The sequence below is a fragment of the Phyllobates terribilis genome, unplaced genomic scaffold (assembly GCF_046119375.1).
Source record: "Phyllobates terribilis strain yellow unplaced genomic scaffold, ASM4611937v1 Scaffold_4__5_contigs__length_816908805, whole genome shotgun sequence".
In the NCBI taxonomy this organism is placed as follows: domain Eukaryota; kingdom Metazoa; phylum Chordata; class Amphibia; order Anura; family Dendrobatidae; genus Phyllobates; species Phyllobates terribilis.
Window position 1 is genome coordinate 56540788 of NW_027362764.1, and position 72089 is coordinate 56612876.

At 44.3% G+C, this 72089-nt stretch overlaps 1 protein-coding gene across 1 annotated transcript; it reads left to right on the forward strand.

The window, feature by feature from the left end:
* Positions 1-9290: 9290 nt before the first annotated feature.
* On the forward strand, positions 9291-44526 carry LOC141264939 (sterile alpha motif domain-containing protein 9-like). The gene is given in 4 exon segments (XM_073677372.1): positions 9291-9329; positions 38788-42259; positions 42261-42290; positions 42292-44526. Coding segments are annotated over 3 exon segments (4722 nt in total). The 5' UTR covers positions 9291-9329; positions 38788-38812; the 3' UTR covers positions 43537-44526.
* The last annotated feature ends 27563 nt before the right edge of the window (positions 44527-72089 follow it).

The following is a 72089-nucleotide window of genomic DNA, read 5'->3' on the forward strand; positions in this document are numbered from 1 at the left end:
GTACTAAGAATGTTAAGGCGGATGCCTTGTCTCGCAGTTTTTCTCCCATAGTCGGTGCTGAGAAAGAGGAGAACATTTTACAAGAAGGTGTTGTGATAGCTGCTTTGGACTCCGTTTTGGAAGATAAGATTCTTAAAGCACAGGAGAATGCCCCATCTAACACTCCTCATGGGAGGTTGTTTGTGCCTGGGACCTTTAGGAGAGATTTGTTTGTCGAGTGTCACGAATCTCGGTTGGCAGATCATCCCGGAATCTCTGAGACCAAGAGACTGGTGGGTCGCAGTTTTTGGTGGCCTGGATGGCAGAAGGAAGTCATTAAGTGGGTGCGTCAATGTACTATATGTGCTAGATCTAAGTCCTCACATGCTCCTGCTGCGGGGTTGCTTTGCCCTCTGGAGGTTCCCAGTGCTCCTTGGACACATTTGGCTATGGACTTTATAACTGACCTTCCCCCCTCTGAGGGTTTTACTGTCATCTGGGTGGTCGTGAACCGCTTTAGCAAGATGTGTCACTTGGTTCCCTTCGTCAAACTGCCCTGCGCTAAGACTCTCGCTAAGGCCTTTGTCAAGGAAATTGTCAGACTTCATGGCGTTCCTACTGACATTGTTTCTGATAGGGGACCTCAGTTCGTGGCTCGTTTTTGGCGCGCCTTTTGTGACAGGTTGGGAGTTCATTTGTCGTTCTCATCCGGATATCATCCTGAATCTAATGGCCAGACAGAAAGGAAAAAACAGGATGTTGAGCAGTTCTTGCGTTGTTTTGTGGCAGACAATCAAGAGGGGCGGTCTGAGTTTCTGCCACTTGCTGAATTTGCTCTGAACAATCATACGTCTTCTTCTGCTGGTTGTTCGCCTTTTTTTTGTTGTTCTGGGAGACATCCGTCGTTTGGGTCGTTCTCCAAGTTGGTATCTGCCGTGCCTGAGGAGGAGAATTTTTCCGGTGATTTGGAGAGAGTTTGGACGGATGTGCGTGGTAATCTTCAGGAGGCTAACAGAAAATCTAAAGACTACTTTGATAGGAAATGACAGGAGGTTTTGTTCGCTGTTGGTGACATGGTTTGGTTGTCCTCTAGGAATCTGCGGTTGAGGATTCCTTCTAAGAAATTGGGTCCCAAGTTTGTAGGGCCCTTTAAGGTGCTTCAGGTTGTCAACCAATCTGCTGTTAGGTTGGAGGTTCCTACCTCCTGGAGAATTAATCCGGTGTTTCATGTCTCTCTGTTGAAAAAAGCTGTTGTGTCGGATTGTGACGCCTCTGCCTCTGTTCCTCCGGTGGTGGAGGACGGGGAATATGAAATTTCTCGCATCCTTAATTCTAGACGGTATAGAGGTAGTTTGCAGTATCTCGTGGCCTGGAAAGGTTTCGGATCCGAGGATAACTCATGGGTGAGGTCGGATGATGTTTCCGCATCCAGACTTATCAGAGCGTTTCACAGGAGATTTCCTGATAAGCCTGGTCCTAGGGGATCCGGAGGATCCTCTTAGAAGGGGGGGTACTGTTAGAACCTTGCTCTTAGGTTTTTTCTATTGCTGGTCACATGACCTTGTTGGCCTATTTAGTCCTGCTCCGCCCTTCTGGCTTTGCTGGACTTCATTGTATTACTACTCTTTAGCTAGCCGGTTCTCAGTATCTAACTCTGTTAGTTTGCTTGGTCTTCGGACCTCTGTGTTCTATGTATTTTGTTTGTTCGTCTGTCTGCTACTATTTCTGTTAGGAGGTGTCCATTTTGCTTCCAGTCCCTAGTACTTGTAGGGATTCCTTCCCCACATCTATAGGTCTCCGTACAGACTAGCTGAGGACTTTAGCAGGATCAGGTCCCCTGTTACATCGTAGGGATCAAGCTGAGTTCTATCGTAGGGACAGATCTCCTCTCTTTCCTTAGCTCTGGTAGCAGAACATAACAGTAGGAGTTTCATTTTTTGTATTGAAGAATTGAAATAAATTAGCTTTTTGATGATTTTCTAATTTAGTGAGATGCACCTCTACATACCAGGATGGAAGATGGATATATAACATTTATTCTGGATAGGGGGGGCGGGATACCCCGGCCCAAACTTTGCACTGGGGCCCATCAGACTATAGTTACGCCACTGGCACTGGGTATCACATGGGAGCAGGCATAGCCCCCTTAGTAGAGCACCGAGTCCACCGAAAGGCTGCACGTGATAGGAAGTCTCTCCCCCACACTTATGGCTGTCTCAACCCAGCCTAAGGATATGAGCACACAGCATCTTTTAGACACCGGTGTACCCGCATAGATTTTGCTGTAGGAAGACATTTCAGGAAAACACCAAAGGTGTTTTTCCTGAAGGATCTTTTCTATCGCCTTCTTTGTTTTTGTTGTGGCTTTGCCACCTATGTCATTTTTTGTTTTTATTTTAATTTTACAAGTAAAATAATGGCGGCTTCCAAGCAGAAGGCATCTGAAGAATGGCCATGTCACTTTTAGCTGCTTCATGGCTATTGAAGAATTTGCAAAACATAGAACATATGCACCGCAAGTCGTTTTGACATTTTTTTAGCTCTTTTTCAGGCGGGTTGGAAGGGGTATCCGCCTGATAAAGATGCTGTGTGCACATACCTTTAGGCTGTGTGCCCACGATGCGTTTTTGGTGCGTATTTTGTTGTGTATTTGCAGCGCGTAAACGCTCCAGAAACGCATTGCATACCTTATCCCATGACTTCCTATGACATTCTGCAAGTTCTGTGCACATGGTCCGTATTTTTTCTGCGCAGATTTTATTCGCAGAAAAAATACGGACATGACCAATTCTTGTGCGTTTCTGCATGCGTATTTGCCTATACAATGCATTGGAAAAACGTATGGCAAATACGCATGAAAATCCGTGTCAAATACGCATCAAAAACGCATGTAAAAAACGCACGCGTTTTTCTGCCAAGAAGATGCAGAAATGCTCAGGAAAATTTCTGCTTCATTCCTGCATTGTGGGCACTAAACCTTACAGTAAACACATGAAAATGCTAAAACAACTCAACAGCAACATAGTGACAATAGTCAATTCACAGCAAACAAAACATCACATAGTTCTCAAGGTCTACACCTCTCTCAGGAATCTAAACACAGTTTCCAGTAACTTGTAGTCTTTGGTTTCTATCTGTGGTGAAATGAAACTCAAAGGATTAGCCCAGGATTGATACATATCCAGTTCCCAGGATAAATAGTGAGTGGCAAGTGCTCATTGCTCTGGGTCCCATCAGCAGGACATCTGCAGATCACGAGAATGAGGGTCCACTGCCCCAGTCTGAATGAAGCAACTGTTTAGAGGGATTGTCTGCTATTAGGCTACAAGTCTGCACTCACTCTATGTGTATATATTCTCTGGTGCTGGGAGCTGGCAGTCTTGTGACCGCAGATATGCAATTTGCATACTTCTGGCCACATTCCGACTAGACTGTGACCGGCCTCGTGTCACTTGCATTGAATGAGGCCGCAACCGTCTAGTCGGCACATGAGCACATGTATACAAATCACATACAACACATACATACATACCAGAGAATCCTTACAGTGCGCAGTGAGCGATATAAATATTCACAAGTCTGCAGCCACTCTAAGGCCAGACAACCCCTTTAACAAATACTCTTGCCACTCCACAGGTCTGCCAGATATAGGTGTAGATAAAGAATGGCATTAATCAGCTGTCTCCATCAATCTGGGTACAACCACCTTTAACCTCTTTCTGACATAGGCCGTACTAATACATATCTGTGCCCTGGGCCTTTTGGGCAGATACGTATTAGTGCGCCCTGGCGATTTCAATCACAGCTGACACCCGGTGCTATGTGCTGGGAGCAGTCCCGCACCACTCCCAGCACATTAATCCCCGAAATGTTGTGATCAAAGTCAATCACAGCATTCCAGGAGCAAGAGGAGGTAAGCGCCTTTACTTACCTGCTCACCGGCGTTCCACACTGTCTGTGCGGGGTCCAGGTGGTTGTCATGGTGACCCGATGTCATGACAACATCCGGGTCACCAAGAAGTTACTTTGATCATGCGTAGTGCGCGATCAAAGTAACTTCTGCATGCAGGCTGCGAGCCTGTATAGCATAGAGATGCTGCTGCTGCATCTCTATGCTATTCAGGTGATCAGACTGCAAAAAGTGAAAGTCCCATAGTGGGACAAAGTGTAAAAGTTAATAAAGTGTCAGAAAGTGAAAAAAAAAAAAAAATTGTAAAAATATTTTTAAAAAATTGAAAAAAAATAAACCCCAAAAAAGAAAAATATACTGCACCCATAAATAAATATTATTATGAGAAAAAACAAAAACAAACCAATAAAAGTAAACATATTTGGTATCGCCGTGTCCGGAACGACCTGACCTATAAAACTGTCCCACTAATTAACAAAAAGATGAATGTAAATAAAAATGGTACCACTGAAAACATCATCTTGTCCCGCAAAAAAACAAGCTGCCATACAGCTCCATCAGCCACAAAACAAAAAAGCTCTCATAATAAAGCAATACAAAAAATTATTTTTTATATAAAATAGTTTTTATTGTGTAAAAGCGCCAAAACATAAAAAAACTACATAAATGTGGTACCGCTGTAATCATACTGACCCAAAGAATAAAGCTGCCTTATCAATTTTACCACACACGAAGTGGCATAAAAAAAAAAAAAATTGTTGGTTTTTGTTTATTCTGCCTCCCAAAAATCAGAATAGAAAGCGATCAAAAAATGTGCCTGAAAATGATAACAATAAAAACGTCAACTCGTCCCGCAAAAAACAAGCCATCACATGACTCTGTCGGACGAAATATGGAAAAATTATACCTCTCAAAATATGGGGATGCAAAAACTAGTCTTTACAAAAAAAAGCGTCTTTTAGTGTGTGACAGCTGTCAATCATAAAAACCCGATATGAATCTGGCATCGCTGTAATCGCACCGACCCGAAGAATAAAGTCGTCTAATCACTTGTACCGCAAGAGGAACGCCGTAAAAAATAAACTCTAGCGTTAGGGTTGTGCTAGGGTTAGGGTTGTGCTAGGGTTAGGGTTGTGCTAGGGTTAGGGTTGTGCTAGGATTAGGGTTGTGCTAGGGTTAGGGTTGCGTTAGGGTTATTGTTGTGCCAGGGTTAGGGTTAGGGTTGTGCTAGGGTTAGGGTTGTGCTAGGGTTAGGATTGTGCTAGGTGTCAAGAACTCCACAGGGACGACACTGGGGAGATCATGCAATATCTCACCGTGCCGTCACACTGTCAGTAATTCTTCCGGAATCGTGAGCTCACGATCCAAACTACTCACTCCTTAAGAATCGGCAAGCGACCAGTGAGGGTATGGCATCACACCTCTGGGTTCCAAAGCATGGAATACGTGTTTATGCCCTCCGTACAGTCACTGTCAGCTTCACGATAGCCCAATTATTATTCTCTGCCACCACCGGCCGAGTTTGAAATATAATACAAGCCTGGCCGGAAGCCTGCGTTTTGGTAGCGTATATGGCTTCGGGGGAGGGAACGATTACAGGACAAAAGAAACAGAACTATTAAATTTTATATTTAATCCCAAAGGGAGGCAGTGTTTAGGAAAAATATATACAAGGATGTTACAAAGGAGACATTAAAATATATAAGCAGTTACACAAATAAAACAGGATAAAATGAGAAACTTACACTATAAAGATCGCATAATAAACAGGGTCCTCCGCTATGATAGACATATACTCCCGGACAAAGAACACTGCTCCAATCTCAGCAAACTATTTTATGCTGAAGGGAGAGACCCCCCCTTGGATGACATCATAGGGGCTGGGCTCCAGCTTGCACAATTTATTAAAACTCTAACTTCTGCGATAACTTATCGTTTGTTGATCCCAGAAGCCCAAAAGTGATACCATAATTTCTATTATCATTTTACCTTCATTTAGAGACCACACATCGCATAGTTGAAATTTGCTATTTTGTTACTTTTGCGCCATAGCCCCGCAGAGGGGCCTACGTCTATGAAAAACTGAGCATCTTGTTTCTTGCCGCTAAAAATATAGGTCCTGTTATCATCAGAATTATGGAACTTCAGTTATTCCATATTTCATATCGGCTCCGATCGGACTGGGGCTGGTGGCTGGGAATTGTTTGTGAGTGCCTTTGAACTTAATGAACTATTTCCTCTTTCCTTCAAACTCTGGCCTGTGAGAAGGTGTAGGTCTATCTCAGGTCTGTGTTAAGAGGAAAAACACTTGCATTTTTGTTAGGTTGTAACACTTCTTGGCTGGCATTTGTTTGTGTAAGCTATTTTGGCTGTGGGTGATAATTTGCAGGGAGACACTAGATTGTCATCTCTGGACAAATACTACAGGAGAGGGCTTGGGAGAAATGGCTAATATTCTGTTAATCTCCCTGACATTAATATCTCACTGGGTTAGGGTTGTGTTGGGGGTTGGGATTTTTTCAAAAGTAAAGAAAAATGATGACGATATGGCGACTAGTGTTGAGCGCAAGTGCTCGCACACTTGAGTGTGCATCGGGTGCTCTGGTATGCACCGAGTATCGCGGGTGCTTGAGTGACATGCTCAAGTCTCCGCCCCATATGCTCCGTGGCCAAAAAAAAATCGCAGGGATTGCCTTCCATGCATGAGTGATCCCCACATGTTTTTTCTTGGGTGTCTAACAAACGTGAAACATGCAAGGACTTGAGCATGTCACTCGAGCACCCACAATACATGGTGCATACCCAAGTACCAGATGCAAACTCAAGTAGTGAGCACTTGCTCTCAAGACTAATTCTGTGTTGTACCTCTGGGTTCAAAATTTTCACTATACCCCTTGATAAAATCCTTGAGGGGTGTAGTTTCCAAAATGGAGTTACTTGTGGGGGGTTTCCACTATTTAGGCACATCAGGGGCTCTCCAAACGCGACATGGCGTCCCCTCTCGATTTCAGCCAATTTTGCGTTCAAAAAGTCACACAGTGCTCCTTCCCTTCTGAACCCTGCCATGTGCCCAAACAGTGTATTTTCCCCACATCTATCTGTGTACTCAGGAGAAATTGCACAACAGTTTTTGTGGTCCATTTTCTCCTCTTATCCTTTTGAAAATAAAAAAATTGGAAAAATGTGGAAAAAGTTTGATTTTTTTATTTTTACGGCTCAATGTTATAAACTTCTGTGAAGCACCTGGGGGTTCAAGGTGCTCACCACACATCTAGATAAGTTCCCTGAGGGGTCTAGTTTCCAAAATGGTGTCACTTGTGGGGGGTTTCCACTGTTTAGGCACATCAGGGGTTCCCCAAACGTAACATGGCGTCCGCTAATTATTCAAGTAAATTTTACATTCAAAAAGTCAAATGGCGCTCCTTGTCTTCTGAACCCTGCCGTGCGCCCAAACAGTGGTTTTCCACCACATATGAGGTATCGGCGAGAAATTGCACATCAAATTTCATGGTTCAATTTCTCATTTTACCCTTATCAATATGCAAAATTGGAAGCTGAAAAACATTTTTGTGGGAAAAATGTGAAAATGTTATTTTTACAGCTCAATGTTATAAACTTCTGTGAAGCACCTGGGGGTTCAAGGTGCTCACCACACACCTAGATAAGTTCCCTGAGGGGTCTAGTTTTCAAAATGGTGTCACTTGTGGGGGGTTTCCACTGTTTAGGCACATCAGGAGCTCCCCAAATGCAACATGGCGCCCGCTAATTATTCAAGCAAATTTTACATTCAAAAAGTCAAATGGTACTCTTTCCCTTCCGAACCCTGCCCAAACAGTGGTTTCCCCCCACATATGGGGTATTAGCGTGCTCAGAAGGAATTGCACAAATTTTGGGGTCAATTTTTTCCTGTTACCATTGCGAAAATTAAAAAATTTGGGTCTAAGATAACATTTTTGTGAAAAAAAGTTAAATGTTAATTTTTTTCTTCCACATTCCAAAAATTCCTGTGAAGCACCTGAAGGGTTAATAAACTTCTTGAATGTGACTTTGAGCACCTTGACTGGTGCAGTTTTTAGAATGGTGTCACCTTTGGGTATTTTCTGTCAGAAAGGCCCCTCAAAGTGACTTTAAATGTGATGTGGTCCCTAAAAAAATGGTTTTGTAAATTTTGTTGGAAAAATGAGAAATCGCTGGTCAACTTTTAACCCTTATAGCTCCCTAACAAAAAAAAATGTTGGTTCAAAAACTGTGCTGATGTAAAGTAAACATGTGGGAAATGTTATTTATTAACTATTTTGTGTGACATATGTCTCCGGTTTAAGGGCATGAAAATTGCGAAATTTTCTAAATTTTCGCCAAATTTAAGTTTTTTTCACAAACGCAAGTGATATTGAAGAAATTTTACCACTATCGTGAAGTACAATATGTCACGAAATGGTAAAAATTGGCCTGGTCATTAACGTGCAAACCACCCTCGGGGGTAAAGGGGTTAAATCTATATTCTGTTTCACAACTACTTTTTTTTATTCCCGTGCATCAAAATAAAAAAAAAAATAGTTAACTTTGCAAATTGACAAGACTAAAAAATCCCTCCTTTTTATGTCACAGACTACAAAGGCGCTTCATTATCATTTTCAATCATTCTGAGCAATTAACTAATTAAGTGGAGAAGTTGCACAGCTATTGGCAATAATCACACATGCATATACCCGTGAAACACATCACCATGAGGCATGTAAGATTTATCTATACGATGGAATGACATACTGTATACTTGTAATGTCTTATGATATTGCAATATAATTAACAGTGTTGGATATTTTATGATAATCACATAAAACCAATTGAATTCCCTCTCTATTTACTGCTAATGCACTTAGCAAATTTCATGCAAATTCACACCCTGATCTTGCATAAGATTACACCCTAAAACATCAATGAAGTCTCAATACAAGAAGTAGTCCTGAATGCAACTATATCATTTTGCCATATTATTTCCATCACCTAAATGAATGTGCTAAGCCTGAGTGCCAGTGTTTTCAATGCAATCATGCTAAAAGCTAGTGCATATGTATATCTCTATGATATCCACAATATCATAGAGATCAATTTGTTGAGCTGTTATAATAAGTTATTGATATATACCAAACATTTTTGAAAAACAATCAACACAAAGTGACGATAACAATCGATTCTGGGTGGTTGTAAGGTTCCACTACTAGAAAATTGTAGTGTGTGCTTAAAGTTTCACAGAGAGCCATTTATAATCACATTGCAACAAACGTATGAATGATGAAATGTATTTGCATGTTTTCATATGAGGAAGTAGGGCAGAGGAATGCAAAGAAAATATTATTGGGAAGGTTTATGACTGTATTTGTAGGCGGGCTCTTAGGCTTATATTCTCTGCCACCGACTTGACTGTGTGTCTGCCTTGAAGGTAGGTGTGTTGTCATTTAGTTTGTCTCTTAATGCTTTATCAGTTGTGTCTGTTTATCCTGTACATTGTTGCATTGTTTGTCCTAACCTTTTCCTCCCATTTAGGCCTCATTAAGCTGTTAGTATTTTCCACGTACGAGAAAAACTGACTGATAATTCGTATAAGAGTTTGGTCCTAGTCTTATTCATTTTTCTAGAAGGTGGAGAAAAAAAAAAGTTTCTTCACCTTCTCCTTTCTGACAGCCCGTGAAAATCATACCGCACTTGGATGCGGTCCGATTTTTTTTTTCCATAGACTTGCATTGCTGGTTTTAATCCAATGCTTGAATCAAAATCAAACATGTCTCAAACATGATTTTACGCAGACCACACGGTCCGAGGAAAAAATCAGACGTGAAAAGCACCAAAGAATATCATAGATGCAAGTGCTAACCATAAAAACCACGGATAGTACGCATCTCAGAAAATCAGACGTGTGAACGAACCCTTACCCTCACCCATCTCTTCACCTTCAGGTGGTGCCTGGAACCAGTGACTTCCTAAGGGGGTGTTCATAAAAGTTTTTTTTCTGTGAACGAGTGGATTCAGCTCCGCAATCCACATTAAAAATCCATGTGAAAGTACGCTATGATTTAGCTTACAATGTTTATTGCACATGGTGCTTTTTTTTTTTATTTATTTCAGCATAGAAAAAGGGAGCAAAATAGTTGTTCTTGAAGCATTTCTGCTTGAAAAACAATGCTCTAAATTTGACTACTGATTTAATAGAAGCAGAAAAAATGCACTTTACAAAAAAGCTATCACAATCCACAACCTGAAAGATAAACATAAAAAATCTGTGTGAACGTAGCTTAATTGCTTTGTATTTATTCTTTTAATTCTCTCCTCACTCCAATTTTTGACCTTTCTGACTCCTTATCGGATTCTCCTTATTTTAACTGCAGAGAGGATAGTACCACAAATCATACTATCAATAGGTTCTTCAATATATCCCTGCTGCAAAATATTTTCTGGGATTGTTTTCAACTTAAAAATCAAGCATTTACTTTGTCTTTTGTTTTTTCTTTGTAGTACTATGTTGTTAAGTTTATCTTCTATACTGCATGCTATATTTTGAAACCAAATATGTATATGTAAATTATGATAGTTACTAGGTGATTGCCTGCTCATTATTTAATGCATTAATAGTGATGTCCCATTAACAGAACGTGCAATGACTGCTCCATTCACCTTCTATAGCCAGGGCTGCCACCAGGAATTTCAGGGCCCCCTTCAGACTCCGCCCAGGCTCCACCCAGCTCTGCCTCCACCCCTAGAACCTTCCACAGTCCCACCTCCCTCTCTTGGAAAAACGCCACTTCTGCACCACGTCCTCACCAATCACACATTAACAGTTCCCATCAATCATCAGATCACATACATAGCCAGCAGCTTTCACTTTGGCCAAAAGATTTTTTAAGCCGCCACCACGACAAGGAGACTCTTCTGGCCAAGCCCTACTCTGCTCTAACCTGTTAAACATTTCTTAAAATATCCAGTACTCTTTTTAGGTATATTTGTATTTATTTTTCTTTAAGAGAATATATCACATACATTTTTTAAAATGATCAATAATATCACATACAAGAGACAAATATCGTCACACCATGGCCGGACCACATATTACCACCACATAGTGACCGAATAATACCACATACAAGGAACAAATGCCACCACACCATGACCAGACCATATATTACCACCACATAGTGACCGAATAATACCACATTCAAGGAATAAATACCGCCACAATATGACTAGACCACATATTACCACCACATACTGACTGAATAATACTACATACAAAGGAACAAATACTGACACACTATGACCAGACCACATATTACCATCACATAGTGACCAAATTCTACAATACTGATCATTAATAAATAAAACACAATACTAATATTACCATAAGTGCCATTATACACAGGAGCTCTGTATATAGTGTTAGTGTACAGGTGATACAGTGATTATCAGTGACATTATAAGTAGGAGCTCTGTGTTTAGTGTCAGTGTACAGGTAATACAATGATCACCAGTGACATAGACAGGAGCTCTATATAGTGTCAGTGTATAGCAAATACAGGGATCATCAGTGACATACACAGGAGCTTTGAATATAGTGTACAGGTAATCCAATGATCACCAGTGACATTATACACAGGAGCTCTGTATATGGGGTACAGGTAATACAGGGATCACCGTTGACATTATAAACAGGAGCTCTGTATATAGTGTACAGGTAATACAGTGATCATCAGTGATATTATACACAGAAGCTTTGTACATAGTATACAGTGTATAGTGTCAGTGTACAGATAACACACTGACTCACTAGTGACGTCTCTAGTTGAAGTCCTTCATCTTTGCTTTTCTCCTTCATCCAGTGCAGAACGCCATCACTTCTTCCAGCCAGAACTCTTCTCTGCATAAAATAACACAGTTATCTAGAGCACATTTCCCAACTCCTACACTACACAGCTGAATACAGACATGAACCCACCATTAATATATAATTAATTATTATGCAACCCACCATTCCAAATGTATATTGTAATCCACCACTGCGCCCCCACTAACTATAAATAGCCACTTTCCCACCTAATAAATATATACATTAATTAGAACCTGTACTCTTTCCCCCAATTCATTACCAATCACACTCCGCCAACCTCAACGCCCACCTCTGTCCCAATTCATTTTGTCATGTCCTCTTTGTCTCCCACCCCCACTCCATCATCATTTACTCACCCACCCCAATTCATCATCATTTTTTGTCCCCACCCTCAATTCATTATATGCTCTCCCCACCCCCCCCCAGTCCCAGTAATTTGCTCTCTCCAACCCCCATTCTTCATTTGCTCTCCCCCCTCAACTCCTAGTTCATCATGTGCTCTCCCCACTCCCCGTTCATCATGTGGTCTCCCTACTCCCAGTTCATTATATGCTCTTTCCACCCCCACTACCCCTTAATTAATCCTATTTAAAAAAAAAAGGTTTTCATACTTGCTTCTCATACGATCCCTGCAGCCACAGCTCCACTTCCAGACTGGCAACTTGGTGTTCGATACCGGAGAGTATGCGATGATGCCATCGGCTACGCGCCAGCTCGAGCGCTTCACAGAGGAGGCAGAGGGACTCCCTTGTAGCTGCACCACCATTTGGCCGTGAGAGCTCTAAGGCAGAAGCTCCCTGCGTTGTCATGAACAGCGCCGGCACGCCAGCATGTGATACCCCAGGTCCCGCTGAGCAAAAGCACAAGAGGGGGGCCCCGGACTGGGCCCCTGCTCTTTACTGCTGTTCACCGGGCCTCATACAGCAGTAAGGGCAGTAATGCTCAGATGGCGGCACTGTCTATAGCAGTGGCACTTGCACTAGCACTATATTTAAGCAGGGGACTTTGGACTATAAATTCTTGGGATTGGTGGGGGTATCTCAGCTGTTGGACCTCACCCAATTCAGTATCTAACTAGAGAATATTTCCCCCAGAGAAGTCCTTGGTACTGTATGAAAGTTTCAATTCTGAAGGTTGGTTGGAGCAGTCAGACTTAAACTGTTCATGGTATCTGTCACGAGATCTTCTTGAGGAAAATGTTTCTTCACAATCCAAGGGAATTAGTGGAGCCTGTGGGACTAAATGACCCAACATGTCCATGAAGGATCTAGATGACTTAGTGAGGTCTGATACCGCTGATGCTACTGAGTGCACCTATTCCATTTTGGGGAAATGGATGCCTCTCACGGTGTACTGGGCAGTGACTGTAGCCACTTTGAGCACGCTTGTGCACTCAAACTGTATTTTCGGTCCGAGTGATATCCGTCAAAAAATTGGATTGCACACAGACCAATGTTATTTAATGTGGCCGTGCAGATGAACATCTTTTTTTTTCACTGACTGAATCTATATGTGAATTAAAATCACAGCATGCACGATTTTCAACCGGAAATCGGATGAGTCACCAACTCAAGTCTATGGGTGCAAGTAAAAAATCAGATGCCACAGTATAGCATCCAATTTTTACGGATACATTGTAATTATATAACATAGGAAACTGTAAATGGTTTTGTAAATGATTAAAAGCTGCTGCTGTAAAAAACGGATTGTATACAGATGAGAAGTGAGAAAACAAATCACCTCACCTTTCTAGATGAAACTGTAAGGAGGTGGACGAGTATAGTTGATGCCTAACTGAGTGACTGCAAATGAACACCGCCATCTGCTGGTCAAAGGCGAAATTAAAAGTAAACAGAGAATTATAGTAGTAGGCACCCCAAGAGTGAAAGTGCATGTTCCTGGGAAAGAGATTAAAGGCGACACCAGGTCAGGTGACACCTGTGTCACAGTTACTAATTATAAAAGGCCTGACCAGGCCAAGAAAGGGAGAGTTGGCGCCAGGCGGGTAGTGTACCCACAAAGTGGGCTTACAGCCACCATTTCCACAGAAGGGTCAAAGGGTGGTCAGATCCCGGAGAAGGCCTGAGCTGAGAGTAAAGACCGTAAACCGTGCCAGTAGAAGACTGTGACCAGATCCGAGCAAGGCCCTGGAGATGATCCGGCTGTAGCAGAGGACCGTTCCTGTGGGCTGTTCCTTCTAGCGTATCTTTACGATACAGGGTATGGGCTGGGGCCGTGCGTCCAGGAACAAAAATGGCCAGTGACTCAAACATCTAGGACTTGCGACCTAGCAGGACCGGGAAAGGCCTAGTACTGAGAGTAACGCCCGTTAAGCAGAGACATAAAGGCTAAGCATTACTCATCAACCGTCATTTAACTGCTAGATAATAAGGACAGTGTAGAGAAATAGGACGTTGAACAAGTATTGTCATAATATACTGTGTTGACCTTGCTACTGATACCCCAATATAGTGCTTACGTGTGTATGTGACTCGCCCCCTGGGCCTGTGCTGGGAACCCGGAACCGGGCCTGTTGTAGGACGCTGGGGGTTGTAGTCTCCGTGTGGCGGTGACCCGGTCCGTGCCCAGGGTGGTCAAACCAGTGGCAGTCTATTTGTATTGTAATTGTCCGACTACGCCACCCGTGGATTGCGGTCAGTGGGGACCGCCGCTGCGCTGCCGACCGCTGAGGCTGATGTTGTATGCGCAGCCAAGAATGGGATAACTCCCCACGGGAGGAGTATTGCCTCAGGGCAGCTGGTGTGAGAGATGATGGGAGTGATGGTGTGAGGGTCCCAGTACTAATGGTGCTGGTGCGGCGAGGAACCACAGAGACGTACAGTTGCCGTTTTCAATGCTTTACTCACAGTTCTTTACTCGTCCTAGTCACCTCGGTACCGGCGGTGACTGCCCAAGCCGTGCTGCGTCCACCAGGCAAGGGACTCGACCAACTCCCAGGCAATTCCAGAGCGTGGCACAGAACTCCCTTCTCTTTCCTTTTTCTGGCTGTCCCCACCAGTGACCCACCTTTGTCCAGCTCCCTCGGGCCTTCTGTTGGCGAAACCTTTCTCCGGTTTCCCTGACCCTATACGGTATGCCTTTCTGGTGGATGTAGTGAGGGGTCGCACCAAGATGTGGTCACAACCTCCGGTTTTGGCTGAGGATTAGTTGCCTCCACCAATTTGGGTTCCGGTACCCTGCTCTGCCAACCCTTCACCCTGTATCTCCTCTGGGCATATGGGGTTCCTTCTGTCCTCGTGTCTCTGGGCCTTTCTCTGTGTTCCTTGCTTCCTTTCTCCTCTGTTCCAGTTCCTTTCTTACTTTCCTTTCCGTTCCTTCTCCTCTCTCTTTCTGCTGTTCCTGGCCTCCACTCCAGGCCTGCCTCTGGAGCTGGACCCAGACTGAGCCACAGCTCCCTGCCAGCCCTCTCTGGCTGAACTCCTCTCTGAACTGACTCCCCGGACTGAACACTGTTCTAAGATGGTGCCCACCTTTTATACCTCCCTCTATGTGTGAGCCCAGGTGACTAGCAACCAATGGGCTCCTACCTATGCCCAGAGACCCACCCCTATCTGCTCCTACACCACTGGGTGGTATATGTGTGTATATATTATATATATAAATTTCTCTTTCTGTGTTAGTCAAATAGTGTTGGTTAAGTTCCACCGTCTCCTCATTGTCTACACTGTTGTATCCAAGTAACCTGTTTACAAAACTCTGAACAATTTTTTTTTTATACAGTCAAGTGAACCTATCCTGAAAGTGAGTGGCTCTCAGCAGGACATACAGTTATATGAAAAAGTTTGGGCACCCCTATTAATCTTAAGCTTATTGTTTTATAAAAATTGGTGTTTTTGCAACAGCTATTTCAGTTTGATATATGTAATAACTGTTGGACACAGTAATGTTTGTGCTTTGAAATGAGGTTTATTGTACTAACAGAAACTGTGCAATCTGCATTCAAACAAAATTAGACAGGTGCATAAGTATGGGCACCTCACCGGAAAAGTGACATTAATATTTAGTAGATCCTCCTTTTGCAAAAATAACAGCCTCTAGTCGCTTCCTGTAGCTTTTAATGAGTTCCTGGATCCTGGATGAAGGTATTTTTGACCATTCCTCTTTACAAAACAATTCCAGTTCAGTTAAGTTTGATGGTCGCCGAGCATGGACAGCCCTCTTCAAATGATATTCAGGTCTGGGGACTGGGATGGCCATTCCAGAACATTGTAATTGTTCCTCTGCATGAATGCCTGAGTAGATTTGGAGCGGTGTTTTGGATCATTGTCTTGCTGAAAGATCCATCCTCTGTGTAACTTCAACTTTATCACTGATTCTTGAAAATTATTGTCAAGAATCTGCTGATACTGAGTGGAATCCATGTGTCCCTCAACTTTAACAAGATTCCCGGTGCCGGCATTGGCCACACAGCCCCAAAGCATGATGGAACCTCCACCAAATTTTACTGTGGGTAGCAAGTGTTTTTCTTGGAATGCTGTGTTGTTTTGCCACCATGCATAACGCCTTTTTGTATGACCAAACAACTCAATCTTGGTTTCATCAGTCCACCGGACCTTCTTCCAAAAATAAATTGGCTTCTCCAAATGTGCCTTTGCATACCTCAGCCGACTCTGTTTGTGGCGTGCTTGCAGAAACGGCTTCTTTCGCATCACTCTCCCATACAGCTTCTCCTTGTGCAAAGTGCGTCGTATAGTTGACCGATGCACAGTGACACCATCTGCTGCAAGTTGATGCTGCAGCTCTCTGGAGGTGGTCTGAGGATTGTCCTTGACTGATCTCACCATTCTTCTTCTCTGCCTTTCTGATGTTTTTCTTGGCCTGCCACTTCTGGCCTTAACAAGAACTGTCCCTGTGTTCTTCCATTTCCTTACTATGTTCCTCACAGTGGAAACTGACAGGTTAAATCTCTGAGACAGCTTTTTGTATCCTTCCCCTGAACAACTATGTTGAATAATCTTTGTTTTCAGATCATTTGACAGTTGTTTTGAGGAGCCCATGATGCCACTCTTCAGAGGAGATTCAAACAGGAGAACAACTTGCAAGTGGCCACTTTAAGTAGCTTTTCTCATGATTGCATACACCTGGCTATGAAGTTCAAAGCTCAATGAGGTTACAAAACCAAAAAAAGGGCTTTAGTAAGTCAGTAAAAAGTAGGTAGGAGTATTTAAAACAAGAAAATGATAAGGGTGCCCATACTTATGCACCTGTCAAATTTTGTTTGAATGCAGATTGCACATTTTCTGTTAGTACAATAAACCTCATTTCAAGGCAGAAACATTACTGTGTCCAACAGTTATTACATATATCAAACTGAAATAGCTGTTGCAAAAACACCAATTTTTATAAAATATTAAGCTTAAGATTAATAAGGGTGCCCAAACTTTTTCATATAACTGTATGTACATTTTCTGTTGCTGGCTGCATTTTTCAGTGTGATGGCCAGACTGCATTTTAATGCTATTTACTTGCAGATTAACCCTATATCTGCAGGTAAATAGCATTTTTCTATATGACAGGTTCCCTTAAAGAATGTCATGCTTTAGTTTTATAACTTTGACATTTATTCTCAACATTATCATACATGCACTACAGTGTTCACCAATTTAGGTACTTCAGTTTCTGATTCATGAATCCAAATATTAGATACTCCAAAAATGAACGTCAAAATTCAACGATGTCACTATGGCACTAAAGACCTTACAATCAATTACCCTTCCTCAGGACTAAAGTCCCAATGAAAATGAAGTTTTCCATAAATATTATTGTGAGAGAAATCTTTATTGATAATTATTAAAAGCAAAAAATTCAATTAAAAAGCAGAAATGCCTCTAGAGGGCACTGTAGTTTTGTATATCTCCAAAGATCAATATATTTAATACAAATAGTAACAGTTTGAACAGATTTGTCCCATTTACAGCCAAAGAGTAAATCAAATATTAGTCACAATATTCAATAGGTAATTCTTAATCTAATATCCTCATATCTCTAACAGGTGACTCAATATAAACTACTAGTTATGTAATCTTAAGTACAACTTCTGGCCAAAGGCTACTAAATACTCACAGACATCAGTCTTATATAGCAGCAAAAAGTGGCCATACACAGCATTGTGACAGAGTTACAGGTCTAGATCAACAAATATAATTAATTTGATTATCTCTGGGAAATGAAGACTCAGTCAGAAACCAGAGGACCCTCGCACCCCGATGCCGTTTCGCCTCGCTTCTTCCAGGGTTCATGAATGCAAAACCAGAACCTGCTAAAAATATAAAACCTAGAAAATAATAATAAAAGAACAACAACAGTTTCTTTCTCTCTAAAACAGCGCTACATCTTTCCTCAGGTTGTGGGTGGTATTGCAGCTAAGCCTTTTTCATTACATTGGAGCTGAACTACTATACCAAATACAAACAAGGGAAACCTGTAGAGCTTTTTTCATCTTATGCAGGATGCAGCTGGGCCCTTTAGTGTTGGCTGGGGGAACTTGGGGTACCTGTCCCTTTGGGGTGCAGTTACATAGTCCTTGGTAGCTGCCTGATCTAATATTATGGGTACTACTAATAGGCTATAAGCTAGACACTGTGCATCATGTGTACCTGTGTGACTGGCATCCTATTCGAGCCTCATCTGTGTGCATTTCTAATACTAGTCAGCCACCCTCTCCTTGAATGGTCTTTGTGTGAGTGGTTGTTTCATCAGTATTTTGCACCTGTGCTGCCTCCGCACTTTATCATTGGGGCTGCAGCATCCTACAGTACACTCGTATTGTGATCTGGTGCTAGTAAATACCGTTGTCTATTTTCTCTGTTTAATTTTTTTCTTTTTCGGTGAGTTACATTCTTTGGCCTCATTCCGATGTCCGATTTTTGCATACAAGTGCTATCCATGGTTTTCATGCATAGAACTCATACCTGCAATAGTCTATAGGGCCATTCACATGTCCGTGAAATTGCGGAGTCATGTCCGATTTTGTTCTGACCCTCAGATCAAAATCGGCAATGCAAGTCTATGGGTCCGTGAAAAATAATCAGACCACACTCGAATGCCATTTTCATGGACTATCAGAAGAGAGAAGGTGGAAAAACTTTTTTTTTCTCCACGTGCGAAAAACCTGATCACTCTCTGATAAGAATAATCTGTTCATTTTTCTCATACGTGGAAAAATCAGATCTCTGACTGAGGCCTTATGCTACGGTCAGATGGCCATGTGAGAGAATAATCTGAGAGAATCGGACTGATTATGCTAATGACACTCAGATCAAACTCTGATCGGAGTGTCAGCTTAGTGTGATCCGATAGAATCAGAGTACACTGTTAGGAGAAAATAGAGAACAACATTTCCCCATCTTCTCCATTCTGTGAGTCTGCGGAAATCGGACTGCACTCAAATGACATCCGAGTGCAGTCCAATGTTTTCCTCGCACCCATAAATTTGAATGGGTGAGTGGCATTCTATTTCAGATTGAAATCACAGCATGCTGCAATTTTGCCCCATTGAATAACATTTGTAAAAAATCGGATAGCACTTGTACAATGCTGGTTTGAGCGAGCCCTAAGTTAAAGGGGTTTTCCTTTAAATGAATGCAATCTATATATATAATCGTCTTATCCCGTCTGTCTGTCTGTCTGTCCAGGAAATCCCGCGTCGCTCATTGGTCCGGCCGCGGCCAATCAGCGCCGCGGGATTTGAGAAAAAGATGGTGGCCGTTAGCGGCTCATCTGCAGGACGGAGGTCAGCAGCGATGCAGCCGGGAGATGACCGGCGCGAGACGCTCATCTCCTGGCCGCTAGCAGCAGAAGGACCCCGACCGGCGGCGCCGCTGACCTCCATGCAGCTAGGGTGTCAAGGGAGGACCAGGGAGTGGCGCTGCCGGTCGGGATACTTCTGCTGTGAGCAGCCGCTCATCTCCTGGCTTCTCGCAGTGGAAGTAGCCGCACAGGCAGCGCCACTCCCCGGTCCTCACCAATACGATTCGCTGATTGGTCGCGGCTTCCGGCCGTGACCAATCAGTGACATTAGCGCAAAATTTCAACACCGCTGTGCTGATTGGTCACGGCCGCAGGCTGCAGGGAAGTCATCAATACCTTATGCCTGGAAAGCCCGTTTAAAGCCCGTTGCGGCATTGATAAGTTTGTGCATTCTGTACAAATATTTTATATTCCAATTTAAATGCTGCTGTAGTACAAAATCTGATTGTAGCTTTTGCACTACATATACACATGCTATTTCCCACACACAAAAATGAAGATATATGCTGTATACACACACACATCAGAATTACCGTACACAAATACACAGGCGCACACACATATGACGCGCCCCCAGGGCCGTGGGGTACTCGGCAGCCGGGCCTATGGATGCTGGTGGGGGATATCACGGTGGCTGGCCCGGTCCGTGGCCCAGGGCGGTCAACAAAAGTTAATTGTAAGGGGTTTGTAGTTTTACGAGGTGTTCGTGACGCCACCTTTGGAATGCGGCGAAAGGGAGCCGCCGCTGCGGAGCAGTCCCCTGGAGCTGGTGTTACTGCAGCAGGGATGGTGTGGCTCTCCACAGGAAGAGCTAGCTCCAGAGCAGTGTAGGTAGTGTAAGTTGCGCTGGGCGTTTTAGTGCAGGGGGAAAGATGGCGCAGCTGAAATAATGGACGGAGGCAGTGTGGTGCAGTCATCCGAGTCTTTACTCACAGTTCTTATGTAAGTTCCACAGGTGCACTGTACGGATGTCAGCCTCCCATGTCACGCTGCGTTCACCAGACCGGGGGTTCAGCTCTTCCTCAGGTAGTTTAGGAGCACCTGACGGAACCCCGCTTTCTTGTGTTCCTCTCTAGACCGACTTCACGCTGGGTCTTCTCCCTCCTGCCCTGCGCTTCCCCACTCTCAGTCCCGCTCGGGTGCTCTGAAGTCCCTCCTGTCTAACTGGAGTTCCCGGACCTGCTTGACCCTCACGGAGATCAGAATGAGGCTTTGGCAACTGGACTATGAAAGCCAGAAGCCTCCGGTTTTTCCAGCCGAGACCTGGAGTAACACGGCTGGTTCAAGGGCCGGTCCCCTTCTTGCGGCCTACGATCTCTCTGTCTTCTGACAGATTCGGGGCGTACGGGTGCCGTCCTGCACTCGCCGTACCCCCTGGGATCCCTTCAACAGAACGGAGCCTTACTCCTCTGTTCCCCTCCTGGGCCTCTAGCACTGGGCCCTACTTGTGGAGCAGAGCTCCTAAAGAGACTCTGCTCCCTGTCTGACTGTCCTCTCTCACTCATCTACTGAACTGCCACCCTAAGATGGCTTCCCTTTATATACCTCCTTCTATGGTGCTCCCCTAACCTGCTTCCTCCACCCACACCCACTACTGGTTCCCCTCACTCCAGCCAGGGACAGGGCTCAGCACTGTGCACATGCATCTTGCCCTTCCAGCCGGCCTGGAGCAGTGTAGTGTTGAATGTAGGTGTTGGAGTTCCGGGCAGCACTCCCTCCTTACCTGAGAGAAGGAGACACCACACCTCTGGGTGAGGTGCAGTACCTCTGTGGCGACTGAACCCTGAGGGGCGCCACACATATATACACACACACTACATATGCAGTATGTATAAACAGACATATACAATATAAGTATAATACACACTAAACACATCGCATCTGCACTTACAATTTGTGTAGAGGACTGAGCATCTATAAGTCTCATGCCATGGAAAGAGTAAAGCTATGGGGGGAAGCACAGGACAATCACCAAATTCTCCTGTTTGCCGACTCTGTGTATATATACTGTACATTCATGTCAATAAGTATAGCCGTATTGGCTAAGGATACGCGAGGAATACACATCAGAAATCATCATGCATAAGGCCTCCTTCACACGTCTGTGTTTCCAGGACTTGTGGTATCCGCTTTTTTTCAAGCATAAAGCATGTACCCACATGTCCGTTTTTTTTTTCCGATAGCACGGATGACAAATGTCAATACAAGTCTATGGGTCCGTAAAAAACATGTACAGCACACAGATTGCATCAGTGTACAATTGCTGTCAGTGTTGAACATTGCAAAGTATAGTAGAAGCTTTGTAATTTATTAAGGTCTTTATACCGCAAAAACACTGACACTGGTACCGTTTTTTCACGGTCATGTGAAGCAGGCCTAAGACAACTTCGTAACCAGATATGATCTCGAGGAAAGGAAGGTACGTCTGAAACACGTATGCGACTACCCTATGTCTGGAGTTTTTATGGATTTGCAATAAAGAAGAATTTTTTATGAGGACCCAGTGCTGGATGTACCTTTCTTTTCTCTTTATTGTTCCTTGCTATACTACAAGACCGTCCGTGCAGAGGAGATCCTCGGTCCATGGATGAGCTGAATACCAGGTTACCGCAAGGTTTCCTATGACTTTCATCAGATATGAGCTCCACCACATCTTGCTCAATGGTAACAAACCTATAACAACAATGGAACCAAGAATGTGAGAGTCCTTGATAGAGATGAGTGAACCCGAACTGTAAAGTTTGGAGTTCGTACCGGACGCCTAGTGTCCGGTGCCGGACTCCAAACACTGACTTTTTCCCGGAAGTTCATTGTACTGTTCGGATACCGTATAAAGTTTGGTAAAAGGCTGCAGCATAGCCAATCAACAAGCTTTTAGGCTGAGGGCACTTCTGGAGCCATCACAGCCAAGCTAAGTATTGGCATGGCTGTGGTTTGTTGACGCACCACAAGATCCGGCCTGTATAAATGCCGGATCACGGTTGTCGCCGCCATTCTATTCTGAGCCTGGTACCCTAACAGAGCCTAGTGCAGAGTGCTGTAACATAACCTGGTGCAGAGTGGGGACAGTACAGCCTAGTGCAGAGTGGTCGCAGTACAGCCTGGTGCAGAGTGACTCCAGTACACCGAATCACTAGCCTCTTCAACAGTTTTAGTTTCATTCAAGTCACGTTTTTGCTTTTTGCCATCTTGTTCTCTGTGTCTCGTTTCTCGAGTTTCATCTGATGGAAATTAATGTTCCTTCTGGTCATATACCTCTCTTCCACAGTCTACAACATGATGGCTTCTTTCTATGCATTCATTGACAGATTCAGGCTGTTTATGGTCATCTGTACACAGAAATTCACAAAAGAAGGCAAAATGTACTGATTTAAACCCTTTTTGGCATGGGGCCTCAGGTCATCGCCCCCGGTTCAGAGCGGGCTCCGGCGCTGAGCCCGCACTGAACCGGGCACGTGTCAGCTGATTTATCCAGCTGACATGTGCCCTCAACAGCTGCGGGTGGAAACGCGATCCACCCGTGGCTGTTAACCAATTAAATGCCGCTGAAATCTCTGACAGCAGCATTTAACATCGCTGCGCTGGAAGTGCGGCATTAGCCCCGCCCATCGTGACCCCGTCACATGATCGCGGGTCATCGATGGGTGGGCATGACAATCCGGGGTCTGCAGCAGACCCCTGTGGTTGTCATGTCTCGATTGCTATGAGCGCCACCCAGTGGTTGGCGCTAATAGCAAGTGAACATTTCTGCTGCATACAAGTGATCTGCTCATCGATTGTATGCAGCAGAGGCAATCTGACAACTGCTGCTTCTAGTCTCCTATGGACACTATTGAAGCATGCAGAAAGTGTAAAAAAATGTTTTTCAAAATATAAAAAAATAAATAAATAAATAAAAGTTTAAATCACCCCCCTTTCACCCTATTCAAAATAAAATAATACAAAATATGTGTATGTGTTTTTTTTTTATCGCCGCGTTCAGAATTGCCCGATCTATCAATATAAAAAAAGAATTAATCCGATCGGTAAATGGCGTAACAAGAAATAAATTCTAAATGCCAGAATTATGTTTTTTAGGTAGTCGCAAGATTGCAATAAAATGCAATAACGGGCAATCAAAACATCAGATCTACCCCAAAATGGTATTAATAAAAACGTCAGCTCGACTGGCAAAAAATAAGTCATCACACAGCCCCATATCCCGAAAAATGGAGATGGTACGAGTCTCGGAAAATGGCGCCATTTATTTTTTTTTTGCAAACTTTGGATTTTTTTTTACCACTTAAATAAAAAAGAACCTATACATGTTTGGTGTCTACAAACTCGTAATGGCATGGAGAATAATAAAGCCAGGTCAGTTTTAGCATTCAGTGCACATGGTAAAAAAACAAAACAAAAAACTACCGTGGAATTGCATTTTTTTTGCAATTTCACTCCACTTAGAATTTTTTTCCCGTTTTGCAGTACACAATATGGTAAAACCAGTGATACCATTTAAAAGTACAACTTGTCCCACAAAAAATAAGGCCTCACATGGCCATATTGACAGAAAAATAAAAGTTATGGCTCTGGGAAGAAGGGGGGTAAAAAATGAAAATGCAAAAATGGAAAATCCAAAGGACGTTAAAGGTTTAATGACCATTCGCAGTTTCACTGTACCATTTGTATGTATGCGGTAGTCGTGGGAGAAGGCCTCATCTTCCAATCTTTTTCCAATCTGGTCAAATTCACAATCATTTTAAAATCGTCCAAAAATATATTCTGAGGCCAAGACAAGTTCTTGATTTGTCCCATTTTGTTGTATTTCTCGTTGTCAAATGTCAGTATCATCTGATGGAAATGAGTGTTCCTTCTTGTCACATACATCTCTTCCACAGTCCATAAAATGCTGGCTTCTTTTCATGCATTCATTGACAGATTATGTCTTTTTGTACAGTCTTTTTACAATTTAAAACTCAGAATCTTTTAACAATTGTCAAATAATTTATTCCAAGGCCCCCCTCTACGTATCTTCCAGAGTGTGTTGCGGTCCCTCCTAATTTTTTGGCAGCCCTTGCACTTCTTGCATAGGCTTTGAGTCTAGGAGTCCCACTAAAGACTCACCATGCACTTCCTGTTGGTGTAGGTCCGTCTCTTTCAGCTGCCAGTCTGCTGACCCTCTACCAGTCACTCTCTTTAACTGAACTGCTCTTCACTAGTTACAGCCTTCTCCATCCCATCGTTACTTTGTGTTGTTTCTTCAATTTTTAATACAGCAATGGTGGTAAGATCTATACTATTCACATAGTCTTCACTACTAGGTTACGCTACACCAGGTTGTATGGGATCACTCTGCACCAGGCTGTACTGGGTCACTTTGCACCAGGCTTTATTAGTTTTAAAAAATAAATAAAATAAAAACCAAAAACAGTGTTTGCTACCTTCTCCTACTCCACTTGGACCTTTGCCTCCTGGTTCAAGATTTTAATTTTTTTTTATTCTAAGTCTTTTTCCTATCCACATTTGTTTGCTTTTTTTGCAGCCCCCCTAGCCCTTATTACGACCATTTTACAGCCAAAAAGTTTGGGTCCCCATTGGCTTCTATGGTGTTTGGGTCAAGTTCTGGCACCCAAGCCGAACTTTGGACTACAGTTCGATTGAACCCGAACATCCACGGGTCCGCTCATTCCTAGTCCTTCACAATCCAGAATACTATAGGCAACATATTGGTGGAAGATTTGGTTTCAACCATCTTACAATACTACAGTACATGCATATAGCGAACAATGTAGCTCATGTTAAATATCGGGAGAGAGCAAAATGGTACACGCAGACTAGGTATACAACAGTACAGGTAGAAAGCAGTTTAGTACATGTAGTCTAGGTACAGAGCAGTGCTGTATATGTAGTAGTGGTAGGAAGCTGTACAGTACATGTGGTAGTGGTAGAGAGCGGAGCAGTACATAAAACATGCATCTGAAACATGTTGGATGGTCTGTCACTATTGAAACAAACTTTAACATGTGCATTTGCAGCTCAGACTGTAAGGACCCTCAACCAAACCCCGACGCTCAGCCCCCCTACTGCTCCCCCCTCCTTAACAATACAATAATGTAACTATTACTACTGGATGGGTGAGGATCGGTCACAGCTTTATTAATTCTTTATACTCATTCCATTAGAAAGGCATTTTATTTCCAAAATAATTCCGCTTGTTGCAGCATGCCCTGTGTCTCCACACAGGCAAGTTGGCCAACAAGTGTAACTCTCCAACATGTCCTTTCTATTTCCAGGCCGCTGTGACTTGAAAAGTCTTTGATTGTCCTTTTTGCTGTCTTCACACCAGGGAGGGTGGGTGGGACATTCGACTCCGGGACCAACAAAGAAAGGAAGGAAGGTGGACTGTCCCAGTGTTTATGTATCCATGGGACGGCTTGTGGCAGCCGTCCCTTCCGCTTCATTGGACCCTTCCAGGGACTTCAGGATCACTGGTCAGTAAAGGGCAGCGAAGGGGGGTCACCAATCGCCACAGCCCGGGGAGGGGCCACCACAGTCAGTGACTCCTTCCTTATTTAGTATGGAGTCTACCAGACTGTGAGGACCCCCAACCAAACCCCGACGCTCAGCCCCCCTACCGCTCCCCCCTCCTTAACAATACAATAATGTAACTCTTACAACTGGATGGGTGAGGATCGGTCACAGCTTTATTAATTCTTTATACTCATTCCATTAGAAAGGCATTTTATTTCCAAAATAATTCAGCTTGTTGCAGCATGCCCTGTGTTTCCACACCGGCAAGTTGGCCAACAAGAGTAACTTTCCAACATGTCCTTTCTATTTCAGGCCACGGAGGATCCTGCATACTCGTAGTTAGGACTCCGACCCCCATCATTAACGCTTGTTCCACTCCGTCCTGGAGTCCTGACAGGAATATGTCCGGTCCAATATCCATTAAGTGAACACCGTCGGGCCGTATGAGGCCTGCCTTATCTCCTTCCAGTTCTCGGTGTCGTATTACTACACCACCTCTTTCTTTTACAAATTTTGCCATTCGAATATTTATTAGCCGCCTTGTCCGTTCGATGGCCGTGATGTCTCGCGCACCTCGCCATACCGCTCTCGGCACAATCTCCGAATATACTATCGTTAGTATTCTAAAAAAATGCTCTGAAACGCTTAGTGTCTAGCTTCATTATTGCCATTAGTTCTGCGCTCTTGTAATGACCGAGGTCGTTTTCCCCGGCCTGTATAACTAAGATGACCGGACGTGTCGCTTCTCTCCCTATCTCGATTACCTCCATTAGTACCTGTGGCCATCGCAGACCTCTAATACCTCTACAGTTGAAATATGTGTTATGAAACCCCATATTCCTCCTGCCCGGGTGGACTTTCGCCCTCTTTTCTGCCCAGTATATGTACGAGTGGCCTATCACCCACACTGTTGGCTTTGTGTCACCTGTAAAAGAAACAAACCACATTAGGCTAACAAGTCCGGTCTCATGTATCTCGCAAAACACGCGGTTCACCATCTGCCTATCCTCTGTACTTCCGTTTCTGACAGTCCTGCTCTAGCGGCTTCCGTGGCCGCGCCTATGCGGAATGAGTGTGTCCTGTAATCTTTGGGGTGGTTCCCTGCTGATGTTAGGCATTTATTAAATATAGCTTGGAACTGGTATCTTGATAATGGCGTTCCATCAATGTGTGATAGGAATAAATTACTTTGTGGCCTGATGGCTGTGTATATTTTTACTATTGTTACCGGACACAGTGAACTGTTAGTGGGTTGTAAAAGCACCCAAGTGCCCCTGCCTGCTGGATCCATTTTCGATTTGCGTATGTGTAGGCGTATTGCATTATTGGCTATGACTACATCCTGGTGTAATAAGCCTCCATTGGTGATAATTTTGGATTGAGGGACTAATTCGCTTATGCGTAGCGCCCCGAAGAAGGCGATTGCAAATGAAGTAGACAGTAGTGTCGCTTCAAATTGTGAGTGGCATGTTACTGGTGTTAGGGATATGATTTGTGAAAGCAGTTTTAGTGACACGGGACGTCTACACTCCTGACTTGGCTGAGCCCTTTTCCACCCTTTTATAGATTGTCTGATGATGAATCTCTTTGTCACATCTCCCCAATTCAGTAGTTGGAAGTGAAATGCCACTCCGGTCAGCCACCGCTGCACCAACGCCCCTGATATGCCCCTCATCATTAGCTGGTGGAGAAATTCTATGGTGACTTGTAACCTGGCTTGTTCACATTGGTCAACCCATCTGCCTGCTACTAGTCCAGTTCACTCTTCCCATGCCTTACCGTATGCTTGCCACGTCGACGGGGCGACTGACCCTCTGATTAATGGCATCAGCTGTTCGCCACTATATCCCAGAGGGATTGGGGGCAAATGGTGCCCGACGGGTGGGCATTGGGGAGGAGCTCTCTGAAAACCTGCCAATTGAATTGCGATAAAGCGTTAGCAGCTGCGTTAGACCCCTCTGCATCGTGGCTAACCATATATTGGATTTTAGACACATTAATACTAGCCGGCGTAGTAGGCTTAGCACTAGAAGAGACGATGATGCCATCTTATTAATGCAGTGCGCTAGGCTGGTGTTATTTGTTATGAAGCGTATATTTTTGTTCGCCAGGTGCATGCCCCATATTTCTATTGCTACCACTATTGGGAAGAGTTCCAGGAGTGTGTGGTTATTTATCAACCCTTGTTCCGACCAATACGGAGGCCATAAGCCTGTGCACCATTGGTTATCTAGTATCGCTGCATATCCGCCTGACTCTGCCGCCCCGGTGAATAATCTTAATTTAATGTTGGACTGCTCAGCTGACATAAATAACGTGTGCCCGTTGAATGATTGTAAGAAGGTTTTCCATACCTCTAAGTCCGCCCGAAGCTGCCTGGTGATTCTGATTCTATGACTCGGTTTTTGTAGCGAGGGATAAACGACGAGAAAAAACCCTTCCGACTGGCATCACACGGCTTGCAAACACGAGGAGCCCTAGTAACACTTGCATTTGTTGTAGTGTTATTTTTCGTGCTGCGCAAAATCCCTCGATGAGGTGTAGTGTTTTTTGTATTTTTTTCGTTGGGAGGCAGAACAACCTTGCCATGGTGTCGATTTCGATGCCTAAGAACGACAGCTTTGTTGTGGGGCCTATGGTTTTTTGTTGGGCATAATGGAACTCCGAACCGTTGCGAGATGTTTGTGAATTCGTTGAGTAATAATTGGCATTGATTTGAATCTTTGGGTCCGACGAATAGGAAGTCATCTAGGTAATGTGTGACGGACCTATTGCCGGTTTCGTACCTCTGCACCCATTCTAGGAAAGAACCGAATAGTTCAAAGTAATAGCAAGATATTGAACAACCCATTGGGAGGCAAGTGTCGTAGAAGTATTCATTGTCCACTTGGCATCCCAGCTGGTGGTAGCAATCTGGGTGTACCGGAAGTAGGCGAAAGGCGGATTCTATGTCGGATTTAGCGAGCAGCACTCTGGGCCCCACATCACGTACTAACATTACTGCTCTGTTGAACGACGCGTAGGAGACCGAGGCATCTTCAGACGAAATACCATCATTCACAGACTCTCCTTTTGGGTAAGATAAATGATGGATAAGACGGAATGACTCTGGCTCTTTTTTGGGGATTATTCCCAGAGGGGAAACTCTAAGGTTGCTGAATGGTGGTGTTGGGAAAGGACCTGCTACTCTGCCTAGGGCTACTTCTTTTTGTATTTTTTGCCTAATTGTTTCGGGGTGCTCTCTTGCAGATTTAAGGTTATTTGCAAAGGTGACCGATTTATTAAGTTTGAAAGAAATGAAAAAACCGTATGTGAAACCAAAACGTAACTGTACCGCCGCTTCTTTCTTAGGATATTGGTCTAGCCAGAGGGCCATCGTGTTTAGGTTCACTGGGGTCCTTGGATTCTGACTGCAGGAGTTTAATTGATAATTTGCTTGCGGGACGAGAACATCTCGCTGCAGGGTGGGCTCCTCCACAGGCTGAGCATTCATGCTTGTTTCTGCATAAGGCGTAAAAACGACAGTGTCCCTCGTTAAACTGCCAGCAGGCCCCTGGTGTACATACGACCACTGAATTTTGGCCTGCCATTGCCGGTTGTCCAGTAGCCATTGTTGGAAAGGGATGGTGTTTCTGTGACAGCATTAGTCTCAACCATACGTCTGTAGCTTTTACCCCCCAGCCCAGCTGTGGTTGCAGGGCCAACCGCCTCCAGAACTCTTCATCGTAGCGCCACCATGCTGAACCGCCGTGGGCTTTGTACGAGTTATACACCGTATCCTGGTATATGAATAGTTCCGAACAGCGCTCCGGATGCTTTTGGCCCATTATAAAATCTAGCACAGAAAACGCTTGTAACCAGTTACTCATTGTCTTTGCGACCTTTTGTCTGTTTCTGTCGAATGGTCTGTCGGCTATCCTTCTCTCTTTGTCTATAGTATGTTGGTCCGTGGATACTAGTGACCAAATGTTGATATAGTCATTATTCCATATTTTAATTCTTGTTTCCTCGTCTATGTGTGAACCTAGTGGGCTAATCCCGCAAAAGAATGCGTCCTTGTGTACGCTGGCTAATATTAGATATGGCCCATTCACATGTTCTGGGGGGACACCTGGGGGTTGAGACGACTCAAGAGAGGATATTGAGGAGATTTTATTGGCCAGGGTGTTACCAGAAAATCCTAAACTATTGTAGGACCTGCCCCATCTGCCAGATAACCGCTCCCTCTTCCCACGTAGTCCTCTAATCCCACTACCTGTGATCGAAGTCCTCTTTGAAAGGATTGCCATGGATCTAGTGGTACCCTTAGTTAAATCGACACGGGGCCACCAATACATCCTGGTTTTCATGGACTCTGCGACCCAGTACCCAGAAGCGTAAGAGTAAGAGCATAGCTCGGGAACTTGTCCATATATTTGCCAGGACCGGACTGCCGAAGGAGATACTTACTGACCAAGGAACCCCATTCATGAGCAAGATAATGAAGGAGCTTTGTAAGGCCCTCCAGATTGCCCAGCTGCGAACCTCCATTTACCATCTGCAAACAGACGGCCTGGTGGAGCTCTTTAATAAAACCTTAAAAGCGATGCTCAAAAAGGTCGTAGAGAAGGATGGTCGTGACTGGGACTACCTGCTACCATTCCTGCTCTTCTCAGTAAGGGAGGTTCCGCAAGCCACTACTGGATTTTCCTCGTCCAAGCTACTTTATGGACGTCATCCGCAAGGGCTCCTGGATATTGCCAAGGAAACCTGGGAAGCCGAGGTTACGCTCCACCGGAGCATCATAGAACATGTCGCACAGTTGCAGGTGAGAATGGCGAAGGTGATGCCTATCGTGAAGGCGCATCTACTTCAGGCACAGGAGGCCCAGGCAAGGGTCTATAACCGATCATCAAGGCTGAGGCAGTTCCAGCCTGAGGATCGTGCTCTTGTGCTAATTCCCACAGTCGAGAGCAAGTTCCTGGCCAAGTGGCAAGGCCCGTACGAGTTGGTGGAGAAACTCCAGCGAAGTTAATTATAAAGTCCACCAGCCAGGCCCAAGAAAGCCGCACCAGATTTATCATGTGAACTTACTCAAACCGTGGCGAGATCGGGAATCCGTGGATGCTCCTTGCTTGGGAGCCAGTCCCGCAGCCAAGGTGTAAGAGGTCACGGTAGCAGAGACTCTATCGCCGACCCAAAAGCAACAGTGTCGAGAACTGCTGCAGCGAAATAGTGACTTGTTCTCAGAGTTGCCAGGGCATACGCAGGTGGTTGAGCACGATGTGTTGACGGAGCCACATTTAAGAGTGAACCTGAAGCCCTAAAGGATCCCTGAAGCACGCCGGGAGGTGATCTCAACCGAGGCGAAGAGGATGTTAGACCTCGGCGTGATAGAGGAGTCAAAGAGTGGATGGTCGAGTCCCATTGTTCTCGTGCCAAAGTCCAACAGGGAATGGAGGTTTTGCAATGACTGCTGCCGGTTGAATGAGGTATCCAAGTGTGACGCATACCCGATGCCCCGCGTCGATGAACTCGAGAGGCTTATACCTGCGAGGTATTTTACCACTCCCCATCCTGACGAAGGGCTACTGGCAAATCCCCATGTCCCAGAGAGCCAAGGAGAAGATGACTTTCTCGACACCTGATGGGTGTTTCCAATACACCCGAATGCCTTTTGGACTACAGGGGGACCCAGCCACCTTCCAGAGGGTCATGGATCGGATCCTAGCCCCAGATAAGAAGTATTCCGCAGCCTACCTTGACGACATTGTAGTCTTTAGCCCAAACTGGGCTAGTCATCTGCCGAAGGTACAGAAAAATTCTGGATGCTCTGAGGAAGGCGGGATTTACTATGAATCAAAAAAAATGTGCCATTGAGAAGGAAGAGGCCAAGTACTTAGGCTATGTCGTCGGGAGAGTCAAAATTAATCCGCAAGTCAGTAAAGTCGAGGGAAACTGGCCGCAACCGCTCTCCAAGAAGTAAGTGAGAGCATTTCTTGGAATTGTGGGGTATTACCGGCGGTTTATCCCAAATTTTGCCATGATGGCTGTGCCAATTACTGATCTCCTCAAAGGCACCAGATCAACAATGGTGCAATGGATGAATGAAACTGAGTCAACATTCCAACAGCTGAAGCTGGCACTGTGTAAGCAGCCGGTCCTGGTCATAACAGACTTTAATAGAGAATTCGTGGTCCAGACAGACGCTTCACAAGTTGGCCTAGGAGACATGCTCTCTCAAGGGATAAATGGGGAGGAACATCCCATTCTCTATCTGAGCCAGAAGCTCTCTTCCTGCGATAGAAACTACGCGATAGTAGAAAAAGAGTGCTTAGCTATAAAATGGGCCGTAGATACTCTGAAATATTACCTACTAGGCCGGAAGTTTAAACTAGTGTCTGACAATGCCCTTCTGAGATGGTTAAGGGAGAAGAAGGATAAGAATGCCCGGGTAACTAGGTGGCTCTTAGATCTCCAGGATTTTTGTTTTCACGTGGAGCATAGGCCCGGGAAGTTACACGGTAACGCTGATGCCCTCTCTAGAATTCCCTGTCTGGTGTCTGAAGGTGCCCAAACCCCCGGCTTTGGGCAGAGGGGGGGAATATGTGACAGAGTCACTGGTTGTATATGTGAGGGGTGATATGTTTCACTGCGGCTTCTTGCCTCAGTCAACTAAACCAGCATGTTATATGTTGGGGGGTTAAACCACCATGTTCAAAGAGTGTGGTGTTTTATGAATGACATAGAGAAGGGAAGGAAGTCATTCACCATATCTCCACCTCATGGTGTGGCTGAGCAAGGTTAAATGCTCAGTCACTGTTTTTCTCTGGTATGGTCTGGGGAAGGAAGTTTCCAGGCTGTGTGTGCATGTGGAAGCCAGAGAGCTCCACAGGAGGACTTTGCTGGACTGTTTGTGTTACCGAGAGCAGGCGAAACCCGCTCACCTTTGAACTGTGCTATACTTTTTCTCTTGTTTTCCTGTTATCCCGGAGAAGACTTGTTTATTTTGTGGAACCCTGCTGAGGTTTATGCCATATCCAATAAACCTTCAGGAAGTTAACCCCAGACGTGTTTCCTGTGTATGCCTCTGTGAGAACTGAGCAAGTTGCTTCACCACAATACATAATCTATATATCATACACAAGTAAGCACGATATTGCCAGTAACCGTAACAGGGTTAATACAGTATATTATGACACAGCAATAAGACTAAATATAATGTCTATGCAACATTCCATTACATACACCGTTCTTATTATCTAGCAATTAAACGACTGTTAATGCCTTTATGTCTCAACTTCACGGGCATCAATCTCAGTACTAGGCCCGTCCCTGTCGTAGTCTCTATAAAGACCTCTGATCGTTACACTGGCCCTTGCGGGGAGTCACAGGTATTTCCCGCTAGGCTGCAAGTCCTAATTATGCGAGTCACTGGGTATTCAGTGTGCTTGTTGCACTGGCCGCCTCCGTTCCCTGAACATGGCCCCAGCCCACACCCTGTACTTGTACTTGTACGCCTGCGCTGGAAGTAAAGACCCACAGGAACGGTCCTCTGCTACAGCTGGATCGTCTTCCGAGCCTGGTTTGGATCTGGTCAGTTTTCTTCTTGCGCTCCTTACAGACTTCTATTGGTGTGGGGCACAGATCTTCCTCACAGCTCAGGCCTTCTCCGGCATCTGACCGTTCTCGGACCCTTCTTTGGCGATGGTGGCTGTAAGCCCACCTAGCAGCCACACGACCTGACCTGTTACAGGTTCTGGCACCAACTGCCTCTTCTCGGCTCTGCCAGGCCTTTTCTGATTAGTAACTGCGACACAGCTGTCACCTGACCTGGTGTCATCTTTAATCTCCTCTTCTAGGAACATCGGTTCCCACTAATAGGTTCCTACTACTGTAATTCTTTCTTTACTTTCACTTTCGCCTTTGACCAGCAGCTGGTGGTGTTGTATTACAATTACTCAGCTAGATATCAATTTCAACTGTAGTCTTCTCTCTTGTCCACTTCCTTACATGCACATCAACCTACAGATGAAGGGGAGATGTTGGAGCTTCCTACTGCACATACTCACAAGCACCTTATTTAAAATTTTATGACACCTCCACTTCTGCTTCCTGTTCAGTGGAGTGGTGGTCGGGTTTCAGCCTCCCTTACCTGGGGTGGACACTGGCAGCTTGGGGCCCCTGTGCAAGAAATGTGTCTGGGCTACCCTCCTTTTATGGTGACAAAGCTACAGATATACAGTATATCTCTTACATAGTCTCCTTTATTATGTATATTACAGTTCATTATTATACAGTGCCCTCTTGTTATGTACAGCTCCGTCCCTTACATATCGGATTATATAGTGCCCTGTTTTATATTACATGGCATCCTCTCCTGTTTGATATATAAATTAAATAACTGCTGATGGAGCATGGGAAAGCTTCAGTTCATTTGGTCAGATGCTGCTCCATCAGCAGTCATTATATATTTAACAAGAAAGAACTATGTAATAAAAGAGGGCGCTGTGAATAACAAGAATACACTATGTAAGGGACAGCACTGTACAGAACAGCAGAGAACGCTTTACAATGAGGGACAGCAACATGTATAACTAGAGAGGATGGTACATAAAAATGGATGGTGTTATACATAATAAAAAAGGAAACTATGTAACTATCTATGTAACTAAGGATGGCACTATACATAATAAGTGAGTATACTATATACTAAGGGACTGTGCTATACATAATAAGGCTACATTCCTGTATCTGTGTGCAGTGTCCGTGTGCTGCCCGCTTTTACAGATGCATTGAGCATGTCCTATTGTGATCCTCAAAATCAGATCAGAACAGGACAGTCTCTGACCCTCACGGATCTCATTCTCAGATCCGTGATTTTCACGGATGTGCGAGTGGACCTATAAAACTATACGAGTCCATAAAATCTGGCAGCACACGGACATTTCGCACAAATGTGAGACTGCAGCCTAAGGGATTTTACAGATAACATTATCACTCCAAGTTACAGTGGAGATACAGAATAATATTTACATCCAGGTACTTACCGCTGACGTCTCGTCTGATGAGAGCCTTTTTCTGCTGTTTCTTCTCCATCTGGTCAGACCTTAATGTCAACATATCTCAGTCACGACTTGTCTTGTCATGATGATCACTGCTGCTCTAAAAATAATGTAGCACCCCGAGGACTCGGCTGCTACAGGGGTATTGCACCTCGAACCAGAGGTGTGATATTCCACTCCCGGGTAAGGATGGAGTGTGGACCGGGGTTCAGTAGGCTGCATGCACCACACACACCCCATTTCCGAGGAACAGACCAACGGTGCTCCCACTAGACAGAGTGCAGGCACGACAGCTTCTGTTCCTGGCTGGAGTGGGGAGGGGGAGGAAAACCCAGTGGTGTAGGAGCAGATAGGGGTGGGTTTCTGGGCATAGGTAGGAGCCCATTGGTTGCTAGTCACCTGGGCTTATACACAGAGAGGGAGGTATATAAGGTGCGCACCATCTTAGGAGTGAGTTCAGTTCGGTCCGGTTCAGTTCAGAGAGGAGGAGAAGAAGAGAGGAGCTCAGCCAGAGAGGGCTGACAGGGAGCTGTGGCTCAGTCTGGGCCCAGCTCCAGAGCCAGGCCTGGAGAAGAGGCCTGAGACAGCAGAGAGGGAGAGAAGAGAAGGAACAGCAAGGAGAGTAAGAAAGAACTGAAACAGAGGAGAAAGGAGGCGAGGAACACAGAGAAAGGCCCAGAGACACGAAGGCAGAAGGAACCCCATATTCCCAGAGGAGATACTGGGTGAAGGGTTGGCAGAGCAGGGTACCGGAACCCGAATTGGTGGAGGCGACTAATCCTCAGCCAAAACCGGAGGTTGTCACCACATCTTGGTGCGACCCCTCACTACATCCACCAGAAAGGCATACCGCATAGGGTCAGGGAAACCGGAGAGAGGTTTCACCAACAGAAGGCCCGAGGAAGCTGGACAAAGGTGGGTCACTGGTGAGGACGGCCAGTAGAAAGGAAGAGAGGGGAGCTCTGAACCGCACTCTGGAATTGCCTGGGAGTTGACCGAGTCCCTCACCTGGTGGACGCAGCACGGCTCGGGCGGTCACTGCTGGCCGAAGTGATCTGAACAACAACAGTGAGTAAAGCTTTGGAAACTGCACCACAAGTCTCTGTGTTTCATTGCCGCACCAGCACCATCAGTACTGGGACACTCGCACCATCACTCCCATCATTATCCACTCTAGCTGCCCTGAGGCAATACTCCTCCCGTGGGGAGTCATCCCATACTCAGCTGCACAAACAACATCAGCCTCAGCGGTCTGCAGTGCAGCGGCGGTCCCCACTGACCGCAATCCACGGGTGGCGTAGTCGGACACTTATTACAATACAAGTAGACTGCCACTGGTTTGACCACCCTGGGCACGGACCGGGTCACCGCCACGGAGAACTACAACCCCCAGCGATCCGGCTCCGGGTATTCCCCCTGCACAGCAGCAGCAGCACAGGCCCAGGGGGCGCGTCAATAACAAAGTCACATATATAGTATAGCTACAAGTATCTTCCCTGCACTGTGCCCCTGAATACAGATATGTACCTCACCATTAATATACTATTAGCCACGCAGTAATCAAAATATAAAGTGATAAGCAGCACTGTGCCCCTCATTAACTATAATCGCTGTGACTCTCCCCAATTACCGTTAAGGCTATGTGCACACGGAAAATGTACAAGCAAAGTGAATGAGATCCCTGAAGTCTCATGCACACGTTGCTGTTTTTTTCCTAGAAGATTTTGCAGCAGATTAAAATCTGCATAATGTCAATTCTTGCACGTATTTCACCTGTACTAATGAGTGGGGAAAACACATAACGAAAGCATGTCAAAAATGTGGCAAAAATATATTTTACGCAGCGTTCTTCCTGCCAACACATTAGGACATGCAGCAGAATTTTCTTCTGCAAATCCTGAACGTGTGCACATAGCATTACCTTCATCATTGTCCTCTCCACCACTGCCATCATTGTTCTCCCCCACCACTGCCATTATTGTGCTCCCCCACCACCCCCATCATTGTTCTACCCCTCCACCCCCATCATTGTCCTATTCCCAGTGTATTGGTAAAAAAAAAAACTCACACAACACTCACCTCTCCGTTCGTTCCCCCACAGCATCGTTGTCACCGGCAACTTTCTAAATGACACAGGCGCTCGCTGCATGCTGATGTAATCAAGTCGCTCGTGCCTGTGTCAGAGAGAAAGCACCGGGCAGGAAGCAGAGGATGGATTCCTGCAGCTCCGCTGCCATTTTCTCCTGTAATCTGGCCATTGGCGCCCAGAGCCTCAGGCTCCGAGAAACAGGCCAGATTGTCCTCATTATCAGCCACCATTTTAGCTGAGGAAAACAAGCTCCTAATAATTTTGTACACCTGATAAAGGACGTTGTATCCTCAGGCTACAGCCCCCTCATTACACAAATACACATCACATGATCTTTTTCATACATTAAGCATTCAAGTTTTTATAGTGTAGAGCTAGAAAATCTGCATAAAAAATTATGTGGACAAAATATGCACCAACCTAATAATTCTGCACACAGTTTGTATTCTCCCCATGTTTATGTGGGATTCGTCCCACACTGCAAAGGGATTTTAGATTTTTGGGCCCCAATAAGGACCGTAATGATGATGTCTATAAAGCACTGTGGAAATCAATTGTGCTACATAAGCGAGTAAAATAAATTTAAAAATAAAAAAAATTGAACAGTAAAATTGTGAAGAAAAAAAACAACAATTTAAATTCGCATTTTGTTTTTTGGGTTTGTTTTTACAATGTTTACTGTTCGAAAAAAAAAATCATGCAACATGATTCTCCATATCCGTACAAGAAAAAAATGACAGGCTTGGTACACCATATTCATACTAAGTAGTGAAAAAAAAAATCTGATTTTGTAACAGAAAAAAAGCAATTAAAATTAGGCTTGTCGCCATTTTCTGACAACTGCAACTTTTTGATTTTTCTGTCAGGGGAGATGTGTGAGGGCTTGTATTTTAAGTGGCAAGTTGATGTTTTTGATACCTTTTTTTACAGATACAGAGGTGTGGCGACTATAAAAAAATGCAATTCTGATGTTTTAATGTCGCTCTCCATTATGGTGTTTACCATTCAGATTAATTTTATATCTTAATATATCAAACTTTTACTGATGTAGCAAAATATATTTTTTTATTATTATTAATGGTGGAAAAGGAGGGGGGGGGTGATTTGCAGTTTATAGGCAAAATTGCGTTCTCCTATGACATTCAGCCACAGTGCAAGCCCTCAGCAGAGCCCCGATTGCCATGACAACATGACAACTAATGGGACCTCCCGATCCTGTCACTGTGCGCCATTGCATGCGCAGTAATCATACTATTTAAATGCCGATATCGGTGATTGACAATGGCATTGAAATGGTAAAAAATAAATTATTAAAGCTAACTCCAGTACCAGCTGTTACATCAAGATGCCTGCTTTATAGTACAGCTGGCATCTCCTTTTTATGGTGTCAGGAAGGGGTTAAACACTGGCTTTAAACATACTGAAGATGTGATTAGTGATCATACAGGGATAATAAAACAGTTTTAGGAGGTTGAAGAAGAGCTCTTAACATCTCTATGGGGGGTATCTTTACTGTATTCTGCTCAGTTGCAGACAAACTGTTATTTTCATTATAAAGGATGTTCTTTATCATGTATTTTTAAAACTTTTTATTTTTTAATTTTTTTAGGAATTGCAACAGTTTTATCTTCAAAATGGCTGATTTTTCAAATTTGGCTGCTGATGTAGATGAATGGACAAAAGATCACGTAAAGCTATGGGTTACTGGAAAACTAAAACTTGACTCTGCAGTTGCAGATATTCTGTACAATGAACATGTGACTGGCATGATTCTAAAGATATTAACTAAAAAAGACTTCTATGATATGGGAATTAAAAAAGGACCCGCTGCTTTCTTGGTCAATGGCCAAAAAACACTTAGTACACAAAGCAAAGACGTTAAAGAAAGTTGTTCAAGTATTGTAATTGGGCAACAAGCAGCTCAAAATAATGCCACACCTTCAGGTAAAACAGAAAAAAATCTTGTTAAAACAGAAGAAACTCTACATAATGAATTAGGAAATTTTGAAGCAATCGGTTCTGATAAGGTTTAGAGGATAAGAATAACACCTTATCCTTTTGATACTCTTAATGAAAGCAAATCTTATACACGATACTATCTTCTTCCATCTGAGTCTGGCACATTTAATTATATTGACCCACTTCATGAATACAAGGAGTTCACCAACACAAAAAATGCCACAGAAGAGGATAAAAAGATGAAATTCTGCAACGAAGTTTTTAAGTTTGCATCTGCATGCATGAATGCACGTACCAATGGCACCATTCATTTTGGAGTGCGGGACAAACCACATGGACAAATTGTTGGTGTTTCTGTAGACAACACAGAAACTTTTGTCAAGTATCATGATGAAATGATTGACAAATACTTTCTAGAAAATCAATTACGTTTAGTGAAAAATTGCATTCGTCCACCCCGTTTTGTCAGTGTACTACACGAACAGAATACTCAGTCTGATTTAGTTGTTATAGAAGTAGATGTGGTTTCTGATATTGCTTACTGTGAGTCACAAATATTTAGTATATTTCAGTATATTTCCGAAGACAAGAAAAAAGACGAAGACAAGAACAAAGAATGGAGAAAGAGTAAAGAACTTTATTGTTTTCTACGAGACGGGGGGAGTTCCAAAAAAAAGAATGTGGAAGAACTTTATTCTGCTATGAAATCTAGGGATCAAAATAGAAAAAGAGCAGAAGAGAAAAGCAAAAAGAAGCAAAAGTGTAACCAAGTTGATGGTACTAAACTTGCTAATTTACTAACAGGAAACCGGGGCTCATTGGATAATTCTTACTACAAATGGTACATTTTGGTTGTTAATAAATGCCATAAATTTCAATCACAGGATTTAGGTTTCATTCAGGAACTAAATTGGTTTGCTGTTCTTGATTTTGATCCAGAGTCAGTCACTAATGGATTATGTAAACTCTACCAACAAAATAGGAAGCCAAATTTACATTTTCCTCATCAGTACCAAAAAATGGAAAATTTTACACAAGAAAGTATTGAAGACCTCAAATTATATCAACAGCCCAGCTGGATTTTTTGTAACGGGAGACTTGATCTTCAGAGTAAGGAATACCAACCACTAAAACACAATTTGTGGCAGAAGGAAAAAGCCGATGATGTCAGAAATCTCGTCTCTATTTTTGCCAAAAAAGATATTCTGGAAAGGGGGAAATTTCTTGTTGTGTTTTTATTACTTTCTACTGTTGAAGATCCCCTGGATCCTTTAAATGAAGTGTTTCGTGCATTTTATCAAAAACTTAAAGGTATGGAGGACATGTTGTTTATTTGCAAAAGTGAAGAAACTTTTCAGAGATGGAAAGATTTGCAAGCAGGAATGATAAGTGAGGAAGAAATGGAAGAGAGATGCATTTATAACCTGAGCATTGAAGAGCTAAATGGCAGCATTCTTAGACTAAAATCTACTACTCGGTCAGCTAGTCGCTTCTTGCCATCACATGGTGGTTCCACTACTATTTTACATAGGAAAGATGAAGACCTCATGACATCTTTAGATATTCTTGGTGTAAATGAATGTCAGGATACAGAAATAGAGAGTGATAAGGATAAATTTCAAAAATTGTTGAAGGATCATGAAGAGCATTTTTACAGAGGAGGGAAGGCAACATGGTGGAATTTCTATTTCTCATCCAAAAATTACACTGGACCATTTATTAAAAGAGATGTCCAAGGAACATTGAAGGACCATATAGAAGTTTGGTCTAACTGTGGGAAACCAATAAGTGTAAAAATAATTACTCTGTTTCATCACCCTGGATGTGGAGGCACCACAACAGCAATGCATGTTCTCTGGGAACTGCGAAAAACATTTCGCTGTGCCACTTTAAATAGAAAGACTGATAACTTTTCAGATATTGCAAAGGAAGTTGTCAGTTTTGCAGTTCATGGATCATCTAGTAGCAATAAATTTTATCCAGTTTTGCTCTTAGTAGATGAATTTAAAGATGAAGAAAGTGTATCAATCTTGCAGAGTAATTTCCAATCAGCAATTGCAGAACGATATATAACATATGAGAAGCCGGTTGTAATCATATTAAATTGTGTCAGATCTCAGAATCCTGAGGAAAGTGCAAAATCCTACCGCACAAGCAGCGTTGCTTTAACAAATACACTTTCTGAGCAGGAACAAAGAGCATTTAAAAAAAAATTAGAAGAAATCGAGCAGCATCATGAAAACCCAGACAATTTCTACTCCTTTATGATCATGAAAAACAATTTTGACAAGAAGTATATTGAAAACACAGTACGAAATACTCTAAAAGGCTTAAAAGAAGCAAGTAAGACAACCCAGCTCATTTCCTTTGTTGCTCTTCTTAACAAATATGTAAAAGATTCAACCATTTCTGTATCTATGTGTGAGGAATTTCTTGGTATAACAGCAATAAAATCACCGTGGCTTCAGGAAAGCATTGAAGACATCATAGGCTCTTATGCTACGATATTTATTCGCACAGAAGTGGAAGAATATGGCAGATATGAAGGGCTGCGCATAATCCACCCACTTATTGCACATCAATGTATAGAGGAGTTAAAGAACACGTATCATATACAACAGAGTAATATTATGCTGGATTTGTTGAAGACCGATGTGTTTCATGATGCTGGAATTGGAAGAGAAGTTTTAACACAAAACATGCAAAGTATGTTGGTCACAAGACACCGGAAAGAACATGGATATGAAAGTGATACCTTGTTTTCCCCTTTAATTGAAGAAATACATAAAGATGAAGGGAGCCTTAATGTGGAAATTGTTCTAAAAGAAGGCACAATGCGATTTCACCAGAACCCTTTCATCTGCCAAGCATTAGCAAGACACTTTTACATTAGGGAAAAGAATTTCACTGATTCTTTTGATTGGGCAAAAAAGGCAGTGCGCATTGCACCTACAAGTTCCTTTATTTTAGATACTTTAGGTCAGATCTACAAGTCCCAGCTGAAAGCCAAGATGGAGGCAATAAACAAAGACAATCCTATGTCACCAGAAAAACTTGATGGCCTGCTAAAAATTGCTTCTAATGCATCAAAGACCTTTGAGGAGTGTCAAGAACAAACAGAAAAAAACAGAAAAGGAGAGATCTGAATGTGAAAAAATCCAACAGCAGACATTACGGTGTGTACAATACAGCAGGGTATCTGGGCCAGATTGAAGTCTGTCTATACACAGTGGATGTTCTTCATCATATTGAATGGTTCAAATCAAATGATAGACTGTCTAGAAAACACTTGCAACAGTTCTTGTCTGGTAGATGGGATATTTCAGTGGACAATGTTAGTGAAGATTATGAAGAATTCCATCATGTTCTCAGTGAACATAGGCCATTTTTAATGAAACTAAAAGCTTCTTTAAAAAAAGCATTTGACTTTTTCCAAGATTATTTTGTGTATATGAAGCAGAGGACTGTTAATAAGGAAAGCACAGAATTTAAAACACGAGACAGAGTTTCTGAATATCATACAAAATACATCAAACAGTTCTATGATCCGGATTTAATACAGATTACCAGTGAGAGAGACCAAAAAAAGAAGAGCGATTTACTATGTAAAGAGGAATACAGGGCGTGTTTGGAACAATACAAAGCCGATAAATTCTCAGGAATCTTGGAATATCTCACAGACCATGGAAAGGATGTTAAAAAGATGGAAAGCATTGTCAAAGCATACACATATCTGTTAGAGAAATCCACACATGAATCAAAAATGCTTACTAGGGACAAGCAAAATTTTATCTTGGCAAATATTGTTCTTCATTGCATTTCTCAAAAATCTGCGGAGATAAAACCAGTGGAAACACTTGAAAAGTATCTTACAGACATTATGGGTAACATTGGACTCCATCACAAATACCCAGAACCCTATTTCTTGGCCTCACTACTGTTCTGGCCACAAAACCTCCAAAAACTGGATTCCAAATCTGAACACATAGGGGATTATGTAATTGCTATGAAAAAGTCTTTCAGAGGCAAATATAGGCACATGTTACATGCCAAGCAACCTTTAGCTCATTTCTATCTCGGTAAAAAGGCTGGCCTAAATAGGCTCATTCACAAAGGAAAAATAGATCAGTACTTTTCTCGCTTACCACTGTCTGATTTAAATTCTCTATGGCAAAGTGGAGACATCTGGAAAGAGAAAGAAATTAAAGACCTCCTCCTCCTTCTACATGGGGTAATAGAAGACAACATGATCTATGTGGAGTGCAGCAATGCAACCAATATCCCAGTTCGACCTGTTTATCTCGGGAAACTTAGAAGTGGCAAAAGTATTGAACGAGTAACTTTCTACTTGGGATTTTCTATTGATGGACTAATTGCTTATAACATAGAAATTATATAACAAAATGATTGTATTATCTGTTTTATATTGCAGTTCGCCTAAACAACTCCTTAAAGTTTAAGCGTGTGATCACATGTATGTCTATAATAGTAATGTGTTTCACAAGTGCACTATTCACAAATTTTGTAACTAACGAGTAACTATTTTTTATTATTATTTATTTATCCTCCAGGCATTGTAAAATGATGCATTTTTGTAACATTATGAACTTCATTACCTTATTTTACTTCCTTCTCTTTTGCTTCTTTTTCTTCCAGACATTAGGCTGCAGAGCTGTTTCAATGCCCAGTTTTTGCTCTTTTTGAAGTGCATTACAACTGCTGTTCAGTAAAGATTTGTACACTATATTCAATGGAGTACGGGAATAACCCTGTCTGAGTATAAGGAGAGTGAAGAGGCTCAGAAAGGGAAAGACTCCTACACAGACTGAATATAGTGTAAAGATATTGCCACACTGCAGTTCAAAGGACCTTCCAAGGTAGCATGATCTGAGCATTGAAAGATCACTGCAGCAAAGTATTTGACAGAAAAGCAAGCAAAATAAGATTATTAAGAATATTTCAAAATCTTGTGCTTTACAATGCCTAAAGAATAATTAAATTAAAAAAAAAAGTTTACTTTTTTTTCTTACTTAAGTGAATGTAACCAGGCTAAAAATAATTTTTACAATTGGCTTTATTAAAAATGTTACACCTTTTTTGTCATACCTCATTAAAATTGAATGTGCAAGAAAACAAACAAACCTTGTAAAAGTCAAACTGCAACATTTTTTAATGAAATTCAAAGGCATTTTTCTAGCCTCAAAAGAAAAAAAAACCTTAAACTTTTATTAGAGTTTATGTAAATAAATGTACATTTATTTAGTTGAACAAATGTCTTCCAATAATTTCTTATAAACTGTTTTGATTCTGGTAATTTTGTACTAATCTATGAACAGTGGCATGTAAAAGTTTGGGCACCCCTGGTCAAAATTACTGTTATTGTGAAGAGTTAAGCAAGTTGAAGATGAAATGATCTCTAAAAGGCCTAAAGTTAAAGATGACACATTTCCGTTGTATTTTAAGCAAAAAAAAATATATTTTTTCATCTTTTACATTTTAAATATTACAAAATGGAAAATGGGCCGATGCAAAAGTTTGGGCAGCCTGCATGGTTTGTACATAGTAGCACCCCTGTCCGATTGAAAGTATCACAGCTTGTAAACTCTTTTTGTAGCCAGACATGAGTCTTTCAATTCTTGTTTGAGGGATTTTCATCCATTGTTCCTTGGAAAATTCTTTCAGTTCTGTGAGATTCCTGGGTTGTCTTGCATGCGCTGCTATTTTGAGGTCAAGCCACAGATTTTCAATGATGTTCAGATCATGGGACTATGAGGACCATTGTTAAACCTTCAGCTTGCACCTTTTGAGGTAGATTATTGTGTTTAGGATCATTATCCATTTGTAGAAGCCATCCTCTTTTCAATTTCAGCTTTTTTACAGATGATGTTATGTTTGCATCAAGAATTTGTTGAAATTTCATGGAATCCATTCTTCCCTCTACCCCTGAAATGTTGACATTGGCTGCAACACAACCCCAAAGCATGATTGATCCACCTTCATGCTTAATGGTTGGTGAGATATTCATTTCCTGAAATTCTGTGCCCTTTTTTCTCCACACATAGCTTTGATCATTGTTGACAAAGAGTTCTATTTTAACCTCATCGGTCCACAGGACTTGTTTCCAAAATGCATCAGGCTTGTTTAGATGTACTTTTGCATACTTCTGACGCTGAATTTTAAGGTGAGGACGCAGGAGTTGTCTTCTGATGACTCTTCCATGAAGGCCATATTTGTGCAGGTGTCTCTGAACAGTACAACAATGTACCACAACTCCAGAGTCTGATAAATGTTTCTGAACATCTTTTGCAGTCAATCGGGGGGTTCTGATTTGCCTCTCTAGCAATCCTACAAGCAACTCTTACTGAACTTTTGCTTGGTCTTCCAGACCTTATCTTCACCTGTACTGTCCTGTTAACTGAAATTTCTTAATTACATTTCGAACTGAGGAAAGGGCAACTTGAAAACGCTTTGCTATCTTCTTATAGCCTTCTCCTGCTTTGTGGGCCTCCACCATTTTCATTTTCAGTGTGCTAGGCAATTGCTTAGAAGAACCCAAGACTGCTGTTTTTTGGTACAAGCTTAGAGGAGGCTGGGTTTTCATAAAACTGGGAAATTTGCATCACCTGGCTTTCCTAACGATGATAGTGAACAAGTCATATCCCTAACCAGCTAATTAAGGTCTGAAACCTTGGTCAAAGTTATGTGAGCACACAAAGGGTGGCCAAACTTTTGCATCGGCCAATTTTCCTTTTTGTAATTTTTTAAATGTAAAAAATAAAATATATATATTTTTTCCTAAAATATAAAGGAAATGTGACATCTTTAAGTTTAGACCTTTTAGAGATAATTTCATCTTCAACTTGCTTAACTGTTCACAATAACAGTAATTTTGAACAGGGGTGCCCAAACTTTTACATGCCACTATATACATGCCACTATATATGGAAATGCTTGAGTGTTTTAAAATGCTTTTTTTTGTATCATGAAACTCCACTACTAATTGTTGTGACATTTATAGTGATTTCTTGTGATTTTCTTTTTAAGCACATACAGCTCTGGCAGAAATTAAGAGACCACTGAACAGTTTTCTATTGGAAAGCATGGAAATACTGGTGGAAAGCATGCCAAGACGCATGAAAGCTGTGATTAAAAATCATGGTTATTCCACCAAATATTGATTTCTGAATTGTTCCTGAGTTAAAACATGAGTAATTTGAGGTCTGAAAGCACTGTTTCTTTTTTAGTATTTTGACGCTTTATCATTTGCTGCAAATAAATACAAAATTTTTAGCTTTGAATTTCAGAGACATGTAGTTTATAGTTTATAGACTAAAACAACAATGTACATTTTACTCAAAAATATACCTATAAAGAGAAAAATCAGAGAAACTGAAAATTTTGCTGTGGTCTCTTAATTTTTGCCAGAGCTGTATAAAAAAGTGTATTGAACATTAAACCAAAGTTATGTTTTAATGTATTTATAGTAACTCTATTTCAACTAACACCTGCCATATAAAGCCTGTCAAAATCGGACATGTCTTCATTATTTTTTTTGCAAACATATGGGCCTCAAAAAAAGATTTATATGTAATTAGCACCATAGACTTTAATGGGTATGTGATCTGTTTGTGAAAATGTGACTCTCGATACTCTCCCCTCTTTTGAGGTGCACATTGTGCGCATCTACTCCCCCTCCAACCTCCAACTGGCTGTCATTTACCACCCCCCAGGAACTGCCACCACCTTCTTTGACCACTTCACCACCTGGCTACTTCATTTCCTTTCCGCTGACATCCCCACTATCATCATAGGCATCTTCAACATCCCCATTGACACTTCCCTCTCAGCTGCCTCTAAACTTCTATCCCTCACTTCCTCCTTCGGCCTCAAAGATGGCCACACTCTGAACCTCATCTTCACCCACCTCTGTTCCCTATCTAACCTCTCCCTCTTTCTGACCACAACCTACTTACATTCTCTACCCTCTCATCTTCAGGGCCACAATCCCCACTCCACAAACTTGTACACCATTGCAGAAATCCTAAACACCTTGACCTACACTCACTCTCTAAATCCCTTCTCCCTCTTACAGACATTAGTTCCTTACATGATGCAGATGTTGCTGTCGCTTTATACAGCACCACAACAGCTGCAGCTCTCAATTCAGTCGCCCTCCTCATACATACCAAAGCTTGCACAATCAACAGGCAACCCTGGCACACCAGCCTAACTAAAGAACTGCAACGGGCCTCCAGGGTTGCTGAGCGTAGATGGAAAAGGTCCCACTCCAATGAGCACTTCATCGCATTCAAACAGTGCCTCACTACTTGCAAGTCCACACTCACTGCAGCAAAACAAACCTACTTCTCATCTCTCATATCCTCCCTGTGTCACAACCCTAAACAGCTATTCAACTCCTTCAATTCTCTTGTCTGTCCCCCAGTGCCTCCTCCCTCTCTTCTCATCTCAGCCCAAGACTTTGCCTCATTCTTCGAGCAGAAGATTGACACCATCAGACAAAGCTTTTGCCTAAAGTCCCCACAGCCCCTCCTCATATCTACTCAATCCTTTTCCCCCAAAACCAGCTTCTCCACTATTACGGAAGATCAACTTTCCTCTTTACTCTCCAAGTCACACCTCACCACTTGTGAACTTGACCCAATCTCTTCCCACCTCATCCCCAATCTTGCCACAGTCTTCATCCCAACCCTAACCCACCTTTTCAACCTGTCACTAACAACTGGTGTCCCCTCATGCTTCAAACATGCCTCGATCACACCCATCCTCAAAAAGCCCTCCCTTGACCCATCCTGTCTGTCTAGCTATCACCCCATATCACTTATACCCCTATGCCTCAAAACTATTGGAACAACACGTCCTGCTCCCTCTTTGACTGCTTACAATCTGACTTCCGACCGCACCATTCTACTGAAACTGCCTTGACTAAAGTCACCAATGACCTACTAACCGCCAAGTCAAAGCAGCACTACTCTTTCCTCTTTCTGGACCTGTCATCTGCCTTTGACACAGTGGACCATTCCCTCTTACTACAGGCTCTCTCATGTTACGGCATTACAGACTTGGCCCTATCTTGGATCTCCTCATACCTAACAGACAAGACATTCAGTGTCTCCCACTCACACACCACCTCCTCATCTCGCCCCCTATCTATCGGCGTCCCCCAAGGTTCAGTTCTAGGGCCCCTGATCTTTTCCATTTACATCTTTGGCCTGGGACAGCTCATAGAGTCTCACGGCTTTCAGTATCAACTCTATGCTGATGACACACAGATCTAGCTCTCTGGACCCGATATCTCCTCCCTACTAACCAGAATCCCACAATGTCTGTCCGCTATTTCACCTCATACCCCCCTATATAGTAGGATGGTCCATATCACAGCTCCCTATATAGCATGAGAGTCCACCTCACAGCCCCCCATATAGTATGATGGTCCCTCCAACAGACCCCTATGTAGTATGATGGTCCCCTCAACACCCTCCCAATATAGTATGATGGTACACCCCACAGCTCCTTATATATTATGATGGAACACCTCACAACCCCTATGTAGTATGATGGTACCCCCAACAGCTCCCCCATATAATATGATGGGTCACCTCATAGCCCCCTATATATTATGACGGTCCACCTCACAGACCCCCATATAGTATGATGGTCATCCCAAGAGCGCCCTATGTAGTATGATGGCCCCCCTAAGTACACTATATAGTAAGGTGACCATCCCACAGCCCCTTATATACTATGATACTATGCTACCATCATACTATATAGGGGGCTATGAGGTGAAACATCATACTATATGGGGGACTGTTGGGGGTACCATCATTGGCCTGGGACAGTTCATAGAGTCCCACGGCTTTCAGTATCACCTCTATGCTAATGACACACAGATCTACTTCTCTGGACCCGATATCACCTCCTTACTGACCAGAATCCCACAATGTCTGTCCTCTATTTCATCTTTCTTCTCTGCTAGATTTCTAAAACTTAACATGGATAAAACTGAATTCATCATCTTTCCACCATCTCATTCAACCCCCCCATCTGACCTATTTATCAACATCAATGGCTGTCCACTCTCCCCAGCCCCACAAGCTCGCTGCCTTGGGGTAACCCTGGACTCTAATCTCTCCTTCAAACCACACATGCAAGCTCGTTCCACTTTCTGCTGACTCCAAATCAAAAATATCTCCCAGATCTGCGCATTCCTCAACCGTGAATCTGCAAAAACACTAGTGCACGCCCTCATCATCTCTCGCCTTGACTACTGCAACCTCCTGCTCTGTGGCCTCCCCTCTAACACTCTTGCACCCCTCCAATCTATCCTAAACTCTGCTGCCCAAGTAATTCATCTGTCCCCCCTGCTATTCCCCGGCCTCTCCTCTCTCAATCTTTTCACTGGCTCCCCATTGCCCAGAGACTCCGGTTCAAACCCTAACCTTGGCATACAAAGCCATCCAGAACTTGTCTCCTCCATATATTTGTGACCTAGTCTCCCGGTACTTATCTGCACGCAATATCCGATCCTCACAAGATCTCTTTCTCTACTCTCCTCTTATCTCATCTTCCCACAATCACATACAAGATTTCTCCCGTGCATCTCCCCTACTCTGGAACTCTCTACCCTACTCTGGAACTCTCTACCCCAACATATCAGGCTCTCACCTACCGTGGAAACCATCAAAAGGAGCCTGAACACCCACCTCTTCCGTCAAGCCTACAACCTTCAGTAACCCTCGCTCCACCACACAGCTGCACGACCTTCTCTACCCTCACCTACTATATCCTCACCCATCCCTTGTAGATTGTGAGCCCTTGCGGGCAGGGTCCTCGCTCCTCCTGTACCAGTCGCCGTTATGTTTTGTTCAAGATTATTGTAACTGTTTTTGCTATGTATACCCCTTTTTCACATGTGAAGCGCCATGGAATAAATGGCGCTATATTAATAATAATAATAGAAAACTGACATCTGAGTGAGGCCTTGTAGACATGTCCTCATGTCACATGATATCATTTTTGAATCCTAAATATATATTATTTCCATTTACATACTTACGGGCAAACTGCTATATGTCTCAAATTTTGCCACAAATATTTCCGCTAACATAGAAACCTGTGTAACGAATAACATTAGCACATCCTTCCTAATGATCCAGCAAATTTCACAAATATATTCATAATGTGTTGGCGTATCCCAACTCTCAAAGAGCTATGAGTGGACAACAAATATTATAATTACTTAAGGCACTGGATTTAGGTATGACATTTTATTCAACAAGCAGATATACATTGAGATGACCATACAAATATATTGCAAAGCATTTATCACCCCCATAAAGGTAAAAAAATGCACATATTTCCCACTGACAACTATTTTAAATGTCAAGCTAGTAAAGCAGACATATTCCATTGCATATGGTCAACTATACAAGATATGTGGAAAATAAATATTTTCACTACAAAACACCTACCAAACCATACCCCTTTCTAACCAGTATGGTCTATATTTGGATACACTGATGAAGATGACATCCAGTCTACTTTCAGCAGCAGAAAGCTACAAAATGTGATCATGGTAGCAACAATGCTGCAAACTTGAATTGACCCCTTCCACTACCATTTAGTCTATTTCTCAAAACACTACTATTCATCATAAAAAGGGATTGGGTAGAGACATAAGACAGGAAAGAAACACATCCATAAATTGTGGTAGACAGCGTCAAAAACAGGTGATAAAGGTTCAAAACATCTTCTTCCATCATACAAAAAATGCAATGTTTTTTCAAGCATGTGACAGGTTGAAACATTGCATTTTTTGTATGGTGGAATAAAGTTGTTTTGAAACTTTGTCACCTGTTTTTTTTTTGGATGCTGTCTACCACAATTTATGCATGCTGTATCCAAGTGGGTGTCTTGGAACTTGAACTTTGCATCAATACATAAGGGAAAGCCCTGATCTGCCTGTTGTCCTCTCAAAAGTGCTGTGAGCCACATCTATGCCTTTAACGAAAGAAACACATGTCTATATTTATTTGAAAGGCTAGGAAAGTGTTAGTGTGTGTGCGCACAAGGTCCTTTTCAGGCGGAAAACACCTGAAAAAGCGCCACAAAAGAGCACAATATAGTGAAAAAAGTGCACGGCAATGTCAAAACGACATTGCAGTGCACATGTTTGTCTTATGTCACTTCTTTTAACCACTTAAGGGTTTGGAAACCCTGCAGTGGTTAAAAGGAGTGACATGTTCATGCTTCAGTGTAAAGCGAGAGAAGCTGACGGCAGAGCTGCCACAAGAACGATGGCGAGGCCACTTTAGGAAAAAGATTACCGGCATTCTCCTGATGCGGCTTCACCTGAGAAAACTTGTCGGCTGCAGTGGCATCTACACCGCGTGCAGAATTATTATGCAAATGCGTATTTTGATCACTTTGATACTTTTTATACATGTTGTCCTACTCCAAGCTGCATAGGCCTGAGAGCCAACTACCAATTAAGTAAATCTGGTGATGTGCATCTCTGTAATGAGGAGGGGTGTTGACTAATGACATCAACACCCTATATAAGGTGTGCTTAATTATTAGGCAACTTCCTTTCCTTTGGCAAAATGGGTCAGAAGAGAGATTGGACGGCCTCTGAAAAGTCCAGAATTGTGAGATGTCTTGCAGAGGGATGCAGCAGTCTTGAAATTTCCAAACTTTTGAAGCGTGATCATCGAACAATCAAGCGTTTCATGGCAAATAGCCAACAGGGTCGCAAGAAGCGTGTTGGCCAAAATAGGCGCAAAATAACTGCCCATGATTTGAGGAAAATCAAGCGTGAAGCTGCCAAGCTGCCATTCGCCTCCAGTTTTGCCATATTTCAGAGCTGCAACATTACTGGAGTATCAAAAAGCACAAGGTGTACGATACTCAAGGACATGGCCAAGGTAAGGAAGGCTGAAAAACGACCACCTTTGAACAAAAAACATAAGATAAAACGTCAAGAATGGGCCAAGAAATATCTTAAGACTGATTTTTCAAAGGTTTTATGGACTGATGAAATGAGAGTGACTCTTGATGGGCCAGATGGATGGGACAGTGGCTGGATCAGTAAAGGGCAGAGAGCTCCACTCCGACTCAGACGCCAGCAAGGTGGAGGTGGGGTACTGGTATGGGCTGGTATCATCAAAGATGAACTTGTGGGACCCTTTTGGGTTGAGGATGGAGTGAAGCTCAACTCCCAGACCTACTGCCAGTTTCTGGAAGACAACTTCTTCAAGCAGTGGTACAGGAAGAAGTCGGTATAGTTCAAGAAAAACATGATTTTCATGCAGGACAATGAATAATCACATGCATCCAACTACTCCACAGCGTGGCTGGCCAGTAAAGGTCTAAAATAAGAAAAAATAATGACATGGCCCCCTTGTTCACCTGATCTGAACCCCATAGAGAACCTGTGGTCCATCATAAAATGTGAGATCTACAGGGAGGGAAAACAGTACACCTCTCGGAACAGTGTCTGGGAGGCTGTGGTGGCTGCTGCACGCAATGTTGATCGAAAACAGATCAAGCAACTGACAGAATCTATGGATGGAGGCTGCTGAGTGTCATCATAAAGAAAGGTGGCTATATTGATCACTAATTTTTTTGATTTTTGTTTTTGCATGTCAGAAATGTTTATTTCTAAATTTGGGCACTGATATCGGTTTACCTGGTGAAAATAAACAAGTGAGATGGGATTATATTTGGTTTTTATTAAGTTGCCTAATAATTCTGCACAGTAATAGTTACCTGCACAAACAGATATCCTCCTAAGATAGCCAAATCTAAAAAAAAAAACCACTCCAACTTCCAAAAATATTAAGCTTGGATATTTATGAGTCTTTTGGGTTGATTGAGAACACAGTTGTTGATCAATAATAAAAATAATCCTCTAAAATGCAACTTGCCTAATAATTCTGCACACAGTGTATAAGGCGCTGTGTGCACATACCCTTGAGAATCTGCTTCCACATTTAAGTGTTTGGATCTGTCAGAGGCTGTAAGCTTAAAGAGGCTACCTCAAATAGACTTGGCGCAAGCTATTTTGCCTAAAAAGTCCCAGCGCCACCCTGACCTTTACCTCTTTAACTTTGATAGGCTGCGTGCCCCTGATGCGTTTTACAAGCATTTATGCTGCGGAATTTACGCAGTGTAAACGCTTGTGAAACGCTTGGTAATCCATCCCCCATGGTCCCCAATGACAAGCCGCAATTTCAATGCCCAGGCTGCGGATTTTTCCGTTGCGTTTTTGATGCGCTCAAAAATCCGCAGCATGTCCATTATTTTTGCGTTTACGCATGCGGAATTGCTTTGTCAATGCAATAAAAAACGCAAGGCAATTCCTCATGTCCCAAACGCTTCATAAACGCGCGAAAAACGCTTGTCAAATTCCGCAAGCGTTTTTCCGGGAAAGGACATGCAGAAATGAAGCAGAAATTTTCTGCTTCATTTCTGCATCGTGGGCACCTACCCATACATGGATCTGGATTTACATAACAAATAGAAAAAGGATTGCCAGCTCACCAATTGAAGTAGTCAAGTTTATTGAACAACCAAACGGACAATAAACATACAGAACAGTCCCACCAAATACACAAGATGGTGCAAAATTGCACAATCTCACCCTTTTGCTGGCCAGCCAGGTTTAGGACAGTAAGATATGTGGCCAGGTGACCTGATTGTCCCAACCTGGATTCTTTAAATCACCTCTGAGAGTTCAGCAATGGTCAATGGAGCAGTTATGTATTTTTTCAGCCAAGGCTGTGGCCCCTTAGGCGGTCATCCTGTAATGTCTCTCAGAACAGACGCAAAGACCCCCTTTTTATAGTTCACATTAGTCTGTTCAAGCCATCATTCACAGGTCAAGGGTCAGGGATCATGATATTAATTTACAATGCTTGAATATCCACAGCTCATCCCCCCAATGTTGGCTGGCAAACACCCTGCAATGGTATTTAACTTATCAAGCAAACATCCGTTGTTCAGGGTCCCTGTATGGCAAAACTGGCAGACGATAAGTTGTAAGAGCTGATATAAGAAGTGAATAGCAGCCATTCATTAATTATCAATATAACCTCAAGTGATCTGCATTCAGGTTTATACGAACAATAGTCTGTATTGAGCAACAAAGAAGAACACAAGTTCAAAAGTCAACATAACAATAAAGGTGTATGGTTCCTAACCATGAAATGTATGTCTTGCATAATTAAGAAGAAAAGCTGTGTCGTCACAGCCTCCAATCATCAAAAAAGGAGAAAGGTGTCTTACTGTGTGTACAGGTAACTGATATACTTTGATCAGCGGTTTGTGAAATACACAGCTGTCCTAAACAATACAGGAATTTTAAGATGAAAAGCTTCAAGGTTATTTATTTCACACGGACCAATAAATTTAGGCTCAGAAGATATTTTAATCACTTTTCGAAAATTCCTTAAACAACATCAATAAAGACAAAATATTGACAAATTAATTCCACCATCCTTTCTCTACCACTGGAGAAGGAAAAATCTTAACAAGCAGCAGTCCTACATTTTAAAGATTCGTGCACTACATTAGTAAAGCGTGCAGATGGAGCAGAGATAGAACGACGTGTCTCACTTTCCTGAGGGTTCTGTTCCTGTGTATCAGCGCTATTGGTCTCAGAACTCACAGCACTATCTGTCTCAGAGTTAATAACAAGACCTCGAAGTCTACTCGGATCTAAGCTAAGGGGCCGATTCATCATTTACAAGTCTTTCATGTCACTTTTTGTTTCGCCTTGTGGTATTTGTTGACGTATTTTTGCGCCAGATTATTCAAAATATATATATATTTTTTTTTTTACTTTATAGTGCAAAAAGTAACATGTTCTGCTAAAATATTGCAAAGAATGGGCCAAATTTACTGGTGCACATAAAATCACTCCTTTGACTGACGTACAATTGCACCAAAATGTTGTGACTTTTTAACGCCTAAAACATCTAGAAATCCCAATTCCGCCTACAATGAACATCAAAAAAATAAACTAAACAATCAAGAGAAAAATTATAAAATAGACTTTAAAAAGGCACATATTAAAAGTAGTATAAGGAGCAAATGAAAGTACCCTGGTCCTGCTGCTCAAAGGAGTATTCTCATCTCCAAGATGCTATCTCAATTTGTAGTAGGCATAATAATAATATTAGCAAATACCTCCAATGAGAAATGTAGTATAGTTCTTATGATTCACTCTGTAGCTTTCCCAATGTGCAGAGCATTGCAGTAGCTCAGGTATTCATGATTACGACCACTAACAACTAACTGTCACTATATGAGTGGTCGTAACCATGGATACCTAATCTACTGCAATGCCCTGTACATAGGGGAAGCGATATAGCTAATTAGAAGAACTATACAACATTTTTAATTGGAGTTAATTGCTAATATTATTATTATTACACCTACTACATATTGGGGTAGGATTTTGGATATAGGCCTCACTCATACGTCTGTGTTGCACAAATATCTTTTTTTCACAGATACAACACATACCCATAATAATCTGTGATGCTATTCACATGTCCTTTTTGCCCGGCAACACAAATTTAAAAGGGCCAATACAAGTCTATGGGTCTGTGAAAAACACAGCACATGGGTTGCATCCATATTCCCTCCATGTTTAACATTGAAAAGTATAGGAGGAGCTTTGCACACGGACTGAACACTGATGACACCGGAACAATTTTTCACGTATGTGTTTAAACACGGACGTGTGAATGAGGCCTAAGAGCGACATTTCTGCCTGTGTCCACCAGACTTGAGCGACGCTGGATCTCCCCATGACTTCCTCTTCGTATAACAGGAAAGCTGCTGCACTTCTTCTTCGCCTTCCCAGGTAGGGAATAGGATCCTCCCTCCTATTTCTCCTCGGCCGTCCCACCTCTCTTCTTGCCTCTTCGTACACAGCTTCCTCCAGACCTCTCTCACAGGCGACGGCATCTCTGTCATCCATCACATCTAATTCAGGTACGAGCTCGGCTTTAGGGTCGGCCAAAACAACCTCTAATCCACTCTTTGCCTCCCTCACTATCAGCCCTAATTATTAATTACCTCAGAAGATCCGCCATTACTTCAAAACCTCACCGTTTAGTGAGTATAAAGCTGTGCAGGTTCAGGCTGCAGCCATCTTGAGGTTAAACTGACACATCTGAGGGAAAATCCGAGGTTTATATATCTTCATTTCCCGCCAAAAATACATCAGCCAATCAGGGGCCATATTCAAATTTCACAAACTGCAGCAAGCAGATTCCAGTAATGCCTGTGCATAACGTGAATAGTTAACCCATTCATAGCCATAAATGAGAGATGAATGTCATTAATTAATACTAGTTAACCCCTTTGCTGCTTTAACAGGTAAAATCATGTGCTATAACCCACAGGGTGTGTATGGAGAAGGCATCTGCCTGTAACAACTGTGTCCGCGGATTGTTCTGACCGCTTCTGTTTAACCATTTAGATGCCGCCGTCGGCATCTAAACATCTAAAAGAGGCTTTTAAAAATCTAAGTTGCTGGTTCGCGCCTGCACTGACAGCCATTGTTCCCCTCATGATGTGATTGTAGGTTATAGATGGGTTACCATTACATCCAGGGGCCTACTGAAGTCCGCCATGGCGGCCATGTTTGCACTCCAGGTGGCTGGGCTTCATAGGAGAACCACAAATTAGCCACCTGCCGCAGTATATACAGTAGTATAAGTGATCACAGGTTCAAGTCCCCTAAGGGGACTAAGAAAAAGTAAAAATAAAAAAAAAGAAAGTTTTAAAAATATTAAATCACCCTATTTTCCTATTTAAGAAATAAATAAATAAAACAAAAATATTTTGACTAAGTACACAATATTCGACTTTTTAGTAATTTTTTTTTACTGGGGAAAATGATCCAATATAACATTTTTAAGAGGCAGAAGTATGTGACCCTTTGCTTTCAGTATCTGGTGTGACCCTCTTGTGCAGCAATAACTGCATCTGTAAATGTTTCTTCTAAATGGTTGTTTAGTCCTGCACATTGGCTTTGGGAAATTTTACCGAATTTCTCACATGAGCGGCTCGCTTCAGTACTGATGTCAATACTGTGACTCGGCCATTCCAAAACTTTAACTTTATATCTCTTTAACCTTTCTTTTGTAGAACGACTTGCGTGCTTTGAGTTGTTTTCTTGCTGAATGACCAACATTCTTTTAAGATTCAGCTCATAAACATTTTCCTTTAGAATTTAGTGCGAAAGTTAAGAATTCATTGTTGCCTCGGTGATGTGAGCAGTTCTGGTCTGGATGCAGCAGCACAGGCCCAAATCATGCCTTGCACACTATTTTTGTCCAGTGCACACTTGATGGTAGACTCATGAACATTAACATTAGCTAATGTGAGAGAGGCCTTTAGTTGCTTAGAGATTACCTTGGGTTCCTTTGTGAACTGATTGACTATTATATGCCTTTTTCTTGGTCTTAGAGTAGGTAATAATGGTCTTGAATTTCCTCTATTTGTACACAATCTGACTGAATGTGGATTTGAGGAGTGTAAATTCTTTAGAGATGATTTTGTAAGCTTTTTCAGCGTGATAAGTATCAACAACTCTTCTTTTCAGGTCCTCAAAATCTCCTTTGTTTGTGTCATGATACACTTCCACAAACGTGTTGAAAATCATACTTTAATAGATCCTTATGCTTTAACCCCTTCACCCCTGAGCCTGTTTGCACCTTTCCGGACCAGGCCAAATTTTACCATTCTGTTCAGTGTCACTTTATGTGGTAATAACTCTGTAACGCTACAACATATCACATTGATTCTGAGATTGTTTTTTTTGTGACACATTGTACTTTAGTTAGTTGTAAATTTAGGTTGATATTTTTTGCATTTATTTGTGAAAATATCATAATTTTGGTGAAAATTTCGCAATTTTCAAACTTCTAACTTTTATCATGTGTAGGGTTTGATACTCACTCAGCTGCTTGAGGTAGGCACAGGATACAGTTTGTTTAAAAATGTCCACAGCAGGTTTATTGTGACTTCATAAACCGCACTTGAAAAGTAAACAAAAACACAGCCTTGTCCGGCACAGAGTAACAAAACAGAAAAAACAAGCAGTCCATGCAGTACTGCGGGTTCGCCTGCTCACAGGCAGTGTCCTTCAGTACAAACATGCTGGAGGTCTCCACACCTCCAGCCACAGACAGTGAATGAGACACTTGGTCTCCATTTTATTTACACGCCCTGGGGTGGGGATATGTAAACAGCCAATTCCTCCCAACTCTTATGACTGCTCGTAAAAACTGGCCCTGATACGCCCAATTAACCCTCTCAGCACTACGTGTGCTGGAGCATGCTTTCCCGGTTTTACATCACTGAAGCTACCAATCTCAGCAATACATATCTCCCCTCAAGGACATGTCCGACGGCCAGTCGCGTACCGCCAATGGCAGCAGGCCACGTGACTGCTATGGGGCCCATGAACCGGGGGGCCCCAGTGTCAGCACCTGGACCGTGCACCCCCGGATCGGGCCCATGGATCCGCCGTTCCCCTGCATCGGGCCCCCGCCACCCAGGCATCGCCCCCCCGCACAGCGAGGGCCGCACGCCCCGCAGATGCCAATACTGTTGAAAGCAATGATGGAGAAAGGAGCGTCATGTGACACTCACTCTCCCATCATTCCTCCTCTGCGTCTGATGCAGCGGCGCGATCACGTGCCACGCTGTGTCAGACAATGGAGCTGACAGCTGAGAGGAGACGCGCTGCAGACTGAAGCTGCGGGGGTACGTGAAGCGGTAAGTAAGTTAAATTAGTGTGTACTGATCATACTGGGGCCGCACTGTTAACCTATTGGGGGGGCCGCACTGCTACTCAATTGGGGGCCGCACTGTTACCCTATTGGGGGGCCGCACTGTTACCCTGTTGGGGGGCTGCACTGTTACCCTGTTGGGCGGCTGCACTGTTATCCTATAGGGTGGCCGCACTGTCACCCTGTTGGGATGCCGCACTGTTACCCTGTTGGGGGGCCGCACTGTCACCCTGTTGGGGGGCCGCATTGGGGGGTCGCACTGTCACCCTCGGGCCGCACTGTCACCCTGTTGGGGGGCCACACTGTCACCCTCTTGGGTGGGGGCTGCACTGTTACCCTGTTGAGGGGCTGCACTGTCACCCTATTGGGTGGCCGCACTGTTACCCTGATGGGATGCCACACTGTCACCCTGTTGGGGGGCCGCACTGGCACCCTGTTGGGGGGTCGCACTGTCACCCTGGGGGGTGGCACACTGTCACCCTGGGGGGGACGCACTGTTAGCCTATTGGAGGGGTGAGGGCCCCACTTTTACCCTATGGGGGGCTGCATTATACTGCGTACAGAAACATGGGGTGTGCAGTATACTGTATGGAGGACCATTGGGAGTGCATTATACTGTATGGAGGACCATGGGGAGTGCATTATACTGTATGGAGGACCATGGGGAGTGCATTATACTGTATGGAGGACTATGGGGAGTGTGTTATACTGTATGGAGGACTATGGGGAGTGCATTATACTGTATGTAGGATTATGGGGCACATTATACTATATGGAGGACTATGGGGGTGCATTATACTATATGGAGGACTATGGGGTGCATTATATTATATGGAGGATCATAGGGGTGCATTACACTATATGGAGGACCATGGGGAGTGCATTATACTGTATGGAGGACTATGGGGAGTGCATTATACTATATGGAGGACCATGGGGAGTGCATTATACTATATGGAGGACCATGGGGAGTGCATTATACTATATGGAGGACTATGGGGAGTGCATTATACTGTATGAAGGACCATGGGGAGTGCATTACACTGTATGGAGGACTATGGGCAGTGCTTTATACTGTATGGAGGACTATGGGGAGTGCATTATACTGTATGGAGGACCATGGCGAGTTCATTATACTGTGTGGAGGACAATATTGAATTCATTATACTGTGTGCACGACTATGTCGAGTGCATTATTCTGTGGAGTGTGAAGGTTTGAGTAGGGGGCATTATACTGCATGGTGGGCTGTGTGGGGGTCACAGTTGGGGGATTATACTATGTTGGGGTCACCATACTTTGCCCTGGGAGTTGAGGTGATCTAGGACTTCAGCAGGAGGAAAAATACTATGTAAAGGCTTTAAAGCAGTGCGATCTTTTCTTCTGTGACCCCGGCAATTATTTTCATTTTTTTTGGGGGGGGGGGGTAACCAATTTGAACTTCTGCTATGGGGCCCCATGATTCCTATGTACACCCCTGCCGGCGGCCATCTTACACATCTTGAACCAGATCCTGGTTATATCACACATTTACCACATGTATACTTTACATCAGCATCAGCATTTTGAAAGATAATTTTTTTGTTAGGAAGTTAGAAGATTTAAAAGTTTATCAGCAATTTTTCAATTTTCTAACAAAATTTACAAAACCATTTTTTTCAGGGGCCACATCACATTTGAAGTGACTTTGAGGGGCCTATATGACAGAAAATACCCAAAAGTGACCCCATTTTAAAAACTGCATCCCTCAAAGTGCTCAAAAACACATTCAAGACATTTATTAACCCTTCAGGAGCTTTATGGGAATTAAAGCATTATGGAAGAAAAAACTAAAAATTTTACTTCTTCCCACAAAAATGTTGCTTTAGCCCCAAATTTTGCATTTTCACAAGGGTAACAGGAGAAAATGGACTATAGAATTTGTTATGCAAATTTTCCTGAGTACACAGATACCCCATATGCGGTGGAAAACGACTGTTTGGGCGCACGGCAGGGCTCGGAAGGGAAGGAGCGCCATTTGACTTTTGGAACGCAAAATTGGCTGGAATAGATAGCGGACGCCATATCGCATTTGAAGAGCCCCTGACATGAGTAAACAGCAGAAATCCCCACAAGTGACCCCATTTTGGAAACTACACCTCTTGAGGAATTCATCTAGCAGTGTAGTGAGTATTTTTAGCCCTCAGGCCATTCAGGCTGAGTAAATGGAAAATTACATTTTTTTCCACTAAAATGTTGCTTCGGCCCAAGTTTTTAATTTTCAAAAGGGATAATTGGAGAAAATGAACAGTACTATTTGTTACACAATTTCTCCCAAGTACGACAATACCCCTTGTATGGCCAAAAATTACTTTTGAAGCACAGTGCAAATCTCAGAAGGGAACAAGTGCCATATTGGAGTTCAGATTTTGCTGGAATGGTTTGAGGGTGCCCTTGCACATTGACAGAGCCCCTGAGGTGCCAGAACTGCAGAACCCCTCAATGACCCCATTTTACAAACTACACTTCCCAATGAATTCATCTGGGGGTGCAGTGAGCATGTTTATGTGGCACCCCAGTGGTCTGGTTTCCACAGTAATGCAATGTTATGTCTGAGAGCAGGTGGGAGGTCTCTTGGTCAGGAATCCTATGCATGCCACACCTCCTGCCCAGTCCTGGGAGGGGAAGGACTTCCCCTATATAAACCTGGGGCTGAGGCAGGGTTGGGGAGTTCAAAGGGAGAGTTCAGCCAGGAGGGCTGACAGGGAGCTGTGGCTCCGGCTGGGCCCAGCTCCTGGGCCATGCCAGAAGTAGAGACAGAGAAGAGAAGCAGCTATGGGAAAAGAACAACAGGAGCTCTGTGGGAGCAGTGTTACAAGGAGTCAGGGGCTGGCAGCTGCAGAGCTCGCCCTGACTGAGAAGTTATCACCGGACCCAGCGTCCGAGGCTGTGGGGACTAATCTTACCCAGCAGCAGAAACCGACCGGCAGGGGATTGCAGGCCCTCTGGCCCAGAAACCCGAAGGCACGGTCACACGCGTGGGACCAGCACCACTGTCGTGGAGCGGAAGCTACTAGAAGGCCCCGAGTCACCGGCCATACGGGTGAGCATCACACGGTACACTCAGGGACGTGGGCTACTTATACCCGCCTCTAGCAAGGTAGCCAGAAGAGTATCGTTAGTTTGGAAGGCCTACAACTCCGCCTGGCCAGGGGAGATCCCATCTGCTCAAGGACTGACCAGGCCCCAATCGCTAGCCAGTACTCCGGGAGGGTCTATCTTTGTCACCAGTAAAGACCCTGAACTACACCGTACCGTCTCCGAGTGGTTCCTGCTACCCCCATCATCCACGTCGGCTGCCCTGAGGCCATACCCCTCCCGTTGGGGGTTATACTATCACGCTGCACAATCCTACCACCGGCCTCAGCGGTCTGCCCTGCAGCAGCAGCTCCTTAGCTGTACTCAACGGGTGGCGTAGTCGTCCAACATCTACCGCTAATACAGCGCCACTTAGTCTGACTCCCTGGGCACGGACCGGGTCACCGCCACGAGACTACAACCCTCAACAGATCCGGCTCCGGGTAAGCTCCCGCGTGCGCAACGCAGCGCGACACAGGCCCAGGGGCGCGTCAGCTTTTGGCGTAGTCGGCAGGATTTCGTGCCCGCAACCACCGGGTACTGCGTGCCTGAAAAAGAGACTTTTAAAACTTACCTGTGGTGAAGATTCCCGCCATCCGGCGCCATCTTCAGCCTTCTTCCCGCCATCCGTGAAGTTTTCCCGCCATCCGGCGCCATTTTCAGCCTTCTTCCCGCCATCCGTGGAGTTTTCCCGCCATTGGACGCCATCTTGAGGACGCCGCGCGGGAAGAAGAGGGGCGTGGACTCCGAAAGCGCGCGAGAACTGAAGCCCCGCCTCACGTCCGGACGTTGCGTAAGGTCCTGGAAGGAGCCCAGCAGACGCCGACGTCACAGGAGCGCGACGGAAGGTCCTCAACCCTGACGATCCACTGCGGAGCCGCGGCCTACGGAAGAGGATCATCGCAAGGTAGGCCACGGTCCACTAGGGGGGAGAAGGATGTCGGATACGGAGGAGAGCTTCACTGCCTCAACCCCCGCCAGCGCCAGCGCTGCTGCAGTCATGCCTTTCACCATGCCCTATATCCCGGGAGCAGCCTGGCTACCCCAGTACTCAGGGGAGTCACATACCCTGCATGACTTTAGAGAAAAGCTGGATAGCCTCTTCCAGGTGTACCCCCTCACAGAAGAGCAAAAAGTGAGCATCCTGGTGGCCCAACTAACTGGGGCAGCCCAAAGGGAGGTAAAGTCCTGGCCACCTGGGAGGAGGACTGTCGCAGAGATACTAACCCGGCTAACCGAGGAGGAGCTGCAGTACTACCAATACGAGGAAAGCCAAGAGGACCCGGACGGGTCTGAGGACTACCCTCAGGAGGGAGCACAAAGAGGACATAGCTACTGAAGGGAAGTAGCGTGAATAAAGAGCTGTACATAGTTACCCGTTAGGGTACAAGGACTGCTGCTAATTAAAATATGGTCCCCGTTGGGATTAGTGAATTGTTCCCCGTGTGTCCCTATCCCTTACCAGGCTGAGGACTGTGAGCAGCCATCCCCTATCCCTTACCAGGCTGAGGACTGTGAGCAGCCAATCCTTATCCCCACTGGCCGAGGACTGAGAGCGGCCATATCCTGTAAATAATTATGTGTTTCTAGTAATTTATAGGAGTCCTTGGTGGATTTACCGGGAATCCTTTGTACAGTTAGTGGAGCGTAACCCAGGATGGACTAAAAGACTGTTAAGGACTCGGGGCAGGACAGACCCCTACCTGGTTACGTCTCCCTGTTTTGGTGAAATGGACACCTTTGTTTCCTTCAAAGACTGCACCCGGTTGCGGACATGCCGTGACCACCTTTATGTGTTTTTCTTATTGTATTATTATTGTTATACCCTGTTATGTTTACAAAAGTATGTTTAGTCCCGGAGTACTAAATTTCACTAGGGGGGAATGTGGCACCCCAGGGGTCTGGTTTCCACAGTAATGCAATGTTATGTCTGAGAGCAGGTGGGAGGTCTCTTGGTCAGGAATCCTATGCATGCCACACCTCCTGCCCAGTCCTGGGAGGGGAAGGACTTCCCCTATATAAACCTGGGGCTGAGGCAGGGTTGGGGAGTTCAAAGGGAGAGTTCAGCCAGGAGGGCTGACAGGGAGCTGTGGCTCCGGCTGGGCCCAGCTCCTGGGCCATGCCAGAAGTAGAGACAGAGAAGAGAAGCAGCTATGGGAAAAGAACAACAGGAGCTCTGTGGGAGCAGTGTTACAAGGAGTCAGGGGCTGGCAGCTGCAGAGCTCGCCCTGACTGAGAAGTTATCACCGGACCCGGCGTCCGAGGCTGTGGGGACTAATCTTACCCAGCAGCAGAAACCGACCGGCAGGGGATTGCAGGTCCTCTGGCCCAGAAACCCGAAGGCACGGTCACACGCGTGGGACCAGCACCGCCGTCGTGGAGCGGAAGCTACTAGAAGGCCCCGAGTCACCGGCCATACGGGTGAGCACCACACGGTACACTCAGGGACGTGGGCTACTTATACCCGCCTCTAGCAAGGTAGCCAGAAGAGTATCGTTAGTTTGGGAGGCCTACAACTCCGCCTGGCCAGGGGAGATCCCATCTGCTCAAGGACTGACCAGGCCCCAATCGCTAGCCAGTACTCCGGGAGGGTCTATCTTTGTCACCAGTAAAGACCCTGAACTACACCGTACCGTCTCCGAGTGGTTCCTGCTACCCCCATCATCCACGTCGGCTGCCCTGAGGCCATACCCCTCCCGTTGGGGGTTATACTATCACGCTGCACAATCCTACCACCGGCCTCAGCGGTCTGCCCTGCAGCAGCAGCTCCTTAGCTGTACTCAACGGGTGGCGTAGTCGTCCAACATCTACCGCTAATACAGCGCCACTTAGTCTGACTCCCTGGGCACGGACCGGGTCACCGCCATGAGACTACAACCCTCAACAGATCCGGCTCCGGGTAAGCTCCCGCGTGCGCAACGCAGCGCGACACAGGCCCAGGGGCGCGTCATTTACACCACATAGGCCTCACGGAATTTTATACCATTGGCAGTGAAGAAAGAATAATACAATTTTTACCACTAAAATGTTGTTTTAGCCCCAAATTTTTAATTTTTATAAGGACTTATAAGAGAAAATGGACCATACAGTTTGTTGTGCAATTTCTCCTGAGTGCACCAATGCCATATATGTAATACTTTTTAGGTACAGTGGGAAGCTCAGAAGAGAAAGAGCGCCATATTATAGTGCAGATTTTGCTGTTATGGTTTGAGGGTGCCATGACCCACTTGAAGAGTCCCTTGAGGTGCCAAAACAGCAGAACCCCCATAAGTGACCCCGTTTTACAAATTACACCTCTCAATAAATTCATTGTGCAGTGCTCATAATGACACGACGGGTGTGTCTTAGAAGTTTATACCATTAGGCAGTGAAAAATAATTAATTACATTTTTACCACAAAAATTTTGTTTTAGCCCCAGATTTTACATTTTCACAAGGGAAAATGGGTAAAAATGGCACCAAAATTTGTCCCACAGAGCGCTATTTGACTGTTGGAGAACAAATTATCATAGAAGTTTGCGGACTCCATGTACAGAGCCCCTAAGTGGCAGAAGAGCAGAATCCCCTCTCAAGTGACCCCATTTTGGAAATTTCCCCACTTCTGGGAATTTATCTACAGTTGTATTGATGATTTTGTCTTCATGAATGTTTTCCAAAAATGAGCAGCAATGGATGTTGCTGGGTGAAAATTGAAAATCTGCCAGTGTAGTGCCTGTACATTGCAGTGCCCAGTATGTTGTAGTGCCCTTATGTTGTAGTGCCCATTACATTATGCTCAGCTTGCGCTTCTGGAGGCGAGCACTCATAAATTAAGTGGGCTCTCATCGCTGCAGAAATGCCAAACATGTGGAAGCTAAATGTGGTTTATGCACACTGGGGCTCAGAATGGAGGGGTGCATTTGGATTAAGGAGCACAAAATTCGCTGGATTTATTTTGGGGTTCAAGGAGCCATAGCACAAAAAGGCTCTGGAAAAGATCTACCAGTAATATGGAAGCCCCCTCTATTTCCATTGACAGATGGCGGACATGAGTGGGGGCTTTTTTTGTTGAAGCTTTTATTGGGAACATTTTACATAACATTTTGGATCACATTTATCTGCCTCTCTACGCTGAACACTTATATCAAGATTTCCATCTAAATCTCCAAGTGATGTGATTCAGATGAAACCCCAAGGGATCCATTCAGTATAATGAGGCAGCAGAGTTACTGCTCAAAACTGTGGCTGACCGCGGTTTTCTGCACGCCTAAAAAGAGGGACACCTCTGGATCATAGGTCAGATGGCATCCACAGTGCCCCCATTCGCCTCATTATAGGGAATCTTCCACCGGGGATTCCACCTGAATCACGTATTTCAGAGATTTACACGGAGACCAGTATAAGCGCTCAGCGCAGAGCGCAGGATAAATGTGCGCCAAGCCTTACTGCGATCTTTGGGAGGCAGAATGAACAAATCAACAGCAGGTCAAAAATTGGTTTTATTTATTTTTACGCCATTCCTCGTGCGGTATAAGTGATTAGACGACTTTATTCTTAGTCAAGTGTGAAACCACAAGATGGCGCCACATTCCCACACTTAAAAGTCAATATAGGTAACAAAAACGTGAGGTCATCCAGACTATCCGGTGATTCCACCTATATATATTATATCTATGATCTGCCAATATGGCGTTTATGGGGTATAGCAGATAAATACCCTCCCATAGAGTCAGTTGCATATAGGATTTGACATGAGACCTTCATAGGACATGCATACACAGATCATGGAAATGAGCAATAAGAAGAAGGCAGTATGCCGAAAAGTACACACACAGGTAACAACCTTTTTGTTTGTTCATATTGCTCATTTCCATGATCTGTACATGCATGTCCTATGAATGTCTCATGTTTGTCTTTTTCCCTGTCAAATGCTATATACATCTGACGCCATGGTAGGCTATTGATCTATCTGGTATACCCCTTAAACACCATATTAGCAGGTCATGGATATAATATATATAGGTGAGATAACCGGACACTTGATGACCTATCCATAGGAGAGGTTATCAATCTAAAATCAGCAAGGGCGGGCAGATAACCACAGCTCCTTACATTGTTTAGCGGCCACCGTTAAAGTGCTTCATTTTCTTCTTCATTTATTATGACCGCAGACACATCTCACTGCAGTAATCACTTCATTTCTTCTTAGGTCCTAAATGACATAAGGAGTACAGTAGCCTGGGAAAAGAATGGGTCAAATTGTGCAAGGACCGTAATGGTGGTGACATTTGTAGCCACACAGCTTTTCAGATATACAATAGGCAGAATGAAATTCACGACAACAGAAGATGGCAAATGCCTTCAGATTTCCTCAGCTACGAACAAACCTGTATCTTGTAATGGATCTGGCTTGTAAAAGTTAGCGGCCCATTGAAAGCAGCATTTTCACATTGCAGAGTGTAATACCCTTCATTTATCTTACAGCCTTTACGTACAACCTTTCATTTCATGGACAGTTCATGAATTGATCTCTGGGATAACAATATTGTAAATCCTTCTACTTTATAGAAGAAACAAGAATGAATATTAGCATATTTTTTTCTGTAGTTTCATAGTAGAGAAAGCATTACACACCTGTGTCCTTCATTTCTGAGCAAACACTGCTTTCATTTTGGCTGTTCCTATGACGAATCTGAACCACAAAATGACGTCAGTCCAGGATTTGCCTCACCAATGGCACCAGAATTGCCATAATATAGGATTAACTTTAAAATAGGTATTAATCAGTCCATAAATGAGTCCTTATTTGCCCTAAATGGTTAATCCAAGCTATTCTAAATATTGTATTTAGTATTTACCTCGGCTGGAAATGCCTTCTCCATGAGGAAATGCACATCCTTACCAAAAAGTTCTAGTAAGTGGGTATAGTTTAGTTAATAAATAGACTACAGTTCAGGAATGCTGCAGAGAAGTTCAGTCATTAGATGTAGATGCTGTTACAAGAAGCCTGAATCCATGGGACCTAATTTCCAGCACATATCCAAGGAAGGAGGTGCAGCATTGGTTGCCATTATGCAGATCTCTGTGATGCTACTTGTAACGGGTCTGGGAGGCGGAACCTCTGGGCTACAATACAAGGGGGCGGTCCTTGTAAGGGAGCGGGTGGCGACCAGGCAGGCAGTCACAGGAGGTGACCAGGACAGTCTCTGGGTGTACGGGCAGGAGGACACGGCAAGTGATCGGGGCAGTCTCTGGATAAAGTGTAGGTACGACCTGAGATGGCTGAACCTCCAGGTAGGCTAGCAAGGCAGATGGAGAGTGTGTGCTCCCAGGTGAGCAAGCGAGAGTCTCTGGAATAGCAGGTGGTCACAGCACGTGACGGCGGAGCCTCCAGGTAGGCAAGCAGGCAGGTAACGGAGAAGCGCTCCCAGGTGAGCGGGCAAGAGTCTCAGGAATAGCTGGTGGTCACAGCACGTGACAGCGGAGCCTCCGGGCAGGCAAGCAGGCCGGTAGCGGAGAAGCGCTCCCAGGTGAGCGGGCAAGAGTCTCTGGAATAGCTGGTGGTCACAGCACGTGACAGCGGAGCCTCCGGGTAGGCAAGCGGGCAGGTAGCGGAGAAGCGCTCCCAGGTGAGCGGGCAAGAGTCTGGAGTGGCTGGTGGTCACAGCAAGTGACAGCGGAGCCTCCGGGCTGGTAAGCAGGCAGGTAACGGAGAAGCGCTCCCAGGTGAGCGGGCAAGCTGGTCCATAGACAGACTGACCGGAGTTGTAAGGCAGACCGTCGGACCTCAGGCAAGCAGGCAGCTGAGGTGCGCTCCCAGGTGAGCGGGCAGGCTGGTCCTTAGACAGACTGACAGGAGTAGTAAGGCAGACCGTCGGACCTCAGACTAGCAGACAGGTAGCAAGTAATCAGGCAGGAATCTGACAGGTAACTGGCAGGTAACTGGCAACGGGACCTGAGGGCTGAAGCACAGGTGAGACACAGGTGCAAACAACATTGCTCGGGCACCTCCATTTTGGAGGAGGTGCCTTATATGTGATGAAGTCCTCCGGCCATTGGCCGGGGACTCCTTAGGACGGCGCGCGCGGCCCCTTTAAGAGGAGGGGAGCGCGCGCGCGCGCGCCCTAAGCACAGGGGCCGGGAAGGAGCGCGCGCTGAGAGCAGAGCGGGAGGAGGACGCCGGGAAGGAGCGCGCGCTGACAGCAGAGCGGGAGAGGGACGCCGGGCACGGGGCAGAGCGGTGAGGGGAGCAGCGTCCCTGCCTAGCAGAGGGCAGGGACGCCGGCACTACAGTACCCCCCCCTTTAGGCCCCCCCTTTTTTAGGCCAGACAGAAATTTAGCTAGGATGAGAGGGGCATGGATGTTCTCCCGGGGCTCCCACGTTCTCTCCTCAGGACCAAACCCCTTCCAATCTACCAGAAAAAAGGTCTTTCCTCTTACCCTTTTGGTGGCAAGAATGCTCTCTACCTCAAACTCGTTCTCAGCAGAAACCAGAGCAGGAGGCGTACCTGTAGACTTGGAAAAAGAGTTAAGTACCACAGGTTTGAGGAGAGATACATGGAAGGAGTTAGGGATCCGTAAGTTGGCCGGGAGTTTCAATTTATAGGCCACCGGGTTGATCTGACTGATGACCTCCAGAGGACCGATGAACCGAGGCCCTAACTTGTAAGAAGGTATCTTGAGTCGAACATATTTAGATGAGAGCCAGACCTTATCTCCTGGACGAAATTGAGGAGGATCCAGGCGTTTTTTGTCAGCGTGTCTTTTCATCCGTTCGGACGACTGAAGGAGTGCGGATCGGGTACTCTCCCAAATGGAGGAAAATTTGCTAACGAGAGATTCCGCAGCCGGGTTGTCCACCGAGGTGGAGACAGGAAAAGGAATCCGAGGATGCTGACCAAAGACTACAAAAAACGGGGATTTGGAGGAGGATTCGCTCTCGTGATTATTGTAAGAGAACTCGGCCCATGGTAGGAGATCCACCCAGTCAGAATGGTGGGCATTAACGAAGTGCCGGAGGTAACTGGTCAGGTTCTGATTGATCCGCTCCACTTGACCATTGGACTGTGGGTGGTAAGCGGAAGAGAAGTCCAGGGTGACGTCTAGTAGTTTACAAGTGGCTCTCCAGAAGCGTGAGGTGAACTGTACCCCACGATCCGACACGATGTGGAGGGGCAGGCCATGAAGACGGAAGATGTGACGAATAAAGTCTCTAGCTAGCTCGGGTGCAGACGGGAGGCCTGGCAGGGGAACGAAATGAGCCATCTTGGAGAAGCGGTCAGCGACCACCCAAATGACCGTACAACCGGCAGAGAGTGGGAGGTCAGTTATGAAGTCCATTGCAATATGCTGCCAGGGGGCAGCAGGTACTGGGAGCGGAAGGAGGCGACCGGCTGGCAGATGTCTCGGAACCTTGTTGCGGGCGCAGGACACACAGGCAGAAACAAAGTCTATTACATCCTTGTGCAGGGTAGGCCACCAGTAGTGCCGGGAAATAAGCTGGAGGGTCTTCTTCTGACCAGCGTGGCCAGCCAGTTTAGACGAGTGACCCCAGTGAAGGATCTTCTCCCGATCAGGTACTGATACGAACGTCTTTCCGGGAGGGAGACGATTTAGACTCACGGGAGCCACCTGCATTACTCTGGCGGGATCGATGATGTGTTTCGGATCTTCCTCGAGATCAGATACCAGAAAGGATCGAGACAAGGCGTCCGCCTTGACGTTTTTGTCAGCCGGGCGAAAATGAAGGACAAAATCAAAACGAGCAAAAAACAAGGACCACCGGGCTTGGCGCGGGTTAAGTCTCTGGGCATGCTGGAGGTAAGCCAAGTTCTTGTGGTCAGTGTAAATTATTACCGGGTGAAGAGCCCCCTCAAGCAGGTAACGCCACTCCTCTAATGCCAGTTTGATGGCCAATAACTCTCGATCTCCTATGGAATAATTGCGCTCTGAGGAGGAGAAGAGTTTAGAGAAGAAGCCGCAAGTTACCATCCTCCCGGAAGAAGATTTTTGAGTAAGTACCGCTCCAGCTCCAGAGGAGGAGGCGTCCACTTCCAGGAAGAACTGCTTATTGCCGTCCGGGCGATGCAGCACCGGGGCGGAAGAGAAGGCCTGTTTTAAGGAAAGAAAGGCTTCTTCTGCTTCGGGCGGCCACTCTTTGGGATTAGTACCCTTACGGGTGAGCGCGGAAATTGGGGCAGTCCGGGAAGAGAAGTGTGGTATGAAGAGGCGGTAGTAGTTGGCGAAGCCCAGGAACCGCTGAATGGCCTTCAACCCCTCCGGTCGGGGCCATTTCTCGATGGCAGACAGTTTCTCTGGATCCATTCGTAGGCCGGTCTGAGAAATAATGTAGCCCAAAAACGGAAGCGAGGTCTGCTCAAAGAGGCACTTCTCGTATTTAGCGAAGAGGTGATTCTGCCTGAGCCTGAGCAGGACCTGACGAACGTCCCTCCGGTGAGTCTGGAGATCCGGAGAGAAGACCAAGATGTCGTCCAGGTACACCACTACGCAGGAGTAGAGAAGGTCCCGAAAGATGTCATTGACCAACTCTTGAAAGACGGCAGGAGCGTTACAGAGACCAAAGGGCATTACCAGGTATTCATAGTGGCCGTCCCGGGTGTTGAATGCCGTCTTCCATTCATCCCCCTGGAGGATACGAACCAGGTTGTACGCCCCACGGAGGTCTAGTTTGGTGAAGATTCTAGCCCCCCTCAGACGATCAAATAATTCTGGAATGAGCGGAAGGGGGTACTTATTCTTCACCGTGATCTGGTTTAGGCCTCTATAGTCTATACAGGGACGGAGAGAGCCGTCCTTCTTTTTGACGAAAAAGAAGCCTGCTCCCGCCGGGGAGGTAGATTTCCGGATGAATCCCCTGGCCAGATTCTCCTCAATATATTCGGACATCGACCGGGTCTCAGCAGCGGATAAAGGATAAATACGCCCACGGGGAGGAGTAGTACCGGGTAACAGGTCGATGGGACAGTCGTATGGTCTATGAGGGGGTAATGTCTCTGCCTCCTTTT